Source organism: Papaver somniferum, chromosome 8 (genome assembly GCF_003573695.1).
Source record: "Papaver somniferum cultivar HN1 chromosome 8, ASM357369v1, whole genome shotgun sequence".
Lineage (NCBI taxonomy): Eukaryota > Viridiplantae > Streptophyta > Magnoliopsida > Ranunculales > Papaveraceae > Papaver > Papaver somniferum.
In genome coordinates, this window is record NC_039365.1 from 83,112,011 (window position 1) to 83,184,099 (window position 72,089).

The 72,089-nt window shown below is 36.4% G+C and overlaps 3 protein-coding genes across 5 annotated transcripts; 1 reads left to right on the top strand and 2 right to left on the bottom strand.

The window, feature by feature from the left end:
- The first annotated feature begins 13,744 nt into the window (after positions 1 to 13,744).
- On the top strand, positions 13,745 to 16,338 carry LOC113301810 (protein BASIC PENTACYSTEINE7-like). The gene is made up of 2 exons (XM_026550638.1): positions 13,745 to 14,055; positions 14,940 to 16,338. The coding sequence occupies exon 2, from the start codon at positions 15,018 to 15,020 to the stop codon at positions 16,080 to 16,082; it is 1,065 nt and encodes a 354-aa protein (XP_026406423.1). The 5' UTR covers positions 13,745 to 14,055; positions 14,940 to 15,017; the 3' UTR covers positions 16,083 to 16,338.
- A 523-nt stretch (positions 16,339 to 16,861) lies between these two features.
- LOC113301811 (phosphoribulokinase, chloroplastic) lies at positions 16,862 to 20,124 on the bottom strand. Its single transcript, XM_026550639.1, has 5 exons — positions 19,315 to 20,124; positions 18,643 to 18,727; positions 18,451 to 18,535; positions 17,939 to 18,183; positions 16,862 to 17,411 (listed from the first exon to the last, which is right to left on the bottom strand). The coding sequence occupies exons 1-5, from the start codon at positions 19,854 to 19,856 to the stop codon at positions 17,163 to 17,165; spliced, it is 1,206 nt and encodes a 401-aa protein (XP_026406424.1). The 5' UTR covers positions 19,857 to 20,124; the 3' UTR covers positions 16,862 to 17,162.
- A 938-nt stretch (positions 20,125 to 21,062) lies between these two features.
- LOC113301813 (secretory carrier-associated membrane protein 4-like) lies at positions 21,063 to 26,386 on the bottom strand. 3 transcript variants are annotated; one of them, XM_026550640.1, is made up of 12 exons: positions 26,203 to 26,386; positions 24,774 to 24,884; positions 24,612 to 24,674; positions 24,459 to 24,492; positions 24,222 to 24,344; positions 23,727 to 23,789; positions 23,523 to 23,616; positions 22,643 to 22,688; positions 22,485 to 22,552; positions 22,236 to 22,284; positions 22,074 to 22,139; positions 21,063 to 21,446 (listed from the first exon to the last, which is right to left on the bottom strand). In XM_026550640.1, the coding sequence occupies exons 1-12, from the start codon at positions 26,260 to 26,262 to the stop codon at positions 21,414 to 21,416; spliced, it is 810 nt and encodes a 269-aa protein (XP_026406425.1). In that variant the 5' UTR covers positions 26,263 to 26,386; the 3' UTR covers positions 21,063 to 21,413. The 3 variants fall into 3 exon arrangements, with proteins under 3 accessions (XP_026406425.1, XP_026406426.1, XP_026406427.1); XM_026550641.1 differs by having other exon boundaries at positions 24,777 to 24,884; positions 26,203 to 26,385; XM_026550642.1 differs by lacking the exon at positions 24,774 to 24,884.
- Between the last annotated feature and the right edge of the window lie 45,703 nt (positions 26,387 to 72,089).

Consider the following 72,089-nt stretch of genomic DNA (forward strand, 5'->3'; position numbering starts at 1 on the left):
TGTTAAAAAGCATGTTTGTGAATGAAGATGAATCCTTAACCAATATCTGATCTATTTGATTTGCTTGTTTATTTCTTTGTTTTTTTTTTGTTTTTTGTTTAGTATATAAAAATCAGAAAACCCCCCATTGGTATTTATAGGAAACTGAAACAATTTGGCAACCTTAGTCCTCTCTGTGGGAACGATCATTTCTTGCCCTTGCTATATTTATATTTTGAGTAGTAAGAAAGTGTAATTTATTTTTGACGCATACGACAACGATCAGTCACGTACTTGGAACAATTCCTTTGGTTCGTATTCCAAACAGTAAAGAAACAACAAATCCGTTTGGTAACAACTCTTTTCAACCAAGTGATATGAGTTCGACAAAGGCTCTTCTGTTTATCTCAATAAACTCCTTCGTTAGGTTCTTAGATCTATCTTATTATCAACTATCGAAGTAATTGTTAAGATTTTGCAATCAATATTTTTAATCACAAGGAATTGTATTGATGCCGATCTACACAACTAATCAATCTAATCTACCACAAGGATAAACCGATTATAGTTGGATCCTCTTTTACCGAAACAAGTATTGTGCGCACCAAAGATTATGAACTCAAATCAGAAATCTTCAAAGTCTTCTTTTTCTTCAAATCTTCTTAGATTCAATAAACACCTGCACACAATCAACTTGAATCTCTTGTGATCAATCACGCACAGAACGGAGTCTGTTAACAATGGATTATCACAAGACGTCTTTAGATCTACAAACAGTCTAAATATCCCCGTCGAAATTTTGATCTAGTTTGAGTGAATCTTATATCAGAAAAGAAGGTTCTCAAGCATAAGCAAACTAGGTGCAATCAAAGTTCAACCACCGTTAGTCAATCAAATCAATTGGAAACAAAAGACAAACCGCAATTATCTAGTTTCCCACCAATGGTACTAATAGAGCTTCTCAATCCCAAAGAAGACTTTAAACTGGGCGGCCGTAAGAGATTTTTCCTAATTAGGTTACTCTCCTCTCCGAATAGGCGGCTTCACCAGTAGCAGCACAACTGAGATAGTTCTTGATGTACGAGGATTAGTTTGCTCGAAATGCAAACTTTCATATTTATAGACCAAGGAAGTTTGGACACCAAGGAATTTCCAAAACCGAAAATATTCTCAAGATATGCAATATATTCCATATTCGGTTTCCATAATTCCTGGGAATGATCTGTCCAAAATAATGACCGAAAATCTTTCGAAAAATATCCAACTAGTAAATGCACATTACTAATTTTCATTCTCCTAAAATAAAATTAAAAACCTTAAATAAAAGATTCTCAATTTATTTTATTCGATCTGGGATTTTCTTCCTTCAGCTATTAAGGAATAACTTTGAACAATTAAAGATAAGCGTTATTGCACATGCTCAAAGTATGTCGACACACTTACTTTGTAAGCCCTCTTTCATACTTGCAATCTTGAAACCGATTTACCACACTTCCAAACAAGTTTAGAATTGGTTTATCTGACATTCAAGAACTATGTGATTGATCAAGAACACCCAATCACAAATCATGGGTTTAACGGTTCTACCAAAACAAGTTTCGGTTCTACCTCCATGTGAGTACTGTGCATAGTCACACTAGATTCCCAAAATTCGGTTGACTAGGTACTGGGATCGGTTCCCCACATATATATGGTATCTAACTTGTACTTGCTGCACATGTCCATAGGATCGGTTCCCCTTTTCCTAAAAACGTGTTGCACATGTCCATAGGATCGGTTCCCGTTTCTACTAAAAACTTGATGCACCTCATACGAGGATCGATTCCCCTTTGTGATAACACAAAATGGATCATACCATATCAGGTGATTACTTAAGATCGGTTTCACTAATAAAAGTCATACCAATACAAAAGTCGGGTCTTTTTGAATAGTTTTACCAAGAACATAAACAAGTCATGAACGGTTATACTAATCACACATATTGGTAGTTCAAAAGATATGCAATGAATAACAATACCAATAATTCCTGGTGATTTCTCTTTCGATTCAAAAAACAAGTTCATGAATTTACTTCCTCAAAACAAATGTAAAATATTGGTTCTTATGATGAAATCTTCACCTATACCCATACATAATCACAATAGCATTTAAACGATTATGTCGATGTCTTATCTACAAAGTTTAATGGTTAAGCAATAAACCTCGTATTGTATTCCTTAATATTATGTCTAACTAGAGTATAATCATTTATGCTTCGCAGTTTTGTTTTCAATATGCACGACTTGAAAGATACGTTAGGGAATGAAACAGTTCAAGTCAAATATCATTAACCTCAAGTGGAAGGATGATGTTGTCGTCGTAGCTCCTTACTTCTTCACTTCTTCAAGTCTTCGCAATACTTGTAATGTCTCATATCCTAATAGTTTCAAGCTAACCTATATGAAGTTGACTCTAATACATAATCAATCGACTCTTAAATGAGTTTTGGCTCACTAAAATATGACAACCAAACTTGACGTACCAAAGCTTGGTGGGTTCAACCGAGCTATGCTCTAACAATCTCCCCCTTTGTCAATTTTAGTGACAAAACTCTTACATCATATGGATAAACAAATTACAAGAATTCATTACACATATGCTTGATTCCCGAATTCAACATCACAATAACCTGTATACATTCAATCCTTAAATGCCGTTGTTGACATTATAATAACAAAGCTAATACTCCCCCTAAAGGTAAGATAGGTAGATTTTATCAATCCACACGTCTTTTTTATTTCCTTTGTAGTCCATATAACTACAAGTATATGATACGTTACTCCCCCTTAGTCTATGCTTTCACTCTTTCGTTTATATAAACGTTTAAGCACCAATGTCCTTTGTCATAGTGATACTAATCAATATAACTCAATACCGGTATCACTTGTTTACTCCATATATTTGTCCCCCTTTTTGCCAAAAAATGACAAAGAAACGAAAAAATAAAGGACAACACGAAAAGAATCTTACAAATCTCAAAATAGACTTGCAACCTGTAGAGTTGGGCACGAGGGTTCCACACACCATGTTCTGATAACCAATATCAAAACTGAAACTACAAGTAGTTTTATTTTGATATGTTACCAAGGAAACAATTGTCTGAAATAATTTTTCCACTTTAGTTTAGCAAACCAAAAATCAACTAAGCATCTTAGTTCCTTTGCTAAACCGATTGACAAAAACAATCGCTTATTCGATAAGACCAAAATAAAGATAACTTTATTTTTCTCATCAGGTTATAATTATCCATAAACTTAGATCTTTCAATTTTAAACAAGAAAAGTATTAGGTTAGTTATCTAACATTTCTTGTTAAGGCATTCGATTAGACTTGAATAACCGAAACCTCACTTCGATAAGTCTAACTAAGATCAGAATTAACTTAGTTTCTCTTATCCACAATCGAATTGGACTAAACAACTCATCCCGTAAACCTTTTATTTCGTTAAGCCATAAATAATTCATACAAACCAAATAAATCAACTTTCATAATTATTCATCTCAACCGGAAGCAATTGAAACAACATAGACATTATAGCACCGCAATTGCACCAAAATTTTGTAAGCCTAAACAATTGATACCACACAATAAAGCAAGATAGCAATAGTTTTTCTTAACCGGAACCAATTGAATCACACATACATCCATACACACATAATGGAATAAACATCAATTGTACCGAAATTTTGTTAAGCAAAGCAATAAATATATATGAAATAAACTCAGGCTTTTCTTAAACAGGAAAACAATTAACTAACAACATTGTTACCTCAAATTTGCGTCCACTTCTCCAATAAGTTTGCATCTTCGTCCGGGGAGAATTGATATCGAAATATCATCATGTTGTCATCCTTATGCAAAAACAAAAGAATAACAACAACCAACCTTTACCAGAGAAAGCTTGAAAATCGGTTTTAAAAATTGCAAGCAAAAGTTGAAAACCGTCGAAACACATATGCTTTTATGCTAAACCAAAACCGATTCAACATATTGTTTCTACCAGAACCCCTCATGATTCTTTGATTAAGCCTACCAACATGGGCTAGAACTTAATTCTGCTAAATCAAAAAGTCATCCAAACCACAAGGGTTCACAACATATGAGATCGAATATTAAGGTAGTGAAACCGAAATCAAACATACCATAAACATACATAGAAATAATATAAAAGCATTCAAGCACAAGCTATGTAAACCGAAAACTATCACAAGAAATATTATAAATCAAATAATTTTATTCATAATAAGATAGTTTTATTCATAATAGATTTCACATAAAGTAGCCTAGTTTCAAATAAGAATTTAATCTTATGTTTGCATTGCATGCCTTACTGGAAGATTCCTTTAGAATAATCTCAATTTTGGTTTCTTCCTCTTCAGAATATTCTAAATTTCTTCTAAATTCTCCAAGGTCTTCAGGCCACCTATATTTTGTAATAGATTCTTTGTATCCAGCGATACTCATCTTTGCATAAATAAGATCATCCTTGAGAAGATCTCTTCTTCCAATGAGTTCCATTGTTCCCTCAAACATATTTTGAGCAAGGATTGTTGAGATAGTTGTCTTGATACGGAAAGAACAATAATCGGAACATATTCCATATATTCTTTTCTCATGATATGTGCAACTAGACTCAAGGGTCCTTTCAATCTTTTCCACACAACAATTACAGATAACATCATACCGTTCTTTTCCTTCCACTATGAAGGGGATCAAATAAAGGATTTTCGAACGGGGAAAAGTAATGCATGAGCTAATTATTTCCGAAATTTCTTTTATCTTCTGCATACGGTGAAAGCATTGTAACTCTATATTACAAGAGGAGCACAAACAAACTTATTTATAATCCCTATTTTTAAAGCTCAGATAGGAAAGATTTCCGAACCAATTCCGAAAAACAACTCTTTCCTTACAGAAGAGAGGTAATAATTTCTAAGATTTGAGAGGTTCTAGAAACCTGTTCGGCCCCCTTTTTGTTTTTCTACTTTGTAGTAGATCATCAAAAGATGTGTTTACACTGATATCACTGGATATCTCTAGATCATGTTTGAGTCTAACTACTAGACTTTCACAGTCATTTTTGTCTAAAATTATAACAACATTGTCTTTCTTAGACTTTGTTTTAGATGACTTCCCTTTCGATACATTATTAGATTTTGGTATCAACTTGTAGGTAGACTTTGAGTGAATATTCTTCATTTCTAGATACATTGCATCTTTCCACTTTGGAACATCATATCTCATATCCTTATTTAAAAAGGTACTACCCTTTGTGTTATTTCTCTTTTTAGGAATGTTTCTTTTCGGATATGATTTTGAATTCATGTAATAATTCGTTTGTCTCACTGGACAAAAGTGATCTGAGAGGTTTTTAGAAGTGAAGTAGTCCAACTCTTTTAAGACAAACGATAGAGCATTCTGCATCTTTCGAATCTTACACTCTCTTTGCATATGACCTTTTTCTCTACAATAAAAACAATGCTTATTGAAAGGTGTATAGTTTTTCGATTTACCTTTATGAGACTTTTGGTTATGATGATGCTTCTTAGAATCTTCCTCTGTTTGCATTCAGATACCTTTTCTGTTGGAATCTCTCTTGAGCACTTGGGCGAATCATACAAGCATGCTTGTACAGGTGGATCTTCTGGAGTGGATGAGCAAACAACCTTTACGAATTTTATTTCTCTGTTGATTGACAAAGTATCAATCCCATCATATCATAATCCACGTTTGTCGCCATGACTTATATCTGCATCTAACATGAAAGATAAGTCAATTGTGTTATCGTTGAGTCTTCTCAGCCTTACAACTTCTTCTTCTAGCACCTTGATTTTTTCAAGAGCTTCAGCTAGTTGATCCTCAAGAGGATTTTTCTTGAAGGAATCAGATTCAATATATTCGTTGCTCGTTGAATGTTGAAAATTAATCATGGCTTCTGGCTCAAGAAGTTTTTTATTCAACAAGTAATGTTTCCTGTTGAGGTTCTCAAACTCAAAGGTTTTTGAGTGGAGACTTTCTTTGTAGTCTTTAAGTAGATATCTGGAACTCTAATATCCATAGAAGAACCCAGAAAAAACTTTCTTAGTTTCCTATTTTCTCTGCTGAGAGGAGCAAGAAGTCCAATCACATCTGAGGAAGACAGTCTTTTTGTGGAGACAACTCCTAGTAGTGAGGAGTATTCAGATAGATCATCTTCAAAATCTTGATCAATTTCTGAGTCATCATCTTTAGAAATCTCATCAAGTTGCTTTTGAAGGCAAGTTTGCCAATCACCAGAGTCTACATTATAGAGATCAGCCTGATCAGTAGATTCACAGGAAGTGTTATCCTCAAGAGTTGATTTATCATCTTGACTTATGTTAACTGAATCATCATTTGGATTCATTCTTATAGGTTGGATCGCACCAAACACGAATTGTTAGATCTTTTCGTGTTTGCCTGCTCTGATACCAATTGAAAAGACGAGGGTACCCAAATATACCTCAATTTAAAACTTTTCCTACCTATAAGTCATTTCTCCGAAAGTGATTGTTTATGGACTGAGTCGAGACAATGCAACTAATCGGTTCACACTTCATGTGATCGTCTATGGATACGAGATCGAGACAATACAACAACGAAGTATGTTTACTTGATAAAAAGGTTCGGACTTAACCAAACACAACAGGATTCACTTATCAAGTAAATAGGAATTAACGTTTGTGTGATTTACTTTAATTATAATAAAACAATTATAATGCGGAAAATAAAAGTAAATGACACAACAAGATTTTGTTAACGAGGAAACCGCAAATGCAGAAAAACCCAGGGACCTTGTCCAGAATTGAATACTCTCAGGATTAAGCCGCTACACAAAATTACACCTAACTTCGTATAGTTGAGACCAAGCAACTAAACCTATACTTCACCTAGTTCTGTCTGTATTCCCACTCCTCCAACTTATAATAAGTCACGTACTTGGAACAATTCCTTTGGTTCGTATTACAAACAGTAAAGGAACAACAAATCTGTTTGGTATCAACTCTCTTCAACCAAGTGAAATGAGTCGGACAAAGACTCTTCTGTTTATCTTAACATAAACTCCTTCGTCAGGTCCTTGGATCTATCTTATGTTCAATTACCAAAGTAATCGTTAAGATTTTGCGATCAACACTCTTAATCCAAAGAATTGTGTTGATACCGATCTACTCAATTAATCAATCCAATTCTATCACAAGGATAAAACTGATTATTAATTGGATCCTCTTTTGACCGAAACAAGTATTGTGCACACCAAAGATTATGAACCCACAAATCAGAAATCATCAATATCTTCTTCGTCTTCAAATCTTCTTAGATCTTCAATAAACACCTGCACACAATTACTTTAATCTCTTGTGATCAATCACGCACAGAACGGAGTCTGTTAACAATGGATTATCACAAGATCGTCTTTAGAACTACAAACAGTCCAAAGATACCTGTCGAAACTCTGAACTAGTTTGAGTGAATCTTATATCAGAAGAGAAGATCCTCAAGCATAAACAAACTAGGTGCAATCAAATTTCAACCACTGTTAGTCAATCAAATTAATGAAAACAAAAGATAAACCGCAATTATCTAGTTTTCCACCAATGGTACTAATAGAGCTTCTCAATCTCAAAGAAGACTTTAAACTGAGCGGACATAAGAGATTTCGCCTAATTATGTTACTCTCCTCTCCGAATAGGAGGCTTCACCAGTAGCAGCACAACAAGAGGTAGTTTTCTGTTACGAAGTATTAGTTTTCTAGAAATGCAAACTTCAAGTATTTATAGGCTAGGAAGTTTGGACACCAAGGAATTTCCAAAACTGAAAATATCTCAAGATATTCATTAAAGCACAAATTCGGTTTCCATAATTCTTGGAAGTGCTCTATCCAAAAATAATGACCGAAATCTCTCAGAAAAATTTTTAATTAGTAAATGCACATTACTAATTCTTATTTTCCTAAAAATGAAATTAATAACCTTAATTAAAAGGTTCTTATTTTGGTCAGACATAAAATCACAAACCCGATCATACCATCTCAGATGATTACTTAAGATCGGTTTCACTAATAAAAGTCATACCAATACATAAGTTAGGTCATCGTGAATAGTTTTACCAAGAACACAACAAGTCATGAACGGTTCTACTAAATCACTCATATTGGATGTTCAAAAGATATGCAATGAATAACAATCCCAATAACGCCTGGCGATTTCCTTTTTGATTCACAAACCAAGTTCATGAACTTACTTCCTTAGAACACATGTAAACATTGTTCCCTAGGATGAAATCCCCACCTCATACCCATACATAATCACAATAGCATTCAAATGATTATGGCGATGTCTTATCTACAAAGTATAATGGTTAAGCAGTAAACCTCGTATTGTATTCCTTAATATTATGTCTACCTAGAGTTCAAATATGCTTCACAGTTATGTTTTCAATATGCACGACTTGAAAGATACGTTAGGGAATGAAACAGTTCAAGTCAAATATCACTAACCTCAAGTGGAAGGATGATTGTTGTTGTTGTACCTCCTTGCTTCTTCACATCTTCAAGTCTTCGCAATACTTGTAATGTCTCATATCCTAATACTTTCAAGCTAACCTATACGAAGTTGACTCTAGTACATAATCAAGCGACTCTTAACATGAGTTTTGATTCACTAAAATATGACAACCAAAATTGACATACCAACGCTTGGTGAGTTCAACCGAGCCATGTTTTAACACGGATCACTTCAAACACAAACTTATTAGGTCAATATTGTTTTCCTGCTCTGATACCAATTGAAAACACAGGGGATACCAAATACACCCAACTTTTTCGTTCAGCAACCTGTATAGACAAAGCTTAACACAATTGCAAGTAGGCCAACTTAATGATCCTTGAAAATATGTGTATAGAGTTAATATTTCAACCCCTACTCAATATTATTCCAACTTAGACATCTTCCACTTAGTTGATTCGAGATAGTCTCGCAAGATGGCTTTTTTCCCTTAGGTTTAGGAAGGATAAAGTCTCTCATAGGAATATTAGTAATGTTAGGCAAAACTTCTCTATTCACTTCAATCACTTGTCTTCCAATCATGGTTTTAAAAGAGAATTTATGGAAGTTAACATCATGGACATTTGCATAAAACACTCTCGTAAGAACATCAAATCCTTCCCATCAAAGATGTCACCAAGGTTATACTTTTCAAAACAAGATAGTTCTCTAGCATGCAATTGATCGTTGACCAACTTATTTTCAAGAAGAAAACCTCTTGAAAGAATTTTATCATAAGCATTAGAACAATTATTATCCACAAAGACCATTCTACAAGAAGATTGATTATTATATTCACAAATCTTCTTGTGACCATGGTTTTAATAACTTGAGACAATTCCTTAGGATTTCTCTTGGATTTCTCGTTATCTCTAACCCTAACCATGATTTACTTGAATAATAAAATTGAAGAAGACGAGCAAGAGAACTTACTTAAAAACACCTTGGATGATAACCCTTTTCTCAATTAAATATCTAGCTTCCTTGAATCATGGGTTTATAGAGAAAAACTTAACCAAGAGGTACAAGAAAAGGAAGTTGGTTCTGCAGCACTAGCTTTTTATCTCTTAGCCGTTCGCGAACAGTTGGAGAAGATAAGGAAGTTCGTGACCCGAACCTTATAAATCATAGTTGGGATCGAACCATTACCGAACCACTATGAAGTAATTTTTTTTCTAAAAATAATGTGAGAGATTGGTAAACCGATAACACTTTAATGTCTTATCAAATGATTTATTTATTACAAAATACCTAAATTATATAAATCATGATACCCCTAAGGGTTTTACTCATGTATGGAAAATTTCATTATTATATAGTAAAACTCAACATACAAAAATATCTTATTTTAAAATTATCCATAAGGTATTAGTAAATAACACAAAACATTGAAGAGGCAATACGAGAGACCACAGGTAAAACCAAACACACAAGAAATTACTTATCTGATGTTTGCCCCAGCTCAAGCTATATACATGATGGGGTGATTATACTTATTAATACAAAAAAGTTGTGTGAGCAAGAAGATGATCACGAATCATTTCAGAACGATAGTCGTCATCTCTTTTACCTGACACATAATCAAAAAAGTTAGAATTCTTAATCACGCCGTTATTTTTAATTTTAGTTCCCCTTTTGAAGTTATCAACATGTTTAGTTTCTTGACAAGTAGAAGTTGTTACCATCTTGGCAGTTTTCCTTTTAGGGAAACTGCAAGATCTTTTTGACATGCCGAGATTGTCCACAATTGAAACACAACCTGTTAGATTATGAACAATGCGAGGAATCAGCTTTGTTCATGATCACAGCAAGACAACGCAATAAATCACGAGTGTCTCTTATATAAGAAAAGAGATCTTCGTCTATATATATTCCTGTGTTACATTCCTTAAAAAGATTAATAAATAATTTTTTTAAGATTGCGTAACCTGACACTCTTAACATACGTATTCTTGACTTTAACTCATGTCTGGGAAGCAATTATTTTTTCTTTGAATTATTTAGACTCAGTTCCGAGATTGAAGGTCTCAATAGAATATCAACTTTCGAGACAAATCGAGGAAGATTATCTATAAAGGTGAATTTTTTTAAGGAACTTTAGTGTACGTTACAGGTGAACGAAAGAAACCTCCAAAGTTGTTCCCCATCGGATATGCTTTTAAAGGATCAATACAAACACAGGCATATTAGGTCAACAGTGATTTCCCGCTCTGATACCAATTGAAAACGCATGGGATACCAAATACAACCAACTTTTTCGTTCGACAACCTGTATAAACAAAACTCAATACAATAGCAAGTAGACCAACTAAATGATCCTTGACAATATGTATATAGAGTTAATATCTCAACCTCTACCGAATTAGTATAGACACAAGGTCCGTGAACCTGATTGTTAAGCAGAGTACTTGGACGATCTAAAAAATCAATATCCAAGATCAATCTAGTCGTATTCTAATAATTCTCGGAATTCTACCAAGTGATTAAACTTGTTATCTATCTTTCAAGATACGAATTCTACAAGAAACTAGTCTCATAATCGATTACAATTAAGCGGATGTATTTACTTAGATTGAGTATGTACAAACCTGTGTCAATCCAACTATAAAAAAAAAAATATAATGTGGAAAAGGAAGAACACAAGACACTAGAAATTTTGTTAACGGGGAATCCGCAATAGCATAAAAATCCCGGGACCTCATCCATATTGAACACCACACTGTATTAAGCCATTACAGTCACTAGCCTACTATCAGACTTCGAACTGGAATGTAGTTCAGACTGAATCTATCCTTCTAGCTATTCAGTTGCATTCGCGCTCCTTACGTCTCTTGATCCTCGCAAGGTTCTACGCACTTGATTCCCTTAGCTAACGTACTTTACAGCCTAAGAGTTGCTTCAGCCTAAGTGAAGACTTTTGATACCATTCTTCCTATAACAGATAAGCCTATTTAATTTTTGTTTAGATCAAAGATCAAGGTGTGGAAATCTGTTTGCAATAGACAAAACTAGCAAACCTTACAATCGAAACTTACGAGCCCCGAAGAGCAGGCTAGATTCTTAACCACCTCTCAAGAACAATCTTTGAAAGATCAACTAAGATCAGTCTTTAGATATCTATCTTGAGGAATCACAAAGTTTGAGACGAAGAGAACTTTATGATTAATATCCATCTTGCCTAAAATAGATTACGAAAACCTCTACAAAATAAAAGCAAGATCGGGATTTACGAAGTGTCAAGGTAAAGATAGTCGGACCTGGTTTCACGAATCCTCAAAGCGTAGTCTTTTAGTCTTAGACCTAATAACGCTTCACAAAAGAAACCTAGGCCAATAGAGGACGACTCTACAATCAACTAGGACACAAAGTGTCAGGATTTATTTTCCCAGTTGACATAGATACTCTGTTTATAGTTTTCAAAGACCATGGTTAGCTGAAAATTCAAGCTAAGATAACTTGAGAATCAAGCAAACAAAATAGGTCTTCAAACTACAACAATAGACTATAGACATAGGTTCGGTTACTGAACCATGTATAATGATTGTTCGGTTTGGCAAGTTAGCCAAAGAACTAAAAGCTACTTGATGTTCATTTAAACACCTAAGAAATTAATCATGATTCAAACACGTAAGTGTTTAATAAACCAATAAATTCTTAGAAGTGTTTAAAAGAGTTCTAGCAATGCTAAATATATTAAAATAATAAGTCTTTGAGCATCTGCTAAACATTGTCGGGACAATTGGTACAGCGGTTCGCAAACCGTAAGGATTCTTCACGATTCAGGGTGCTACGGTTCGTGAACCGGGTTCGCCAACTGCTAGCCAATTAATCCAACTTAGAAAATCCAGTTCACCACGATTCGCCAACCGGTTTCGTAACTGTTCCCAACTAAACTTGTGGTTTGCGAACTGGTTCGCCAACCTTCCTGTATTTATGTATCTCAGATATCTATGGTTTGCGAACTGGTTGGCAAATCTACCCTGGGTAGAAATATCAGTAAGTTCATATTTCTCTCTTATGATGTTTGAAATATTTCCAAGTGATATGATCATTTGCATGGGAAATTTTCAATTGATCCACAAATTAATTCATAAAACTAATATTGTTAAGGACCTTTGAACATCCAATCGCTAAATCATATTTCGAGATTTTTCACAAGACAAGCTTGACTCCAAACATCTTCTTTGTTAATCTACTATAAGTCATACGACATAGTATCAATAGATAGAATGATGGTATAGTGAGTAAAATAGAATGGTTCAGTCTTTACATACCTGATACAGAAGTTCTGCAAATGTCTTCTTCGATCTTCGGTCTTCAAGAGTGATCTTTAATACTCAACTACAATCTTAACCTATCTGAAACTTGACTTGGTAGACTAGAAATCAAGATATAGTTTTGTCCACCTAACATTGACAACAGGCTTGAGATAAAAAAAAACTTGTGGGTTCAACCGAACAATGCTCTAACAGTTTCAATAATCCTTTTAGAGTACTAATGGGTTTATTTCACGGGTAAAGGACCCTTTACATTTAGTTAACCGATGGTGGAAGCATTTACTCGAGGGGGTGCTCTCGAACCAATGAATATTGTTTGTTCTGGTGTTTATTAGTAGTGGTATACAATTAGATTACGTGCTAATGAAGATCTTTGCACCTGTGCTCTCTTTTTATTATTTCTTTCTACCATATCCTCTATTGTGGGAAGGTTACACTTGCAACCGAAATGGAAACCAAGCTTTCATGGTTCAAACAAGTTGCCTATACTTCTGCCTTTACCACGCCATACCAAATCAAAAATTATCATCGATAGCCGTGCATAGCACGAGCTATATGCCAATTTTTTTTTTTAAAAATGATTTAATGCACCGCAACCCGTCACACTTAATAAAAAATCCTCATCTATGTGTCAGGTTATATGACAATTTTGTTAAAAGAAGGTAATTGGTATGAGAAGTTAAACATGCTCATGTTGTTAAAAGAAGGTAATTGTTGTACAGCTACAAAGCTAGTTGATCAAAAAATAAAATAGAAAATCAACCTTTAAGAAAACGTAACCCCGCCCATGTGTTATCCCCTTAGTCAGGTGGATAGGCGTTACTTAACACAAGAACCTAAAAAAAAGAATCGGAGAGATATCAGATATCAAAGAAAGTAGTTCCCACCATAGAGCACAGAGCTCTGACACACACATCAACAATGAAATTCATGGGATAAAAACAGTAGACAGAAGAAAAGACTTGTTTCTCCCTCTCTCTATACTTGGAATTGGAGGAATACATACATACATACATACACCAAGACTTCTTTTTTTTCTGAACCAATCCATCTCATACCCAGCACAAAAAAGAAAGAAAAACAACATAAGTTTTTCCTTTCCATTGAAGAAGATCAAAGCTACATCAAGTCATCAACAACACCAAGTCACTAACAGAGGGCTTCATCTTATATCAGATCTTTTTCCTTTTTGTTTACTCGTAAGCCTCTTTCTCACAGAATAGTTACTTAATGACTACAAAGATTCTTAATACTTGTATTTTTTTATTTATTCTTTTTTTTTTTTGCCTGCTATGAATAATTTGCTTATTTTCTTAATTTTAATTCCTGGGTTATTTCTATTTTCTTGAAATTGTTAGTTTTTATTGTGTAAATCTAAGGGTTTTTGGGTAGAATCTATGCGCTATAAATGGTCTGTAAGGTTGATTTTCCTTTCGTTTTGTTTATCAACTCAGTTTCTTATGCGGTTGTTTTTGGGTTTTCTACTTTTGAGGTTGAGGTTTTAGGTTAGGTTTTTAGGTTGATTTACTACATTTCTGCTTTGAATTTCAGGGTTCTTAGCTTGACGGGTAATTTTTTTGTGTTGTTCAGTGTATAAACTCGGTTGTAGGATTTATTTACGGCATGATCTTGTTGATATCTCGGTGGATTTTGTTGCTAATGTTTTTGATTTTTCTCTAACTCTTTGTGAAGACAAATTGCTGATGCTATTTCTAGGGTTTATTTTCAGGAACTCTGTTGTTCTGCTTCTAAAATTTAGGATTTTGACGGGCTTAGACCATGATCCAAGTGGTGCTGATTTTAGTGATTCTGCTTACAGTTCTAGGGGTTTATGTTGAATTTTTCGGTTCTGTTTATGTTGATATTATGTCACTTCAGTAACTTCAATCTGAAGTGGGATTTTCTATTCTTGCATTGCATTCGCCTTTGGTTGTGAATTCTTACTTTGGGAAATGTGTCTGCTTGTCTCCTGATTAGGGTTTTTCAACCATGAATAAACTGCAGTAGTATTTTATTAATGAATGAATGAATGTGTGTGTACCATCTCTGATTGTTATGTTCCATTGTTGAATATGAAATGCAGTACCTCAACTATATGGGTTCAATCTATTCCAACTGATCAAGAAATCTGTTCAAGGGTTTGTTAGCCTAATCAGCTTACATGGAGGAGAAAGTTGGACTAGGTATTCGTAATTGGGATTTTTCGAAGCAAACAGTTACAGATCATGCAGTTCTGAAACCTGTTTCCGGAATTCCAGTATCGAGTAGTACTACTACCGAGCATCAACCCCACCCGCACCATTATCACCAACACCAACACCACCAACATCAACAACACCAACACCAGCATCAACACCAGCACCACCAACAACAACAACATCAACTCCAACTCCAACATCAACACCAACACCAACACCAACATCTACAGCAACATCCGCATCCACATCCACAACCACTTCCGCATCTACAATTACAGGAACAGCAACATCAACATCATCAGGCTGCTTTTTTGAAAATGGGTATGTATCCGAACAGACATTCTATGATTTCTGAATCTGAAACAGATCTAAATGCTGTGGATTATGCCAATCATTGTTGGGTTCATCAAAGAAGTTTCCTCCCCCCAACAAAAGCCAGTCAAACTCCGATTCTTACTACTCATATAAACACTGAAACTGGTCTTCCTGTTATTCCAACTAGCTTGGGTATGCCAATAGATGGGCCAATCCAAGACGATGAATTCGGAACTAAATCCTCAAAGACTAAAAAGCAGAGTTCAGCGAAGAAATCTGAAAAAGTTGCTAAGGTTTTGAAAACAAAGGAACCAAAGAAGAAATCTGCAGCATCCACAAAGAAGAAGGGGAACTCGATTTCCACTGCAATTCGTGAGAAGAAGAATCTCGATATCATTATTGATGGATCTGCAATGGATTTTTCTCAGGTACCTACCCCTGTTTGTTCATGTACTGGTATGCCTCGTCAATGTTACAGATGGGGTGCTGGTGGGTGGCAATCTTCATGTTGCACTACAAATTTATCCGAATATCCTCTACCAATGAGTACTACGAGACCTGGCTCTCGTTTAGCTGGCAGGAAAATGAGTAATGGTGCTTACGGTAAGCTCTTGCAACGACTAACAGTTGAAGGGTACGATCTCTCTCATGCAATTGATCTGAAGGATCATTGGGCGAAACACGGTACTAATAAATTTGTTACAATTAAGTAATTCATGTATTAGAATCGGAGATTTGTAGTAGTATCGATATTTAACTTATTGGCATGCGTAAAAAAGTTAATGTGTTTTTCCGTATCTTCAAACAGAATGTGTTTTTCTTTTCTTTCATCTATGAATTAGAGACATTTCAGAACTGATGGTGTAAAAATGGCATGTTGTTGTAACCTAAGAAATTCTCTCCAGTTTTAATGGATCTGGAACTTGGTTGTTAATCTATTCGAAGATAAATATTGCTACTCCTCCCTCATTTATTGATTGGTTAGATTGCATTGCGGCTTTATGCACAGGTTTGAATGAGCTGAAAAATCACATTCGAGCTAATGGATGGTTTTCTTTTGTAACATAATATGAACGATTTGTCCGTGTCTATTTCTTTGAACTTCTGGATATCTTACATTTCCAGAAGATATCCAGAAGGTTGGCAATGATCCACCTAAACTTCTGAAAATTTAGGTGGATCATGTCAAGGTTAGCAATGCTGTCTGTTTCAATTTAATTCTCATCCGAGTATATTTGATTGGTTCTAATCTAGGTTGTACAATTCAGAATCACTCGCTGGATTTGCCTATATAAATGTCGTGAAAGGATTCCCCATATCCGTGCTTTGTGGATTTTATATGACTGTATTCTGTGAGGAGTTAGCTCAGATGGGCGTATAAATCTGAACTGTACCTCCTGCAATTACTGCATCTGTATCATTTATCAACCCCTGAAAGTAAGATATAATGATCTCGTTTAGTTGGAACTGAAAGTAGACATAAAAATGAAGATGGAAGGAAAAGCTTTTGAACCAAATGAGGATCGATACAAAGTAGCTGACTTTATGAAAGTTTCAAATATTTTGATCTTTTTAAACTGCATTTCATCTCCCTTGTGTCCTCGCTATATTACAAATCTCCACATGATAGTATTACAACATGAATTACATATAAGAGTGTTCTTAAATCTTATGAGTTGAAAGTAGAAACCCTAAAGAACTCCACAATGATGAAGTTGGAGAAGAAGAAGAAGAATGAAAACTTCGTAGAATAATTGTTTATTTGAAGTGATTCTGATCAAGTATTTCCGCCATCAAGCTTTGCTTGCTTCCAAAGCTCCAACTTTGCTTGCCAAAATCTGTTCATAAAGATCTCTGATCTTCAATCCAACCATGGTTTGGAAGAGACCAGTTCCATTGTTACTACCGGGGAAATCTGCGTGCTTCAACATCTGTTGGGTAACTTCTCCGTAGAACTTGGTAGAGATGTTGCTAAGATGACTCTCCACGTAAATCAGTTCGTCTAATCTGTCAAATTGTCCATCCATTTCCAACACAGACACCTGCAAGAGGAGATGCATGGTTCTTTTAACGTATCAAGAGAAAGACAACATATCTACTAGATGATGCGCTGGATACTTCAATCCAGTACCTAAAAAGCTGATCACATTTTGGAAATATGATTTGTTGAGATGGGGAAATCTCAAACCCACCTATCCGGACACCTCTAGCTAAGTTCGCTATTGCACCAGTTGGTTCAGTTCAGTAACAAAGGCGACAGAGGAAGCTGACATCTATCTGGAAGTGTGGACGCTTCAAATGCAGTGAACCTAAGAGACTTTTACGAGGCATTGCACTAGCAAACTCACTCTTTTCTCATTTATTCGTTAGATTTTAGAAGTTGAGGTCTTGAAGTGTTATCGACAACCATAACTAGGATACCTATGCTTGGGTTTTGGTCTAGACACCCCCCTGTAATGCCACAACCTGGCTACCAGGGTCTACCTATAGAGGAACATGAGTCTCCAGACAATACGAGAGCTTCCATATCTATTAGATTTGGCGTGAGAAAGTTTGTAGAAATCTTTACCTCATTGTCGAAGTAAGAGTCGGGACCATAGTTGAACTTGATGCCTGGGTACGAACAAGTGAGTTTCCTTCCACAAGGAATCCATGAAATGGTGGAACCTTCATCGAACAAGTAAACTGGACTGAAATATTTTACACCTTCTTTCATGATCAATCTAACCCTCAAAACTTTTCCTTCGTTGTCATCTGGAATCAACGTTGTTGGTAAAACTTCTATAACTGCATCTGCATATTGCTTTTGTGGATCTGTAAACCAAAAATATTGAAGGCTTAGAAATGCAAGCAGTTAAACTAAAATCTAATACAGTTCAACTTCATACAAAGATCGGTTTCTTAAGCAATAGCCTTAGTGGGATATTCTTTGTTCTCATTAGTAGCTCAAGTACCAAGCCAAAGATACGGACAATTCACACGAGAGTCTATGTCTCTCTTGTGCATGCAAATCTTTTGTATAATGTCCATAGACACATTTCATCATTAATGCTTTCTTTTTGTGGTTCACAATAATATTACCAATGTAAGCATCAAAATCAGGCTTTCGGGCTTCGATACTAGCTTTAATACTTTCAAGACTGTGACCACGTTCGGCCATATCCCTCTGCAACGTATAGGAATGATAATCAGAGACTGAAGCTTATCATAATAGTATCTAGCATGAAGGACAGTCATAGAAAACTGTCGATTACAGTATTCCATCTTTTTTACCTGAATTTTCCATGCAAACTTGACTTCGTTACTAATGTCCAAGTAGATGCTGAAGTCGAGGAGGTCTCTAACCCGAGAGTCGTACCTGATTAAGATTATTATTTTCATAAAATTAGTGACTGATTTGCTAAATCATCAAAATATATGTACACTCAACACATTCATTTGCATCTTTTCACCAAAATAAATAAGAATGGAGATGCAGTGGATCGAACCCTGTACCTTCGCAAGCTTATTGCTTATTCCCATTATAACATAGGCGTGTTACTGGGGTGTAAAATTAAGCTAGATAATGAAATGAATGGACAAGCTATCAATCATGCTACAAACTCTGACGTTATTATCTTTCTCTCCAACCTTTCAAAACAAACTACAGATAAACTAAACTGAAAACATCAGATAAATTTAAAACCTTCTAAATAAGAAAAGGAAAATACTACAATTACAAGAAACTAGAGATTAGAAGACTGACTTTCTGCAAATTTCCGTAGAATATTCAATAAAGCCTCCTTATAAAAGCCGATCAAAAAAAAAAGCTTCCTTATAAAATTTAGTTGCTTCAAAACCCTTAACAAACTGGAAGCCAGAAAAGAAAAACGGCGAAGAAGAAAGAAATAAGCATCAGTAGTGCAGTGCATGCATGAATCGAAAAATAAATGAATTGGTACTCACATTGGGTGAAGACCTTCGATGACAAGAATCTTAGGAGGCTGGATAAGTTCTGGAGGATCTAAAAGACCAGATACATGATTGTAGATAGGTTTCTCAACAGCAATACCGTTTTTAAGAGCTTTAACTTGCTCATACATTAGGTCAAAATCATTAGCTCTTGGGTCAAGAGCAGTAACACCCTTTTCTTTTCTTCCGGTTCTATCAAGTGAATGATAATCATCTAAACATATGACTGTTGTTGTATCACTAATCAAAGTATTTGAATCTGGGTTACCACCCCTTGGTGGTTCTGCTGCACCACCAAATACACTTGTTAATCTTCTCATAAAAGTACTTTTACCACATCCTGAATCAGCTGCCAATCCTATCACAATTGTTTTTGAATCTCCAGCTGAGCATGAGAAGTAAGAATTTCTTCTGGTTGATAATGATGATTTCTTGGTGAAGAAAAATACTTGTTTTTGATGGAAACCAAGGTTGGTTTTAGTTGTTGTTGATATTGTGTTCAAAGACTGAGTTGTATAAACAGTACAGATTGCCATTTTGGTGGAACTTTGAAAGTCTCTTTAGAGAAGAGAATTCTAATATATTTTGTGAATTCTGGTTTCACTTCTCAGTGGGGGTATACATTTATGTTTTAATTTGTAGAAAGAAAAACAGACACTAAAAGTAGTTTTGAGAGGAGATAAAAAAACAAAACAAAAAAAGTTCAGAAATGGTGATGTTTTTGTTTATTTTTACTATTTAACATTCTCTTTCAGGTTGAGTTTATTAGTTACTGGCCATATACAGCACAGCTTATAACAAAAGTGGAGGTGATATGAAGATGAGTAGGAAGAGAGGCCAGTAAGTAAAAAATTGTAACTTTGTATAATTCACAGAAAATTGTGAAATGATTTTTTTTTTTTTTTTTTCTGAAAAAGAAGTTATGGTTGTTGATTAGGGTGATGTTTTTGATGACCACATAACAGATGGGGAAGATGGGTGGTGATTCTCTTTCATTTTGGATATCGGATTGACAGGTGGAAGATAAAGGATGGTTAGTTAGAGATGAGGGAAGTGAAAGGATAGTGTTATAGGATGGTGAGAGTGTCTTCTTCTTCTTATATTCATTTCAGTTCATTCAAGTGAAAGAGTCTGAGAGGTAAAACACCTAGGCGCAGAGCAGTTGATAGTTCCGTCGGACCCATCGAAGTATCTTCTGTGAATTCGGTTCCATACTGCTGTTTGTGATAAGAAACGTGTGCTTCCCTTCCTATGAGAGAAGAGTTAAAAGTGAACGTTGTATATGTTCTAAGCCCAATGTCACAATGTACAATACATACAGCCAAAACAGAAAGAGAACGTTACCAAAATTTGTGTACTCTAGGTGAATCAGAATCAGCTTGTGTTGTCCGATATCTCGTTCAAAATTCATGAAGCTTAGTGGCTATAGCTTATAAGCTACTTCATGTCATCTAGAGTTTTACGTCAAAAACTGGCCTTCGCGCACGTTCATCTACTTCATCTTACGTTAAAAATAGCTAAGTCAAGTTCTTGACCCCTGCCACTCGATCTCTTACATACTGATTGGAGAAACGGTTTCATGCACTAGGAAACCATGGGACTGAATAATCCTGCCTGGTTGTCCCTTCCAACTTGGACGTTGGAAAACTCGGAGTAGGAGGCAACCAACAACATACACAGTCAATCTATATTATAATTACACGAAGAATGGGTGCCTTTAATATATTGGCAATACAATCAACTCCAGCAAATCCAGTGAATAATCTTATACCACTATAACCATAGTAAGTTCACGTGGTTAACTAGGTAGACATGAATTAAGTACCATATCATTCAAAAACATTTACGGTTCAACAATTTACTGAACATGCCCTAATTCCAAATGTAAACCTAATTTATAAATTCTTCTATAACAAGACTCGAACATCAAATTACAGAACCAAAAAAAGAAAAAAGAACCTGCCTTGTCACCCAAAATACATTCATAATCACACGAAATAGATAACTTGTCTCGAAGAGAAAGTAAAGAATATACTGATAGCTTTTTGCAACATGAACACCGACTGGAATATTGATTAGAGCTTAGGAATTCTTCACTTATTACCTCTGAAATACATGTAAACTTTCTGTACAGGAAAACAGAAAAATATATATCAAAATCAAACGCTATATACAGAAAGGATGCAGAAAGCAAAGACATGGTTTGACGATGAACAATTTCTTACGCTCGACTAGGACTCTCCCAATGTGATTGGTCAGAATTCAAATAGTGAGAAATGCTCAAGAAGATGTAATGTAAACTCCAACCTAATTCTTTAAAGTACGATGCCATGATGAGTAGGTCTACACATGTCAGTCGATGAAACCACTCTTTAAAAGTCCTGAACTTCATCAGGATACACCGAGAAACATATTTTATACTTTTTATTACTTTTACTTGACAAATTTTTAAAAATTACACCTGGAATGGAAATCCATCTAATTTAGGTTAAGAGTGTGTGAGCACAAATGCAGAAGGTCGTAAAAGTCAATCTAGTGTTCCATCCAGCGCAATGATTTTTTACAAACTACTGCTTCTTCCTAGAACTTCACTGAGGAATCTATATAAGAATACATCATAAACTGATAAATAAAAAATTAGCACGAGATTCATATATTACTTCGGAACTCAAATTCAGAAAGCATCCACCAGAAGACTCGGGGGTAATATGTATACATACATAAGTAAAGTGATGATGACAATTGGAACTAACCTGAAGTACCCAAAAGCTTAGAAGTGTTTCCAAGCAAAAAAAACCAAACCCAACCAAATAGAAGATCTGCAAGAAGACAGATTAATAGAGACAAGTTAAGTTATCAACCAAAAAGTAAAGCAAGGAGCATCAGAAATGAAGGTAGATGGCTCAGCAACTTACCCCAGGCAGCACATGGTCGGAGAAGACTGATATCGCAGAAAGAATACCCCTGAAATTAAGAATAAATTAGCCTCACAAAAGAATAAAAAATCATTTTAAGATCCATACTCTTAAAATTTTATCGGATCTAGATAAATTTTAAGTTTCGTGAATGGAGCACATGACCTCTATAGGGAATCGCTTTTCCCCACTCAACCTACTTCACAAATCTAGAGAGGGACACAAAAAATATCGAAGTACAAAACTTACGTAAACGATTTCCCCTGGAAAACAATCGGAGGGGCAATAGCAGCAACAATGCAGAAACCAATGTGCATCTGCACCGGGAAAATGCAATCAGTACAACAAATTAGATTCACTAAGGGTATATGCAAGGATTACTTGAATGGAGGGTTAAGAAAACTTACCAGGTAAAACAGGAAAAACCAACTAAATTTCAGGGCACTATCTGTCCTGTGAAGCAGAAAATCAGAAATCATCATCCCGCAAGTTCAATAAATCATATTTAGTATGTTTAAACTCTAGTAGTTAAGGATACCAAGATCACACAATTACGGACTCAAAAAAGAAAAATATTCCTCAGAGGGTGCTTTGGAGAATGAACAGTCCATCTAGGTCTACTTTTTTTGGAAGCAGCCTCGAGAAAACTGCAAAAGTTATTACTTCACAGAATGAAGCCTTCAAATGCCTAACTGCTAATGCAATGAGGGGAGCAATTGCTGATTACCTGGATGATGCATATGAAATTTGGGACTTCCTTTTTGGACCCCTTAGAAGAGTTATGGTGCATAATAGTAATCCGAAGGAAGGAGCAACCTTTGGTTAAACTAGGTCAAGCAAATTTTCATTGTCAGGATTTGAGATATAGAAGGCTAGAAAAGCAATCTTTTTTAAGACGAGAGAAATGCAACTGGTTAATGGTTATTTTGGGGCCAAAACCCAAAACCTTGTAGTTGCTCAACTCCTTTGACTTTGTATTACAATCATGAGCTGCAGTTCAAGACTTGTGAGAAAGGTTCACTGACGCCAGTATGCTCGATATATGATTTCCGTTCTCTTTCTTACAAATAGTAATCCTACATCTAATCCAAAGAGATATACAAACTTTTTTGTTTATATGTATCTGATAGAACATAACTCTTCTTCTGAAAAAGTGTTTTATTTCTTTGTGGGTGTAGTCAGAGTAAAGGAAAAAGGCATTTCTTAAATAACAGCAGATACTAAATACCCTAAGAAATAGAAGAAAGTACATTGGAAATTCAAGAGATTCATGATACAACAGCATACCTCATCGCGCGATAGAGTGGCCTGTACCACAGCACGTATGAAAGAGGGCATCCAAGAAGTGCATAGATAATAGCAAGGAAAAATATTTTAACACCTGCAAATAGTGAACCTTCTCTAAGAAGAAGCTCTTAACTAAATGAAATCCTGTGACATAATCTTTTTTTGAATTAAGCAACTTATAAGGTCTAAAAAGCAAAAGCTCACCTCCCCCTCTAATCCAGCAGACAGACACAGCAATAACATTGAATGCAAGACAAAAGACTATACCTGCAAAAACAATATGAACAGTGTTTTGTAAACTATATTCTGGATAATGATGCACCACATAGGAATGGAATATATTAGTCGGCCGCAAAAAAAATAAATTTAAATCCTTGTAAATTTGCCAGACACTGTTAAGAGAAGCATGAAAATTATATGGTTCGTATATTTTTTAAGACACGATGTAGGGTGACTCAGTGACATAAATTCATCAGTTTAGCTAGAATTACACATTCTGGAAACTCACCACTCCAACTCGTCTAACTATAGAGTTTTTCACTTTTTCTTTATATAACGGTATTATCCAAAAGGTGAAGAACCAGGCATCCCTCAAAAACGAACAAGTAACACCTTATTGTGCCCGTGTCTGTGCTCATGTTCATTAAGTAAAGTAGCAACTAGTTTTCCAAAAAGAGTATTCTCCCAGGTATCACATACCTAACCAACTTGCAAAAGCCAGATACTGCAACCTTTGAGCATGGATCGGTATTTCATTAGCTATATCATGATGAATAACTGGAAAAAACGGAGGCCAGTTTCTATCATCTGAGGGGACACCAGCTGTATTATTAAGACAGAGAAACAAATTCAACCCATTAAAAATTTGAAGAATAAAAGGAAACTTAAGATTAGAAATAAGAAACAGCATTGGGTTAGTTCACGTCTGTAGCATGCCTCTGGTAACAGCATCTTCTCTTCTTTTGATATCCTGCAATGAAGAAGCAACTTGTGAAAACTAATCGCAACACTCTCAAAAGTCAAAAGAAACAACAAATACTATTTAAGTATGTTGACTAGCATATAAACAGCTTATGTGTGCAAGTTTACCTGTTCTCTCCTTTTCAAATCTGCTTCCCAAGATGCAAGCTCCCTTTCTTTATCCTTAGAATCCTGTTTGGCATTCACAGTATGCCTTTAGGTAAATAAACTGACGTCCCAAGAGTAGCTATAAGATACTGTGTTTATTAAACTAAGAATATAAATGCTTACAACCATTGCATCCAGTGGTATATCCACATTGGCGTCATGTTTTCGACCAAAACCTAGTGCTTCAGGGACCAATGATGCAAGGCGTGACTTTGAAGCAGGTGCAGCAGAATTCTAGAAAGTCCGAAATCAGATCAGAGCACCGACAAGAAATATGAGGAAGAGCATATCATCCTCTACACTAATAGTTCATTCATATATATATATATATATATAAAAGTAAAAAACAGTTGGTTGCTGCACCAAAATAAGAACCAATCTGTACATAATTTCTCTCCCGGGAGGGGAATTACGATGACTGAGTAATCCAACTAATGTAAAAAAAGAAAAATGGCATGGTGGGGGTGGGGGGGTCGAATATTAAATCTGTGATGCTACTATTTCCCTCCTCTGCGTACTAAAGCAGAAGCTGGAGAACTACTTGATGCCAAAAAGTATCTGAAAGCTAACAACCTTTTCCGAAAAGATGTCTGAGGGTTAACCAACTTGCCGCCATCCAATACAATAACATTCTACAGCATCACTATAATCGAATTTAATAACAGAATAATGGGAACACTTTTTATTTATTGTGAAGTATCATTCTTTATTGTAGACAAGTGAGATGATTTATGAGTGTGTATCTGAGACTGAAACATTCTCTTCACTGTTAGTTGTGTCCATTCTGCAATAACTTCCATACGGGTGAATTATCATAACTTTTTAATTTTCAAAAGACTGAGAATCCTTTTGTTCAAAACTTCAAACAGGTGGGATAGGGTATAAAGAAACTCGCCCAGTGCCCCGCCCTCATTGATCAGCAGCATCCTCACTTTTCCAAGTGACTGGAGACTGAGACCGACTAAATTGATTGGACTCCGCATGCCAACAAATACTACGTATGGTTGGCCCTTTCTTTCCCATCATTCACGCCTTCCAGCAGAGATGGACAGTCTAAACCTTTGCCCTATTGGCTTCAATTTTGATAAAGGAGCAACAAGTCGATTTTCAAATCCAGCATAGGCTTTGCTCACTCTTATCTACCCTAGGAAACTCAACTGGGTAGTAAAACTCGTTCGAGATGTTTACTAACTCGTAAAAAACTCATTATCAATTAATTTCACCTATTTACTAACAAGACTTGCTAAGTTCATTGTCGAGTTTGCAATATTCTGTTCTAACATAACCAACATTTTAAACCCAAAATACTGATTAGCCATAATGAACCTAATCTAACCTTCTGTTCTAACATAACCTACATTTTAAACCCAAAATACTGATTAGCCATAATAAACCTAATCTCGTTCGTGAATCGGCATCAAATGTTTTTTTCCCACGGAAAAAACAAAACAAGATCTAAGTAACAAAAGAACTACTAAAAGTAGCAAAATAGACAAGATTTTAGTAGATGAAATCGAAAACCAAAAGAGAGAGAGATCTAAGGGTGTATTACCGCAAAAGGATTGACCTCTTCTTCTTGATCGAAAGGGTTAGGATCACCTCTGCGATTCATCCCTTATGAGCGTAGAGAACGGAAGGATTGGGGATTTTTTTCGAGAAAAGTTTTCAAAAGAAACTGATAAAGTTGGAGAGAGAGAGAGAGAGAGAGAGAGAGAGAGAGAGAGAGAGAGAGAGGGAGTACTGTTTACTACTACGGACTGAACTCGACTAGAAGAATATATATATATGATGAAAAAGCAGCGCTGAGTTTTCAAAATCGTACCCGTTCGTTTACTAGTGATTATTTATTTACTTTTGTATCCCTAGAGCAAGTGTCTCCACCTAAAAATGCCGCTGCAGTTTTCTTAAGCCAGCAACATGGTGGTTTCTATGGGCAATTCCATGAGCCACAAGTGCTTCAGTCATATAAGTTTCCACTAGTAACTACAAACAACAACAATCCATCCGATTGGCAACGAAGACTTAGGATTTTCTCTATTCAACTCTTATTATTTCCCACACATTGCAAGAGTGTTTGACATGCTAATGCTTCACAAGATTAAGGAAAAGACAGAATAACAAATGCCAAAGCTATGCAAACTTAATCCATTTCATTGCATGAAGGGGAAGGCAACAGCTTTTCCATACAAAGGATTTTACAAGCTTATTCACTCGAATGTAAATTTCAACCTGCTAACAAGGGGTTCTTCTAGCAAAACAAAAACTATTAAACTTATTATTCTCCTAAGTTATTTATAGTGTTGTAGCGGTGGCAAAATTGTGTGCCAACAGGTGCACAGGTTTATGGACATCCATATATCCGTAGCAGTTCCTATAGTTGCCAATGTGCGTAACCGTTACGTTTTTTTGTTGTCCGCCGATTGTTGCTACACATTGTTCTTAGTAGTTATGCTTGCCAAATTAAGATTATAAACCTTGTTCACAACCTTTCCAATCCATATTCATACTCAGCAACGCGTGTGATGTGCATAACTGATTCATGACCGTCAACCTGGGCCATTCTTGCACCATCATGGCATTATGGTTGGTATGGCCACTTTACACACTTGGACATTATCATATAAGTAAAATCATGCCATTCCAAGTCTTAGTGTGTTGTTTAGATCGGCTTCATATGGTATGTGCATCACTTGTATTCTTTTTGGTCGATTATATAATATGCAACACCAGCGTGATTGTTATCGCCACTGTTGCGCATGTATTTTTCAAGATCTTTGGCGAAGCCTTTGACCAATGCATAAGTCGTTCCCTGATATGTGTTGAGTCTTTAATTCAATTCCCTGAGCTTGGATGACTCGGAATTCGCGGATATGCATCATCGCAACATTGCATGTTGCATATGTCAATGATATTGCTTGTCTTTAGCTATGAAGCTTCATGTTGTCGACCAATGCGCTTCATGTTGTACCACTAACTTTCCGGTGTAGCACTATCATTTTGCTTCATTGGTTATACCGGTCATAGCAAGCACTATGTTGAGCTTGAGCTAGACCAAAGTTAGGTATTTTTGGGTTCAATTTAGGTCGTACCTACAGAGTATGTCAAAAAAAATCATTTGTTATACTCGGTAGCCTGAAAAACTAGTCGCGACACCGTGGAAAAAGTGTATAATGACAGACTTTCTATTGATCGATATTCCGGATAGCGTCAGCGATGCTCGATAGAAAGTTGGTCGTTAAAGGCTAGTTTTTAACGGCTATTTCCTCCTACTTCATTCCTATATATACCCCCTACTTCATCAAATTACTCTCACATATTCTTACATATATTTTTATATTGTTTACCTATTTATTTTACCTGTATTTTCAGTTTACTTAATTTTAATTTTATCATCAATGGAAAATTCTGATGAAGAGATGCAAATGCATATGCATTGTTTAAATCACAACAATAATTGCGTGTTCAAATGTTGAAACAACTTTATGATGAGGAAGCTGAAGATAGAGAACTAAACAACACTATGATGCTCGTATAGTCGGGCCAAATACCGAGAGTTTCATAACCAATATGAGTATTCACAATAAGACATACATATCGAGGAAGGGAATGGTTCCACCTGGAAGCTGATGCACGATTATTTTCTTCCCGATTGTATGTTCTCCGATCAAGATCTCCAACGTTGATTCTGCATGCCCCGACACTTTGTGATAACGATTACTAATAATCTTTGTCAGGTCATACCTCAATATTAGAGCACTACTCGATCGAACTCACAAATTTTGTTATCTCAAGCTTGTTGTCAATATCATATGAACAAAATTATATCTTGATTTTTAGTATACTAAATCAAGTCTCAGACTAGGTATAGAAGTTAGTAGTTGAGTATCAGACATCACTGAATAACCCTCGAAGACTGAAGATCAAAGAAGATATTTGGTGAACTTCATCAACAAGGTATGTGAAAAATGAACCATTTTATAACCTGACAGCCTTCACCATTCTATCTTTATGAGACTATGTCGTATGAATTTTAGTAGATTTATTGCAAAAAATAAATTTTAAGTCAAGCTTGTCTTGTTAAACATGTTGAAATATGATTCAAGCAATGGATGTTCATTGGTCCGTATCATAAACTACTGTAATTTGGACTCATGGTAGGTTAGCAAACCATCTCGCAAACCATAGGTATATGAGTTTCTGGAATACATGAAGGTTAGAAAACTCGTTCGCAAACCTTAAGTTCAGAACGTGACAGTTTACCAACCCGGTTCACGAACCGTTGAAAGGTTGGCGAACCCAGTTCACGTACCGTAGCATCCTCACTCATGAACTGCCTAACGGTTCACGAATTATTTCACCAACAATCCCATTAAATATTAGCAGATGTTCAACTCCTTTTTTTTAAATATGTTTACTATGACTCTCATAAGTACCTCTAAGACATCATTGATCACTAAAACACCTTGTGTATGTAGATCATGATTAAAGTCTTAATTGTTTAAATGAACGCGATATTGCTTAATAGTTTGAATGGCATATTTGCCGAGAACGGTCACTATACACGGTTTCGTAACAGGAACACTATGTATATTGTTCTATGTGATTCCAAGACAAATGAAATGACGAGGATACCAAGTTCACCACAATCTTTTTGATATCGACCTATAAGTCTGATACCTTGCATGATCTAGTATAGACAGAGATTGTCAAGAAGATAGCAACCACAAGGTATACACTTGGTATAGACCTGGCAATTAGGGTCAAAACCCAAGGCTTGGACCTATCCCGACTCGTGTAAACCCGGCTCGGCTCGAACAGTTGAATAAACAAGCTGGTTAGGGTTGATGTTTTCAGGGACCGCTGGTAAATGGGTTTGCCCGTCTAACCCGCGGGTCAGCCCGCATAACCCGTCCAGTCTGCCAAATATCTTAAAAGCAATGATAATTACAGTAATTTTGATCCCGAAGATGAAAATTTTGGAGTAAATGTCTCAAAATACTCAAAACAACAAGATATAATCAACCAAAATATTTTATAATCATTATATATGTATATACTATATATATTATTCTAATTTACGGTTATACATAGATCCCAAATTTTACTATCAAATCAAAACACATTCGCAAACATTTCCAACCAAATCTTGATACCCATTGAGGCGTTTGTATTTGAAGATCTTCATGAACAATTACAGATCATAACAATATATATAGATCTAATCCACAAAATAGAAAATCAAATCTTAGATTCATTATCACCATCACTACAGTTTTTACATGGAGAAATATAATCTCGAGATAATAATGGTCAATATGGTGAGGTTGATTTAAGGTAATTAAACTGGCAGCAAACAACAGCTACCACGTATTTAGCGTGGTGGTTAGGAAGTTGTGGAAACATCCAATAATGAACAGGTTCAAGTCCCACTGACAACCTAATTTTTTGTGTTAAAAATAAGAATTTCTATAGATTACTAAAATTTGCAGAGCCAACCCGTCAACCCGTATGGTTGACCCGTCTAGGGTTAGGGTTAAGTATATGGAACTCGTTTGGGAAACGTTCCGGGTTAGGGTTGAATATTGTTAGCCCGTAACCCGCCTAACCCGTCAAGGGTTGGACCTAACCCAGCCTGTTTCCAGGTCTAACTTGGTATATAATATAAGTTCGAAACCGAACATTAAACTCTAGGGATCAACCCAAGTGTTCGGGGTTAGCGTATAGCGTATTTACTTTTAATTATAACTAAAATAATAATTATAATTGCTGAAAGTAAAAGTAAATAGACAACAAAATTTTGTTAACGAGGAAACCACAAATGCAGACAAATCCCGAGATCTAATCCAGTTTTGAATACTATCAGAATTAAGCCGCTATACAAAGACCACTGCCAACTTCGTATAGTTGAGACCAAGTAAACTACCCTTAGTTACCTAGTTTCCTCAATATTAGTGCGCCTACAACCAATCTAGCCAACGCACGTAAATCATCTCTGAAGATTATAAGATTTTGCTTCAGCCTCTCAGAAGACTATAAACACTCAACCCTTTCAATCGTCTTCCAAACAGTAAAGGACTAATATGTTTGGTAACCACTCTTCTATTTCAGGAAGTTAATCAGATATATTATAGTTGAGCATGACAAAGGCTTTTCCGTTTAAAATCAATTAAACTCCTTTGTCAGATTTAGATCTTCCAATATTTGGATTAACAAGTTAATCATATCAAATCAAACGGAACTACCAGATTCAGATACTGAAGAGTATCACCAAATGATAGCTTGTCGATCTAAACATCACTAACAATTACAAGTTTATCAAAAGATTAACAAGATCTTATCGGATCTCAAAGGATCAAGTTTGTGCATGAAGTAAATCACAAAGATACAATATCAATAAGAAAAATCTTTTTGTCTTCGAATCTTCAATAGTCTTTTGTATCATCTGCACAATAACAAACTTGATTCCAACTTATGATCGATCATGTACAGAACGGAATCTGTTAACAATGGATGATCACAAGTTAACGTCAGATCTAAATACAAATCTGAACTACCGTTAATATCTTGATGTAGTTTGAGTGACATTATGTCAGAGTAGAAGGCTGTCAAGAATAATTAATCCAGGTGCAATCAAGAGTTAACAACCGTTAGTCAATCAAATCAATAACTGAAAAATAAAATAACAATGCAATTCTAGTTTCCCACCAACATAACTAATAGATGTTAGAGCATAGCTCGGTTGAACCCACCAAGCATTGGTATGTCAAGTTTGGTTGTCATATTTTAGTGAAACTAAACTCATTTAAATAGTCGCTTGATTATTTACTAGAGTCAACTTCGTATAGGTTAGATTGAAAGTATTAGGATATGAGACATTACAAGTATTACGTGAAGACTTGAAGAATGTGAAGAAGTAAGGAGCTACAACGACGACATCATCCTTCCACTTGAGATTAGTAATATTTGACTTGAACCGTTTCATTCCCTAACGCATATTTCAAGTCATGCATATTGAAAACATAATTGCGAAGCTGTGAATGATTATTCTCTAATTAGATATAGTATTAAGGAATACAATAGAAGTATAACGTCTATCTTTTGAACTTCGTATATAAGACATCGACATAATCATATGAATGCTATTGTGATTATGTATGGGTATGGGTGAAGATTTTGTCCTAGGAATCAATGTTTTACATTCGTTTAAAGGAAGTAAATTCATAAACTTGTTTTGTGAATCGAAAGGGAAATCACTGGGCTTATTGGTATTGTTATTCATTGCAATCTTTTGAATTACCAATATGTGTGTTTAGTATGACTGCTCATAACTTGTTTATGTATCTTGGTAAAACTATTCACAAGGCCTGACTTTTTGTATTGGTATGACTTTTATTAGTGAAATCGATCTTAAGTAATCACCTGAGATGGTAAGATCGATATCTTAAATTTGGTGTGACTAAATACTAACCATTGGGTAACTGATCCTAGTAAGAGATGTGACCGACCACAAGAGAGAGTGTAATATTTTGGTTAAAAAGAGTTGTTACCGAACATATATGTTGTTCCTTTACTGTTTGGAATACGAACCAAAGGAATTGTTCCAAGTGCGTGACTTCTTGCAAGTTGGAGGCGCAGGGATACAAACGAAACTAGGTGAACATAGGTTTAGTTGCTTGGTCTCAAATATACGAAGTTGGTTTAGACTTTAGATTTTGTATAACGACTTAATCCTGAGAGTATTCAATTATGGACAAGTCCCGGGATTTTTCTGCATTTGCGGTTTCCTCGTTAACTAAATCTTGTTGTGTCTTTTATTTTTCTATTTCCGCAGTTATAATTGTTTTATTATAATTAGAAGTAAAATATACAAACGTTAATTTCTATTTACTTGATAGCAATCCTATTGTGTTTGGTTAACTCCGAACCTTTTATCAAGTAAACATACTTCGTTGTTGTATTGTTTTGATCTTGTATCCATAGTCAATCACATAAGTTATCTTGTTGTCGTATTGTCTCGATCTCGTATCCATAGACGATCACACGAATTGTGAACCGATTAGATGTATTGTCTCGACTCATCCCATAGACAATCACTTTCGGAGAAAGCACTTATAGGTGGAAAAGTTTTAGATTGAGGTATATTTGGGTACCCACGTCTTTTCAATTGGTATCAGAGCAGGCAAACACGAAAAGATCTAACAATCTGTGTTTGGTGCGATCCAACCTATAAGAAAATGAATCTTATGAATGATTCTGTTAACGTAACGACAGGTTTTGACTACTTCAAAAAATCGTGGTGGAAGACACGAATGAAGTATATAATACTCTTATTCCTAAATGTATTGGGAATTGGAATTATGTCTATGTATGTCTTGGGTGACTTACATAATCCTTTGGATCTGATAGAGTTGTATATCATTGTGATTATTACTGACTGTGACAATGATACAATTCTATATGTGACAGGATGTATCTTGAAAATGCATAAGATTCCCCACAAAAAATTTAATCACTATATGAACCATGGCTATTGTGTTCTTGAAAAATCTGGAATCTTAAATATATTTTGGATGAACTACCAAAGTATATATAGTACATTTTCAGAGCAATGACTGTCAGTGTATCGCTATCTAGGATGCGATTTTGGAAAATGTGTAATCCTACAACGAATGAGTTTTCAGTTAATAATTCTATTAACAATGGATTGCTTCATAAACCTCACAATTTTTTTAATGAAGCAAGTGATCTTTTGAAATATTACAGGGTTCATGATTCTAATGGTATTTTTAACAAATATCATATTTTGTTCAAATTTTTCTCTGCATACTCTAGTAGAAAATTCTTGAGTGAATTTCAAATGATGTTATCAAACCTTGGTAATAATAGAGTAAACAGATTTTTGGATAGAAACATAGAATCAATCTGTAATAAATATCCAGACCATGAAAACCCGTTTTCCAAAAGTAAGACATATATATAAAATCGGAATTGTTTCCCCGCAAGTCTTGGTTTCCGATTTTGGTAAAATTTTCTAAAGCTAGTTATTTCCGATTTTGATATTTATTCTTCCGATAAAAGATAACCTCTTGCTATGTTTACAAACATATTGGGGAAGATTGATCGAAACCGTAACTAGGGTTTATCGTATTTCCGCAAGTATGAGAAAGAGGAAATCCAGTGGGACTTCATCTGATGATTGTTGTCAGATGGGATGATATTGACAGGATCAGATTCCCTAATAGTATTAATGACAAGCATGAATTCATTTGTTTTGTTGATAGCTCATGTTTTATGAAATACGAAACTCTCAAGGGAATGGATTTTACCACTGAAAAGAAATTCGATCCAGATGTCCAAGATAAGGATTATGTGAATTTTGTGCAAGATCGGAACCGGGGAAATATTTTTATTTTGAAAAATATTCACATGATATGGTAAGAGTTTTTTATGCGAATATTCATAATGTTGATCATAAATATCTTACCTTTGTTACTCTTGCTGGTCAAGGACTCTATTATGTTGATCGTAAGATAATTTCTAATATTATTGAGTATAATGTGGAATGTAATCACTTGATTACTGGAGTTGAAATTGAGCACGATACCATTTCAACACATCTCGTTGGAAGATCAACAGAATGGGAAAATGGTAGATTACCAACAAAAGATATACCCTTCTACCTAAGGGTATTCGGTAAACTTTCTTTACCAACCCTATTTGCAAGCACTAGAGATAAGCCAGCATGGGATAAAGATTTTGCAGAATTTGTTTATTTTCTGTTAACGGTAGACTCTCAAATTGATATTTGTGGAATCATTGTCAGTCAAATGATAAAATTCTCAGACTCTATTTCTTCCCCAGGAATAAAGAGGCATCTCGGTTTTCCATGTATAATTGCAGAGATTTGTGAATTCATCGTGGGAGATGATTTTGATGTCAAGAGAAGCATTACGTTTGTCTTTAAACAGACTATATGTCAAATGATGGGAAGTGAATCGAGTAATAAAATGGTTGAAAGGTTTTCACCGAACTCTAACAAAAAGTATCTTCTAGCTCATCTTGAAACTCTTGGTAAACAACTTGACTCTTTTCAGAAACAGTTGGGATTTGCTGCTCAGAAAGATCTATAAACTCTTAAAGGAATTCTAAAGACTGAATCGTAGTTTTGGAACCAAGAATCGGAAATAGAAGAAGAGCTGTTAGAGCATTGCTTGGTTGAACTCACCAAGTGTTGGTATGTCAAGTTTGGTTTTCATATTTTAGTGAATCAAAACTCATGTTAAGAGTCGCTTGATTATGTACCAGAATCAACTTCGTATAGGTTAGCTTGAAAGTATTAGTATAGTGAGACATTACAAGTATTGCGAAGACTTGAAGATGTGAAGAAGCAAGGAGCTACAACGACAACAATCATCCTCCACTTGAGGTTAGTGATATTTGACTCGAACTGTTTCATTCCCTAACGTATCTTTCAAATCGTGCATATTGAAAACATAACTGTGAAGCATATTTGAACTCTAGATAGACATAGTATTAAGGAATACAATACGAGGTTTATTGCTTAACCATTAAACTTTGTGGATTCATAATCTTTGGTGTGCACAATACTTGTTTCGGTAAAAGAGGATCCAATTAATAATCGGTTTATCCTTGTGATAGATTGGATTGATTAGTTGAATAGATCGGCATCAACACAATTCTTTGGATTAATAGTGTTGTTGGCTTAATCTTAAACGATTACTTCGGTAATTGAATATAAGATAGATCTAAGGACCCGACGAAGGAGTTTATGTTAAGATAAACAGAAGAGCCTTTGTCCGACTCATATCACTTGGTTGAATAGAGATGATACCAAACAGATTTGTTGTTCCTTTACTGTTTGGAATACTAACCAAAGGAATTGTTCCAAGTACTTGACTTATTTATAAGTTGGAGGCGTGGGAATACATACGGAACTAAGTGAACTATAGGTTTAATTGCTTGGTCTCAACTATACGAAGTTAGGTGTAATTTTGTGTAGCGGCTTAATCCTGAGAGTATTCAATTCTGGACAAGGTCCCGGGGTTTTTCTGCATTTGCGATTTCCTCGATAAAAAAATCTTGCTGTGTCATTTACTTTATATTTCCGCATTATAATTGTTTTATTATAATTAAAGTAAATTACACAAACGTTAATTACTATTTACTTGATAAGTGAATCCTATTGTGTTTGGTTAAGTCCGAACTTTTTTATCAAGTAACATACTTCGTTGTTGTATTGTCTCGATCTCGTATCCATAGACGATCACACAAAGTGTGAACCGATTAGTTGTATTGTCTCGACTCAGTCCATAGACAATCACTTTCGGAGAAAGGACTTATAGGTAAGAAAAGTTTTAGCTTGAGGTATATTTGGGTACTCTCGCCTTTTAAAGAGCGTCAAAGGATACTTGATCACAAGGAATGTTCCTCCAAATAATTAATTAATAAAAATAGACATTAGTTTTGATTATTACAATAAAGTCTATTTTGAAAAAACTATCTTATTTATGAATAAATTATTGGTTTATAATTTTTTTACGATAGTTTTTGATTACATAGCCTGTGCTTGAATGCTTTATCTTTTTGCTATGAATGTTTATGGGATGTTTGATTTCGGTTATCATGACCTTAATATTCTATCTCGTATGTGTAAACCCTTATGGTTTGGGTGACTTTTTGGTTTAGCAGGATTAATTTACATCCCATGTTGGTAGGTTTTATCAAAGGATCATAAGGGGTTCTGATTGAAACAATATGTGAAAAAGTCACAATATGTTGAATCATTTGGTTTAGAATAAAAGCATATGTGTTTCGGGGTTTCAACTTTTGCATTGCAATGGTTAAAACCGGTTTTCAACCTTTCTCTGGTAAAGGTTGCTCTTTGTTGTTGTTCTTTTGTTTTGTGAGAGGATGACAACACAACGGGGGAGAGTTCTAATGTGAACTTGCGCTTAATGACATATCTTTTGGGGGTGAAGAGGATGCGTAATTTGAGGTAATAAATTTGTTAGTTAATCGTTTTCCTGTTTAAGAAAAGCCTGATTTTATTGCATATATTTTTTTCTTTTGCTTAACAAAATTTCGGTACAATTGATGTTTTATTCCATTGCTTGTGTATGGATGTGTGTGATTCAACTTTTTCCGGTTAAGAAAAACTATTGTTATCTTGCTTTATGGTTTGGTATCAATTGTTTAGGCTTACGAAATTACGGTGCAATTGCAATACTATAATGTCTATGTTTGTTTCAATTGCTTCCGGTTGAGGTAAATAATTATGCAAGTTAATTTATTTGGTTTCTATGAATTGTTTATGGCTTAACAAAAGAAAAGGTTTTCGGGATGAATTGTTTAGTCCTTTTCGATTCCGTATAAGAGAAACTAAGTTAATTCTGATTTTAGTTAGACTTATCAAAGTGGAGGTTTCGGTTATTCAAGTTTAACCGATTGCCTTAACAAGAAATGCTAGTTAACTAACCTAGTACTTGTCTTGTTTAAAAGTTATTGATGAGAATAATTAGAACCTGATGAGAAAAATAGAGTTAATTTTGATCTTTATTTTGGTCTTATCGAACAAGCGATTGTATTTGTGCAATCGGTTTAGCAAAAGAACTAAGGTGCTTAGTCGATTTTTGGTTTGCTAAACTATTAGGGAAAATTGCTCGGGGCAATTGTTTCCTTGGTAACATATCAAAACAAAATTACTTTGTAGTTTCGGTTTTGATATTGGTTATGAAAAATGGTGCGTGGAACCCTCGTGCTTAACTCTTATAGGTTTTGCAAATCTCTTTGTAAAATTTGTAAGATCCTTTCGGTTTTTCCTTTATTTGCTCGTACCTTTGTCATTTTGTGACAAAAAGGGAGATAAATATATGGAGTAAACAAGTAATATTGATATTGATTTGTATAGATTTGGTATCACTAAGGAAAGGATAATGGTGCTTAAACGTTATATCTAACGAAAGAGTAAAGCATGGACTAAGGGGGAGTAACATATCATATGATGATGGAAATAACAAAGACGTGCGGATTGAAAATATACCTATCTTACCTTTAGGGGAGTATTAGCTTTGTTATTATAATGTCAACAACGGCATTTATGAATTGAATATATACAGGTTATTGTGTTGTTGAATTTGGGAATCAAGCGTATGTGTAATGAATTCTTGTAATTTGTTTATCCATATGATGTCAGAGTTTTGTCACTAAAATTGACAAAGGGGGAGATTGTTAGGGCATAGCTCGGTTGAACCCACCAAGCGTTGGTATGTCAAGTTTGTTTGTCATATTTTGGTGAATCAAAACTCGTATAAAGAGTCGCTTGATTATTTACTAGAGTCAACTTCGTATAGGTTAGCCTGAAAGTATTAGGATATGAGACATTACAAGTATTACGTGAAGACTTGAAGAATGTGAACAAGTAAGGAGCTACAACGACGACATCATCCTTCCACTTGAGGTTAGTGAAAATGCAGGGGTCTAACAACCACACCCAACAATTCGTTTGGCAATCTGAGAGGACTTACTCCAATACACTTTCTAGAGAATCAACTAGACAGTCAGACTCAATCTAGAATAAATTATATCAAAGAGTTTAATATCTCTAACTCTTAATTCAATCCGCAATCAGCAATTAGAAATTTGCGAGCCCAATTGAATATAAGAGAATTACTTGAACGGTATCAAAGACCAATGTTCAAGTGTCACTCAATGTAAATCAACAACCAAAGGTTGTCTATTCTAATTGATTGATCTTAACGCACAACCTGTGATATTTCAATTATATAACAAAATATAATGCGGAAAAGAAATAACACAGACACCAGAATTTTGTTAACGAGGAAACCGCAAATGCAGAAAAACCCTGGGACCTAGTCCAGATTGAAAACCACACTGTATTAAGCCGCTACAGACACTAGCCTACTACCAATTAACTTCGGATTGGACTGTAGTTGCACCCTAATCAATCTCGCACTGATTCAAGGTACAGTTGCGCTCCTTACGTCTGTGATCCCAACATGATATTACTGTAGATGGTGGATTTTCAACAAAGGTCAAAACCGTAAAATCATGATACATGTTTCTGACACGGCTTTCAGGCATGTGACGATTCATATTTTACGAAGCCATGATGATTATGCATTTCGTAAGGCCTCCACTAGCTGAGCGTTCGATGCCTTGCATTTCATCATGCCCTCTATGTAGAATAACATAATTGGGCGGTTCTCCGTAAGATTGATAGCAATAACGCCTTCAAGACATCGGTGACCTCGTTGTTCCCTAACTACATGAGAGAGACCCCCCTCTACGTAAAAGAATAATTGTGCGGTTCTCCGTAAGATTGAGAGCAATAACGCCTTCAGGATGTCAGTGACACTCACTGTTCCATGACTATGTAGAGAGATCGTGTATAGATCCAGGCATTTCTCCGTAATATTGAGAGCAATAATGTCTTCAGGGCATCGACAACACTTGATAATTCACTGACTATACACAAGAGATTAAATTCTACCGTGACATTCACCACTGAATTCCTAGAAGATAATCTATCTTATCTCATTACTCTTATTTCATGATCGAAATGATAATAGATAAATGTATTACTCCGATTTCATGATCGAATCCACGGCTGATCTCATGAAATGGTAATAGATATTACTCTGATTTCATGGTTGAACCCACGGCTGGTCTCATGAAATGGTAATATTGATGGTTTATCAAAATTGATTGTAGTTGTAGAGATAGTGGTAAACAGGGTCTTTTCAGACTTGTGAAGAAAACAGTTTTTTAGATTTAAATTTAAACAGGCAAATAAATTTGTTTGAAAACTTTAGGGAAAAACACCAAGACTTGGATTCCACCATTGACCCATTATTTGATAAATTCTAATAATTAATATTCATGCAATTTTTCTTTTAGAGTGATTCTAATATTATGCCTTTTTGTATATTTTTGAAGTAATAATTGTAATCACAAAGTATAAAACATCAAAAGTTTTTAAAACCCAACATGCTTCATCAAAATAATTCACAACTGTTCAATAAAAACTAATATTTCAAATTCAATTCCATGCAAATAATCAAATAATAATATTGTAAATAAATAATAAAGTTAGAATTATACCATAAATAAGGACCAATGGCTTCCTCCGTCGCCTTGGCTAAGGGGTTTAGCTCCTCATATCAAAAACTTGCTCAAAATTGCTTAATAGGTGTTTTTATTGATGAATATGGTGATAAAGAGAGTTTACAACGTTGTATAAACGTTACAGCGTCACTGTTACAAAGATGAGTAATGCCGTTTATAAACGATACATATCTAGCGCAGTTGAACTACGACACTCGTTTCTGGTTTTAAGACTGTTGAAGAACGACTGCCCTAGCAGGTCTGTTCTTCCTCTTATTCTTCCTCCTCGAACAGCAGCAGCAGCAGCACTGTAACTCTCTGTAATCGCTTCTCCTCGGCTCTCCTCTACTCCCAATTCTCTCCTAAGGGTTTCTAACCCTTATTATGACTCGACCCAACCTTTTTATAACTCAACAGGGTCATCAAATCCCGATGAAATCTCCTCTTTTTCTTCTCTGCGGTTGAAACGATAATCAGTTCTGTTTAGTTTTTTTCACGTGTTGTTAGCTATATAATAGCTACCAAACTCTTCCCTATACTTGAATAGGACCATGTACATGTTAATCCAGCGTCAAAGTCCTCCAGAAATCTCTCAAAAAATCTTCTAAACTCGAAACAGAACACGTCTCTCTGTTGAGACTTTGAAACCCTCTCTCGGCCATTCCAGCCCAATTGGATGGGTCCAATCGATTTTACTGGGCTTGTTATTGTCTGTGAAGTTCATCCCAATCGATTTGCAGTATTGAATCTCCCTGAACAGCTCAAACAATTTGCTTCCAAAATCAACAATGTGAAACCAAGTTTTCCCGCCTTTTTTTTCAGATTTGAATTATGAAGATGACCTCCCCCTTATCCAGTTCGAGAGTCCCTTTAGTACATGCCCTGAAATGGGTGCCCCTTATCCAACTTAGGGGTGCCTTTAGCAATTCTTCTGGGATGTTTTCCGCACTTTTTCGGGGTTCCTCCGGGGTATTCCTGGGGTACTTCCGGTACAATTCTGGGGCGCTTCCGGCACGTTATCAACGGAGGTCCAAATGCCGCATTTTTAGCCAATTTCGCCACAAAGCCTTATTCTTCCAAAAACACCTACAAATAAATAAAATAACCAAATAAGTACGATATCGAGCACTAACAATATATACAAATGAGCTATATTAGACACATAAATGCGTCTATCAAATACCCCCAAACTTATTATTTGCTAGTCCCGAGCAAATCAAAACTACAAAATAAAATCCTAACTCATTGTCGCAGGCATCGTCGATTGCATTTAGCGTATGCAATAATCCTTTAAACCCCTAGGTGGCCCTAGTGGCCGAGTTATAGTCTCGGGAGGGCTTACCAGAGATATACCCACAAAACCTTTACTCCTAATTGGTCACAAGTATCCAAAGAGCTATGAGGACATACATATTCTCAACCTATCTCCAAGTAACTAGAATTCCAGAGAAATTAAAGGTGTCAGCTCTAAAGCTAACTGAAGAAAAGGGGAGACACATCCACACGACTGCTAGATAAAGAGATATCCGCTATACAGCTAGATAAACATTGTAAGATGCGTCCGCTGCTTTACAGCTGGATAAGATTAGGAGAGAGATAAAAATGAGAGGGACATCTGCTATACAGCTGGACTAATTACGTGTGATGAGTTAAACCAGTGCTAGAAAGATCTTGTGCCAGATTGAAAGCAGACTAACAAAGAACCAAAATGCATCTTTCTTCGACTCTCTCACAGTGCCCAGTAGAAACAACGCCTTCTTCGGTCTTCAACTGTTGATGATAAACTCGAACCTCATAGAACCTTGACAATTAACTCTTCTCTTCGATTTCTTGCTTGAATTATAAATTTCTTCTTCCCTATGGCCTTATTGAACAAAAAGAACGTAATGATTTCATTTTTTTTTTATTTTCATTTTTTTTTTCATTTCTTTTTTTTTTTCATTTTTTTTTCATTTTTTTTTTTTTTGCTTTTTGAAAATATTACAAGACAAAAATTTACATGGCCATGAGAGAAGGACTTTCAAAACTTGGATCTTCGCAACTTGTGATGTCTTGGTATCATGGATTCTTATATCATTTGCTCTTATAACTTCAACTTTGATTTTTGAATTATTCTCTTCTATTGTTGCTTCTAAACCTAAAACGTCTTCACTTTCTTCATAGATTTTGATGTCGCTCCGCTTGTTGATGATGATAAGTTTCTACTGAGAGAGAGTCGCAATCCAGTAACTAAGACTACATTGTGAGGTTGCTTTGTCTTTCTGGCATTTCCTGACCTACTTGCCTTTCCATCATGTATGGTTAGGTCCATCACGGTTACCCTCTAAAAAGAACAAGTTCTCTCCTGAATTTCAAGGATCTCAATGTCTTTTTCTCTAATGTCTCAATAAGTTGTTATCTCTAGCATTCCAATTTCTATCTTTTCGGTGAGAAACAGTATGTAAACTTAGCTAACCGGATACCATGTGACGCTAGAAGTTTCAAAAGTGCAACTAAAAAGTTTCTCCCATACCCCCAAACTTAAATCTAACATTGTCCTCAATGTTTCGCATGAAAGAACAGTACCAAAAATATAAGTAACATGAGGAAATAGTAAAGAGAGAGTTCGGAAAGATAGTACCTGAGTGAAGTGAAACCAAAAACTGAATACAAAAATTATACAACATACAAATCGTCCCGATGGTCAATCAAGGGTAAACAGGGTCCTCCAGAGGGACCTCCTCAACATCATCTGTAGGAAAAGGCTCTAAAAAGGGCTTCAATCTCTGACCGTTAACCTTTGAAGAACTACTACCATCTGTCTCATCTCAAGCGCCATGAGGAAAAACAGTACGGACCACAAAAGGACCGTCCACCGAGAGCGCAGTTTCCCGGGGAATAGATGCAAACGAGTGTCATACAGAAGAACTTTTTGACCTGGAGAAAATGACTTCCGTAATATGTTTCTATCATGCACAAGTTTCATTTTGTTCTTATACTCCTTCGCACTATCGTAAGCATCTATACGAATCTCGTCCAACTCATTGAGCTGGAGTTTCCTATGGGCTCCTGCCTTGTCAAGTGAAAAATTTAGCTGCTTAACAGCCCAATAAGCTCTGTGTTCTAACTCAACAGGTAAGTGACATGCCTTGCCATAAACAAGCCGATAAGGCGACATTCCAATGGGGGTCTTAAACGCAGTACGGTAAGCCCATAAGGCATCAGTAAGCCTAGACGACCAGTCTTTCCGATTAGGATTAACTGTTTTCTCTAATATACGTTTTATCTCCCTATTGGAAACCTCTACCTGACCACTAGTCTGTGGATGATACGGGGTAGCTACCTTATGTGTAATACCATATTTCTTCATCAGAAGCCTAAAAGTCCCATTACAAAAGTGCGACCCTCCATCACTAATTATAGCTCGCGGTGTACCAAAACGTGTAAGTATATTATTTTTCAAGAACTCAATCACAACCCTATGGTCATTGGTTTTACACGCAACCGCCTCAATCCACTTAGAGACATAGTCTACGGCGACAAGGATGTATAGGTTACCAAAAGAATTAGGAAACGGACCCATAAAGTCAATACCCCACACATCAAAGACCTCAACAATTAAAATAGGGTTCAAGGGCATCATGTTCCTACGGGAAATGGTTCCTAATTTCTGGCATCGTTCACAAGTAACGCAGTAACTGTGGGAGTCTTTAAACAACGAAGGCCAATAGAATCCACACTGCAATATTTAGCAGCAGTTTTCTTAGCACTAAAGTGACCCCCACAAGCATGATCATGACAAAAGGAAATAATACTGGACTGGTCACTCTCAGGTATACATCTCCTAATAATCTGGTCTGGAATACTTAAACAAATAAGGATCATCCCAAAAGAAGTGCTTAACCTCAGCTAAAAATCTAGAACGATCTTGTTTACCCCAATGTTGGGGCATTCGACCAGTAACAAGATAGTTCACTATATTCGCATACCAAGGTAATTGGGTAACAAAGAACAATTGTTCATCAGGAAAGCTATCCCTTATAGGAAGGGAATCATCTGGGGAACTAACAACTAGCCTAGACAAGTGATCTGCTACAACATTTTCGGCACCCTTTTTGTCTCTAATGTCTGGAGAAAACTCTTGCAACAACAGAATCCACCTAATCAATCTAGGTTTAGTATCCTTCTTAGACAAAAGATATTTTAAAGCAGCATGATCAGTATATATGATGATCTTAGAACCTAAGAGATAGGGTCTAAACTTGTCTAAGGCAAACACAATGGCTAATAGTTCCTTCTCGGTAGTGGTATAGTTCAACTGGGCATCATTCAGAGTTTTGCTAGCATAGTAAATCACATGAAGTAACTTATTTTCTCGCTGACCTAGCACAACACCAATAGCATAATCTGAAGCATCACACATGATCTCAAAGGGTAGGTTCCAGTTGGGTGCCTGGACTATGGGGGGGAGTGAGTAATGACTTAAGCTTCTCAAAAGCCTCTAAACAAGCATCATCAACAAACTTAACATCTTTTGCAAGCAAATTGCAAAGAGGTCTAGACATCAAGCTAAAATCCTTAATGAAACGACGATAAAAACCAGCATGCCCTAAGAATGACCTAATATCTCTTACGGTTTTTGGGACCGGTAAAGTTTTAATAAGGTCAACTTTGGCTCTATCCACCTCTATACCCTTTGAAGATACAATATGCCCTAGAACAATTCCTGAACGAACCATAAAGTGACATTTCTCCCAATTAAGCACTAAATTCTTTTCCTTACACCTAGTCAAAACTAATGACAAATGATGCAAGCACTCATCGAAAGACGAACCAAACACTGAAAAATCATCCATAAAGACCTCTAAGAACCGTTCTACCATGTCAGAAAATATGCTCATCATGCAACGCTGAAAAGTCGCAGGGGCATTACATAGCCCGAAAGGCATGCGTCTATACGCAAAGGTACCAAAGGGACAGGTAAAAGTGGTTTTCTCCTGGTCTTCTGGGGGAATAACGATCTGATTATATCCAGAGTAGCCATCTAAAAAGCAGTGACTATGTCCAGCTAATCTCTCTAGCATCTGGTCGATGAAGGGAAGGGGAAAGTGGTCCTTCCTAGTGACCTTGTTCAATTTCCTATAGTCAATACAAACACGCCAACCCGTGGTCACTCGGTCGGGATTAACTCATTGTTATCATTCTGGACTACAGTAATACCAGATTTCTTGGGAACAACCTGAACGGGGCTGACCCACTTACTGTCTGAAATAGGGTAGATAATGCCTGCATCTAATAGCTTAAGAACCTCAGTTCGAACTACTTCTTTCATATTAGGGTTTAGTCGACGTTGCATCTCCCTAGAAGGTTTGGTGTCTTCCTCTAAATAGATCTGATGCATACAAACAGTAGGACTTATACCCTTAATGTCTGCTATGGTCCACCCTAAAGCTTCCTTGTTGTTTTGAAGGACGGTTACTAGCCTACTTTCCTGATCTCTATCCAAGTCGGAAGAAACAATCACAGGTAAAGTCTCAGACGGGCCTAAAAACACATACTTCAGGGTATCTGGCAATGGTTTTAGGTCCAACTTAGGAGGCTCTTCTAAAGAAGGAACTAGGGTAGACTTAGAAACTGGTAGTGGTTCGAACTTAGGTTTCCATCCATTACTAGTATCTAACAAAGGGGTTGAATCTAACAAAGCATTCACCTCATTAATTACATTATCATCATCAAAATCAATCCCAAAGTGAGCTAGGCATTTTTCTAATGGATCTTCTAACAAAGTGTTTGGTAATGACTCCTCGACTAATGTTCCTATCATGTTCACCTCTTCTATATTCGAGTCATCTAGTTCAGAGGGTAGCTTACTAATATTAAAAATGTTCAGCTCAATAGTCATATTACCAAAAGACAAATTCATAATACCATTTCGACAGTTAATGATCGCATTGGATGTAGCTAAAAACGGGCGACCTAAAATCACTGGTATTTGGTTCTCTGGGTCAGGGACAGGTTGGGTATCTAGGATAACAAAATCCACTGGATAAATAAACTTGTCAACCTCTATGAGAACATCCTCGATCACACCACGAGGAATTTTAACGGACCTATCAGCTAACTGAAGTGTCATCTGGGTAGGTTTCATCTCACCAAGTCCTAGCTTAAGGTACACATGATATGGAAGTAAATTCACACTGGCTCCTAAGTCAAGCAAAGCTTTCTCAACACGGTACTTACCTATTGTACAAGCAATGGTAGGGGACCCTGGGTCTTTATACTTAGGAGTAGTGGTATTCTGAATAATAGAACTCACATGACTAGCTATGAAGGCTTTCTTCTGGACACTGAGCTTACGCTTTCGCGTACACAAGTCCTTAAGGAACTTGGCATAAGAGGGAATCTGCCTAATTGCATCTAATAATGGAAGGTTGATATTAACCTGCTTAAAAACCTCCAATATATCATTAAAGTTGGACTCCCTCTTAGTCGGAACTAGCAGCTGGGGAAACGGGGCTCTGGGAACAAAGCCGGGCTCAACAGGACCCTCATTGGTCTCTTTGGAGACTCTATCAGTCTCCTCATTTTCTGGCTCAGCAGGGTGAACTACAACATGTTCACTATCAGGCATGGAACCTTGTTGTCAACTTCTTTCCACTCCTAGGGTTGTGACAGCATTCACATGATTGTACGATTTCTCTCCTTTGGGTTAGGATCAGTATGACTAGGGAACCTTCCATTTCTCTCTCACTTATAACTTAGCTATTTGTCCTACTTGAAGTTCTAATTTGGCAAGACTCTGGGAATTATTCTTCAATCTTGCCTAGTTTCTTGTTGAAAGCTATGTGGTTCTTTGAGCATTTCATGGTTATTTGCTAACATAGTGAGAGTTCTCTAAGGTAGAGATCTTTTTCTCGGAAGTGTTCTGAAACTGGGTTTGACCTGAAGAGTTCTTAAAACCAAAACCTGGGGGAGGCTGAGAATTGCTAGACTGGCCTTGACTCTGGCCCTTAGACCAAGAGAAATTAGGATGGTTTCTCCAACCAGGGTTGTAGGTTTCTGAGTATGGGTCAAACTTCTGACGGTTCTCAAACCTAGCATTGTTATAGACAGCATGGGCTTGCTCTTCACTAACCTGACCTTCCCAAAATGAATTATCGGGCTCTATTCCACAACTAGAGACTTGAGAGGCTCTATTAGGTTCAACAAGGGACCTATTTTAGGCTGATTCAATTCCAAAGCTTCTAACCTTCTAGATAAAGCAGCAAACTTAGCATCTGAACCAAAACTTGTATCTACCACATTGGTGCTACTTCTATTGACCAAGAGTCTTTTAGGGGGTTCAACACAAGATTCCCACTGTTGGGATTTTTCAGCGATAGCTCCTAAGAAGGTAAAAGCATCACATTTTTACTAGTGAACTCACCAGCGCACATAGATCCCATGGCTTTGGTCGAATAGTCTAAACCATCATAAATAATCTACAAGTTTCATATTATCAAATCCATGGTGAGGACACTGGATAGAGATCATTGAATCGCTCTAAAAACCTATAAAGAGACTCTCCCTCTTGTTGCACACTAGCTAATTTCTGCCTAACAGCTGCAGTTTGCTTAGGGTAGAATTCATATAGAAGGCAGCGATAAGTTCCTGCCATGTTTCATGGATTCAGACGGTAGGTTGTTCAGCCAGGTCTTGGCTTTGTCTCTCAAAAAAGGGAAACATCTTAAGTTTCAAGACTTCATCGTAAGGTCTTTATCCTAATTGTCCACAATTTCCTCAAAGTCCCTAATATGAAATAAGGGTTCTCATCATCTTTCCTAAGAATATAGGGATCATCTGAAGAATACTAGGTTTTATCTCAAAATTAGCCGTAGTGGCTGGCAATTTAATGCATGAGCTCGGTTGGTCCTAGTTGGGAACATGTAATCTTTCAAAGTTGCCATCGCTGACACAACAGAAGTACTAGGGGTACTTTCCTCATGAAGAGATAGGTTCTCAAAACTGAAGTTTCCAAAAACAGGGCTCTCAAAAGAAGAGTCTTCGAGCTCCCTGCTTAAATCAGAAGAACTACTAGGTTTTTCGCTAATAAATCGACCTAGAGTATCTCTTTTCCAATCCCTATTAACAAAATCGGGCATACACTAAAAAGAATTCAAAAAGAAATAAAAATTCTAACAGGAAGGTTCTAGCAATCACACAACAGGCTGACTCGACTTTACCACAGCAAACCTAAAGATTTCTAGCAAACAACAAGCATGATGGCTCACTTAGATTGTTTCTAGACTTGCTTCTATCTCTCGAAGAGGAATTCGTTACAATTTAAGCAAACCCCTCTGGAATCAATCCGAGTTAAAGTAAGTTGAATAGAGGCGAGGGAAGCTCAGGGGAGCTTTGATACCCAAAGCCTCACCGGTATAAGGCGGCGCAGTCACGCATTCAACTCACAGAAATCATCATGAACTTTGGAATTTGCTTAAGAGACTAACCAATATCCTTCGAAAAAATTTCCTACTAAGCGCGATACCCTATAGGTCTCTTTCTAATCAAGTTTTAAGGCTTAGGTTCGCGTTAGGTTTCGTTCTCCTAAAGCGGGCAAGAAGGGAGCGGTGATGAAATCTGAACCCTTATCTTGTTTAGGCCAGGCCTTTCCCTTTACTAGGAATATAAAAACAGTCCGGTTCGTCCTCAAACAATTATCACCTTAAGGAATACAGTAACTCGCTTGCAGGGGATTCGCGAGTGTTTCGATTAGACTTACCTCCCGTACCAGACGGGCGATGAACCGTTGTCGTCCACTCGGGCCACGACTCCTATGTCGTGTGCGAACCCGAGGGGCCGAGGTGATATTGTAATCACCATCCTTCTCTGCACACAGTTTGTATTTAAGGGTACCCTTCCGTAGGGTTTAAAAATTAAAGTCCAAATGTCCAGTCCAATTTAAAGTTCAAAAAGAAAAATTAAAATAAAATTACAATTTTCCTCACACACTCTAAAAGAATTAAAAATTAAATCCTAAAATTGTCCTCTTTCTTCTCTTTTCGCTTTTCGCTTTAAGCTTTTTCCTCTCCAAGTCCTTAGTTTTCACTTTGAACCTGCAAATCAAAGACAAAAAGAAACGTAAAAAGGAACAAATAAAAATAAACAAAAAAAATAAATAAATAATAAATCTAAAAAAAAAATGCTACCTAAATCCAAATCCGCGTCGGCGGCGCCAAAAATTTGATGGTTTATCAAAATTGATTGTAGTTGTAGAGATAGTGGTAAACAGGGTCTTTTCAGACTTGTGAAGAAAACAGTTTTTTAGATTTAAATTTAAACAGGCAAATAAATTTGTTTGAAAACTTTAGGGAAAAACACCAAGACTTGGATTCCACCATTGACCCATTATTTGATAAATTCTAATAATTAATATTCATGCAATTTTTCTTTTAGAGTGATTCTACTATTATGCCTTTTTGTATATTTTATGAAGTAATAATTGTAATCACAAAGTATAAAACATCAAAAGTTTTTAAAACCCAGCATGCTTCATCAAAATAATTCACAACTATTCAATAAAAACTAATATTTCAAATTCAATTCCATGCAAATAATCAAATAATAATATTGTAAATAAATAATAAAGTTAGAATTATACCATAAATAAGGACCAATGGCTTCCTCCGTCGCCTTGGCTAAGGGGTTTAGCTCCTCATATCAAAAACTTGCTCAAAATTGCTTAATAGGTGTTTTTATTGATGAATATGGTGATAAAGAGAGTTTGCAACGCTGTATAAACGTTGCAGCGTCACTGTTACAAAGATGAGTAATGCCGTTTATAAACGATACATATCTAGCGCAGTTGAACTACGACACTCGTTTCTGGTTTTAAGACTGTTGAAGAACGACTGCCCTAGCAGGTCTGTTCTTCCTCTTATTCTTCCTCCTCGAACAACAGCAACAGCAACACTGTAACTCTCTGTAATCGCTTCTCCTCGGCTCTCCTCTACTCCCAATTCTCTCCTAAGGGTTTCTAACCCTTCTTATGACTCGACCCAACCTTTTTATAACTCAACAGGGTCATCAAATCCCGATGAAATCTCCTCTTTTTCTTCTCTGCGGTTGAAACGATAATCAGTTCAGTTTAGTTTTTTTCACGTGCTGTTAGCTATATAATAGCTACCAAACTCTTCCCTAGACTTGAATAGGACCATGTACATGTTAATCCAGCGTCAAAGTCCTCCAGAAATCTCTCAAAAAATCTTCTAAACTCGAAACAGAACACGTCTCTCTGTTGAGACTTTGAAACCCTCTCTCGGCCATTCCAGCCCAATTGGATGGGTCCAATCGATTTTACTGGGCTTGTTATTGTCTGGGAAGTTCATCCCAATCGATTTGCAGCATTGAATCTCCCTGAACAGCTCAAACAATTTGCTTCCAAAATCAACAACGTGAAACCAAGTTTTCCCGCCTTTTTTTTCAGATTTGAATTATGAAGATGACCTCCCCCTTATCCAGTTCGAGAGTCCCTTTAGTACATGCCCTGAAATGGGTGCCCCTTATCCAACTTAGGGGTGCCTTTAGCAATTCTTCTGGGATGTTTTCCGCACTTTTTCGGGGTTCCTCCAGGGTATTCCTGGGGTACTTCCGGTATAATTCTGGGGCGCTTCCGGCACGTTATCAACGGAGGTCCAAATGTCGCATTTTTAGCCAATTTCGCCACAAAGCCTTATTCTTCCAAAAACACCTACAAATAAATAAAATAACCAAATAAGTACGATATCAAGCACTAACAATATATACAAATGAGCTATATTAGACACATAAATGCGTCTATCAAATATCACCACTTATTTTATTACTCCGATTTCACGGTCGAATCCACGATCCCATGGAATGGTAATACCTATTTAATTATTCTGAATTCAAGGTCGAATCCACGGTTGATCCTATGAATTGATAATAAAAAACTACTCACTTTTACTACTCAGTTTCATGAATCATTCTACGCTGAATTTCATAAATTAGTAATAAATACTCAAAAATCGGGCATATGGACTACCACTGAGTAAGTCCCATAAAATGGTGCAAGTGTACTCGACAATGATGCATGAACGAGCACCCAAATGCGCGAACACGCATCCAAAATATGAACAAATGAGGAATCCCGCACAAAACAGGAGATAGAAAATAACAATATTAAAATAATGGAGAAGCGCCCATGGGCCGGGCCCACCGGCCGGCCGGCCGTGGCCGGTCCCATGCTTCCTCCGTTATTTTTCCTTATTTTTGTTGTTTTCATAAACTCATGAAGACTCCTCCATCTCAGCAACTTTCCTTGTTTGAGCAAAACTCATGGTTTCTCCATATTTTGTGGTTTCCCCAATTTTATGTAGTTTCATAAAAACTAATAATAAAAATAGGGAAAGGTGTTGCGGGACCGCGCAACTTAGCCGGCCGGCCATGCCCTATCCGTGGCCGGTCCCACACCTTGCAATCCCTAATCTTTCATAAATTGTTATTTTTCTAATCTTGTGAAACTCCCCTGTTTGCAAAAATCATGGTTTCTCCATATTTTCTCAAATATTGCGCAAACCATGAAAACGCCAAAAGTCAACATGGTCACACGACCGATTAGGTTACTCGCGAAAATATATTAAAATATTATTATTTTAATATTCACAAGATATTGATCAAACGAGCATACTTGCTCATTCGAGCAAAATCGAGGATTTCAGTCAAAGATCGAACTCTTCTGAAAATCCGAAATATTGCTCAAACGCACATCAGAAAATACTGAAACTCTCAGTACAGAAACACAGACACCATGGTAACACGTGCATGCCCTCTTGACCGACCAGGGTCATTACTAAGGCTTGCACAAAGCCGATCCCACGCGTTTTCATAATTTTGACCTAATTTGCGCAATTGCTCATATTGGGTCCAAATTCTTTCTAATCAACTGGGAGTTTGTTCGAACGCCCACCAGAGGTCCAACGAACACCAAGGGCCGGTCTCATACCATCTTGTTCGGTCCCTCGCCTTTTTATAATTAGGGTTTTATCACCTAATGCTCAATCGAGCACTATTTCAATAAGTGACGAAACCAGCATTTAATCGTCATTCCTTCACCAACCGGTCAACTCAGGACCCTGGTGTACGCTCACTCGAGCAATTGGGCATCACATGGACGTCCATAGTCTCATGTGGTCGGTCCCTCCTTCGCTCATGACCTATTTTCAGCAATTCGTCAATTAATGAGCAATCGATCAAAAATTAGGGTTTCGAACAAACGCTCAACAAATCATCATTCTGAGCAGGATTCAAACGCTAATAAATTTATGTTGATTCAGCAATCATCATCTGGATTAATTATATAATATTTGTTAGTCTACCAATATTTTAAATAATATTTTTATTGGGTCACGACATCCATAAATAATTTGTTGAATTGAGCAATACTTGCGTAATCCATCAAAATTCGGTAAATTATCAGTGATTTGCTAAAATGAGCAATACTTGCTCAGTTGCTCAAACATTGATCCACTATCAATATTCAGTAATTTATCATTAATTCGTCGAATTAAGCAATACTTGCTCAATTGCTCGAATATTGATCCAATTATAAATATTCAGTAATTCTTCGAATTGAGAAATACTTGCTCAATCGCCCAACTATCAATATTCAGTAATTCACAATACTTGCTTAATTGCTCGAATATTTATCCAACCATCGATATCCAGTAATTCGTCGAAGCAATACTTGCTCAGTTTCTCAAATCTACAATATTTGAGCAATGTCTAATATGTTCCATTGAGCATTCGATCACTCATGCTCGATTCAACAAAACTTAGATTTACTATCTAAACAGTCAATAACTGACTAATAAAATACACGTCTTTCATGCAGACTCCACGATTCGTAAGCCATCAATCACGTTATATTGGGGGATATCAATCAGGGTTTTGGTTTGGCGGCCTACATCACGTGGATTCATCCACAACGAAAAATGTGAATAAGTCGTGTCAACGGTTGAAGGAGTTAGAAAAGTAGTGGGTGAGTGATCAACCAAGTCTCCGTACGACCTAGAACTGGTTTCACCACGATCTCCCACTCTTTCACTCAAGAAACCGTCACACTTACAGGGATCAAGGTTTTCACGACTCTGGAAATATAAAATAAGTCTCTGAATCCATGATTGAGGACAATGAATGATCACTAGCTATCAGCAATTGTCAACATAGAATTTCTCGAGTAACTACTCTCAAGAATTCGTCAATCTACCAGAACTTATTCGAACTCAGCAGTTCACCATTATTGCAGAAACTTTCAACACATCCACAATCCTTGATCATCATTGATCCCACACTATTCTCAGCTTCCCTCTACAGATCAACCCGTCTCCCTCTTTGCGACCAAATTTACTCTGGAACGGCCATTGACTTGGTTTAGGCCGGAGTCCTACAGATTGATCTCTCGAATCTAAGCACTCCCTTTGTAGTGTATCTGTGTGAGGTTGATCAGTTTGGTCGGTTCGAGAAATCTCCATCGCACGATGATTCCCTCATTCCCTAAAAAACCAACGAACCGTTTTCCCCCATCCACAGATTGGCGACCACAGTGGGAGATTAATCTCTCGGTTTCAATCTCACGTTTTCACAAGATGGTTGATCTTAGGCCAGGTTCAATTACTAATCCTAACACAAACAATTCTAGCACTAGAAACAATGGTGTTACTCCAGAAACCACTCCCGCTTCCAACACCGGTGGTGTCGATAACACTCCTCCTCAAACCAACGTCGGAAGTAATCCTCTCTTTGGCAGGTCTCCTGAAGAAATCATAGAAAATCCGCCTACCATAACTGATCTCATAAATATTTAGGAAATTCTTGCCAAGAATCAGGTAGAGATTGCAACAACACAGAAGAAACTATGCGCTCATCTCAAGGACCTCACGGACAAGTTGTCACCTGCACAGACTTCGTCCCATCGCCATTCGAAGAAAGGGAAAGCCAAAGAAACAGACCCCGAATTCTCTCCAATTCATGTGGTGGATGATGAAGTCTGCAAAGCTGCAGAAAATACACCAGAGAAGTCTGCAGGATTCATCACCCGTGAAGACCTGGAACGCTTTATGGAAGATCGAGGAAAAGACAAAACACCATCTGTTCACCGTCATTAACCTCCATATCCTGCTGCTACGCAAAATATTCCTCTCCCGAAGGGCTACACCTCTCCAACATTCACACTGTACAACGGAACGGGTAACGCTCGAGAACATGTCTCTCGATTCCTGGAAGCACTAGGCGAGCACGAACACAACCAAGTCGTCCGTATGAAGGAATTCTCGAAATCCCTGACAGGCCGAGCATACACATGGTACAACAACATTGCACCTAGGAGAATCACTGGCTGGGGAGAGATGATTAACGCATTCTACCGAAAATACTTCTTCGTCTCAGAGCAGATTACTCTCCCTGACTTAGGAAGAATGTCTCAGAAGAACAATGAACATCCGAACGACTCTGTGAAGAGGTTAAGAGTCCAAGCTTTGGATTGTCATGACCCGAATGTCACTGAACAACAACTAGTGGACTTGTGCATCAACGGAATGATCTCGGTTCCAGACTTTCTCAGAGCTTCATGAAGCAACCAGACGATCAGCGACTATTGCACATGCTTTACTGGAAAGAGAAAGACCTAGACTGAGAACCTCGTGATACTCAGCGTCTCTTCAACAGAAAATACAACATCCAACCCTCCATGAACGTTGTTACTGAAGGAAGCAAAAGGAAATCCGAAGCACCACAGTAGAAGCATACTTCTCCAATCTATCGGGATCCTTCAGAAGTGCAAAGAAAGGATAACCAATCCTGAAATGCACAAACCTCAACCCGACATCAACGAACGGGGAAATGATCAGACAGACTCACCTTCTCTCTTCTCATGAAGGAGTGATCGACTTACTGGAAATCTGGGTTCAAGATGGTGCAATCAAATTGTTGTTCATCAGGAGACATCCAACTGGAGAAGAAATGAATAATCCCAGGTACTGCTGCCTTCATAAGTTCACCAATCATCCAACAGGTGACTGCAGTATTTTCAAAGAGAAGGTTGATCCATAATAGCTTCAACTGGGGACTGAAGGAGTACACAAGAATCCTCTTTCAGTCAGAACCTTTACATTCTCTGAACAACCAGTCAAAGAAGCAGTTCAATCGTTGATCGAGCATATCTGTGAATTGCTCAATCTGTCAAAGGCACGGAGGAAAGACATATTCACATCACCAAATTATATTGTGTCAGAAGTCTGTCCATCCCGAAAATACTCCTTGAACCTTCATTCACAAGGATATTCACGACTAGGGACTAGTTACCACAGTCCATCTCAGAGGAAATGAATCCGGAAGAATGTTGATCGATGCTGACATCGCCATCAACATCATTCCAATGAAAACCTTAGGAGCCGCAGGCATCAATCGATAAGAAGCTAGTCGTGTTCTCATCTCAATCAGAGACCTTGAATGATCGCTCGGAAATATTTATGGCTACACCACTCTCAAAGTGGACATAAGTTCGACCTGGACAGAAACCAAGTTTCACATAATCAGGATGATCCAGAATATGACATTTTCTTCAGACGAGCATGGATCCATGCTGACAGAGCGCCTTTGGTTGCACGTCTCTACAATGAAGAAATTTCTGATCCAGAAGATTTTACAGACATTCCATCATCAGATCACTTGGAGGAATTTCGAACTTTGACGAGATTGAAGCAAGAACCTGCAAAAGATGCATAGACATTCATCAAGAGGTTTCGCACTCAGGAAAGTCTCATTCCTCCCATGTCTATGTCATTTATTTCCTCACATGCTGTCCTGGCATGGGGACTTAATCCTGCTAGCAACTCTGCAAGACGTTATGAATGGTAACTTCACCGCATTAGTATTTTACCAAGTGGTTGAATCTGACATTTCACCGAATCAAGCACCGAGAAATTCATTACTGAGATGATGTCCAAGCATGGCAAAGAATACTTTGGGAATTTCTTCATAGCCTTGTAGGAGTGTCCATATGCGCCACAAAATACAAAATCTCTGATATCTGCACAAATGTTGAATCTCATTACCGCAACGAAAGGAATGCTGAATCAACAGAAGATACTCAGGGCTAAGGCGATCAAGCCTAAGACATTCGATGCTTCAATGCTCAAGCATCTAAGAATTCTTCAAATTATACTCAATCAAAGATTACACCCTTTTCATTGGCGCCTATGGCTTCAGCACAAATACCTCGACGATGACACGCTGATTCAACACCAACACGATCAATCGATAAGTTTTCACTATCCCATGATAAGACTTCTGGATCATATGCAGCATCATTCATTCATCAATGGATGCGACAAACTCCTTCAACCCTTCTAATGAGGGATGCACTGGGGACTTGATCTTATTAGAAATATCAATTCAATATATTTCAATAAATATTATCCACCTAACACTGCAACCTGATGTGATTCCATGAAACGTCATCAAACGATACCTCTCTACATCACAAGCCTCTGCACGACTTGGGAATTTCCTACCTTCACCAATCACATCCGGAATGGAGATTTCCTCTGTTATATGCCAAAACAACATCGATTCCATGACGAAGCCACTTCACAGTAAAGTCATATTCAGGAGAATTTGGGTTGAAATCCTGGTACACCTTCATCTAAGGAATGCTCAACTCACCAATTGGGTCGTGCATGTAAAGGCTCACTGGATGGAAGATCAAAGACTATCATTTTCGGTCTCTGGAGCAACTCTATCCATAGTATCTGCATCAACAAGAATTTCTGGATAAAACTCCATCCATGGTCTCAACATCAACAACGGTCTGAGGAGCACCATCCTCATGACAGGGCTTCATCAACTATCCGTTCTCTGAAGTGTTACTCGATGGATCGTACTTCTTCAAGCCCTAATAATTCATATCAATATGTGTAGACGTGAAAACATGTTAACATGAGCGTCTTCCAAAAAGCTTGCACGATGGACGGGCAGAAGCCAAAGTATTCTACAAAATGTTCTCATCACCTTTACAAAGGAGATACAACACATTTCAGGCCATGGGTTTACAAAAACGTACCAATGCGTGAGGAATGGGACAATGCTTCCTCAACAAAAGATGTTTGTCTATGTCTCTTCTAAAACATACCAAAAGGGCGCAGAAATCGGACATACGAGCTGAAAGATATAGCCTTTACCGTCAGGTCTACGAAATCTGAAAAATTTGTACGGGATTACAAATTACAAATGTGCACGCTTCGTTGGCTGACCTATACAACTCCAAATTGAGTGATTCTTTTCTCATGTGATAATTCAATCTCTTAGCTTCAAAATTTGGGGTCAAGCATCGAATTCCGACGTCGTACGAGGTTCCTACAGTTTCCAGAGCATAAAACATGCAAGCAGCAATTCTTAGACGGGATTCATAACTTCCACAGTCGATCGGTGTTCACCAGGTCTTTCCTCTAAGTCCTTCATCAAGGTACCTCCAACTTCAACCATGGTCATTACATCATCATATTTTTCAAATCATCATCATGGCTCTATTATTCCCAACTTCGGGAATTGACACCTATTACGAAGATTACATGGGATTAGAGCAATCCAAGCAAGGAAATCCAAAGCAATCATCAAATTCAGAGTGTAAGTGATATAACATCATCAAAGTTCATCATTATGCATTCACAACATAATCCAATAACGAGGAAGTCATGAAAACACGTTTTACTGCGGAGCTCGTCTGAAGAGTCTTTCACTGCCATGTATAAGACGATGAACTAGGAGCAATTGGTGACGAATCTAAGGTTGAGTTATATACCATTCTCTTCGCATGGATGTTATATACAACATATCAAAATTTCATATCATTTGGATTAACGATCAAAAAACATGTAGCCGAAACATTCAACTACACGCCAGTTGAGAAATTTCTGAAAGTCTCCTGGAAGTTTTCAGTTTCGCTAATTTCGGCCTCCAGACGTGCTCAAAACCCAAAAATCTTCTTTGATAAAGCTTGGAAATTTCCCGCGCTTGAGGATACATGGGTATATCGCGAAAATCTTACGTCGGACGAAGATGTTATGGCGTTTTTGCTAAAGAGCTGAATTCCTGAATTTTGTGGTGACGTATTTCGGAAAAAGTCTCATGGGTCCTCGTTTATTCGTTCACAAATCAGCAATTTCATACTTCCATGAAGAAATTAAAATATATGTACTTACCAGGGGAGTCTCTAAATCATTTGAGGGCTCGACAATGCCGGAATCTCCATTGGCAATGCTGTTATCTCCATTCGGTTTGGGATTTCGGGATTTCTCCATATTCCCATGTTCTAAAGAAGAGTGCGCTTCATCAACGTGCTGCGTATCTACAATAATTTCTTCCTGGATTCACTAACAACAATTATTATTATTTCATTCAAGGAGATGCCACGATCACCGAAAGAGATACTACATCGACTTCTTCACCAATGCTGGATTCCTGGATTGTTTGCCCGGGAACAAGTTGAAGACCATCATGGAGCAAAAGTCTAAAAAGAAATAACAAACCTTGGTCTCGTGATCCTAATTGCACGGGTAGAGAAAAGTCAAGACACAAGGAGCGCTAACAACTCACCAAAGAAACGGCTGGGGACTGCACGTCATTTGCTAACATCCTGTAGTCCTTACTGTTGGGTTCTCCGCTCCCGTAGACTTTCTTCCGTTTCCGTGTATCTCACTATACGATTATCCTGTGGTAAAGCTAATGAAATAACCAGAAGTGCAACTCAGTATGAAGGATCTCTCACCATCACTCAGAGGTCCCAGAAGTACCATTTCTTAAAGTTGCATCTGTAGAGATGTCATCTCTGGAAACACCATCTTTGGAAGTATAATCATGGGAGTCTATCATTCTTGCAAAGTGGCTACTTCAGCACATCGTTCATACAAAGCACAAGATTCAACAAAACAATGAATCGTGGAATAAAGGTGCTCACAACAGCGTCTACAAAAATGGTAACCATCCAACTCTTACCTATTTACAATTTCACTAGCTGTAGTGATTGCTATCTCGAGAATTTGTTCGCTCCTTCAAACCTGCAAAGACGAACAAAATTCGTTATTCAAAACCATAACGTGATTTTCATGAAACTGTGAACAACTCATGGAACTTCCATCATGAGAACAATTCACATTATGTTCACTGTGTGAGCGACTCCCACCGAGTGAACACTCATTGGTTTTGTGCATACACTATCAGATCACAAAATCCATACAAACAGTATTTTATCAAAAATTGTTTACTTCTAGCAATTGCTGAAAATCAAAAATTTAATTTCACATCAATTTTCACTATGTGAACATTCACTGGTTTTTCAAAAATTGGACAAACATCCATTCTACAATTATGAAAACTTACATACAAACATTTTTCACCGTGAATAATTGTCTACTTTCAACAGTTGTCGAAAAATATATATATACTTTTGCTTCCTCGCGCGAGCATACGTCTTTGAAGCTCAATGTCGAAAATAAAATTTTTCTGAAAGTTCATAGACAAAATTTTATTACTAACAGATGCACGTTTATTCAAAAAAAAAAAAAAACTTTTCTCTCGTACGAGCATCCACCTTTGAAACGGGAGTTTATTCCATTTTGTGAAATTTCACATATTTAAAAAATAAAATTTTGGTTTTCGTGAAACTCACAGACAAAATTTTTATCATTAGACTCAGGTCTATTCTGTTTGTTTCTTAAACTAACAAACATCTGTTCCTAAAACAAAGATTTCTTTTTGGGCTCGGTCCCGTAAATCCTAAACAGACCAGAACTGAGCCTCCAGGCACCCAAATCAGCGGTGCTTCATCTCTCCATGCTCACGGTATGACACTCTACCACATTACTAAGGTCTCCACCCGAACATTGGCTTGCATATGGCGTCATTGGAGGGGATTATGAGAAATACCTTTGTAGACTGAGTTCAACCACTGATCTCTCGTCGACTGAAAATCACCATTTAGTGCTTACTGCGGAATATGACTGTCCCTCACTAAGCAGGGGACTTAATGTAGATGGTGGATTTTCAACAAAGGTTAAAACCGTAAAATCATGATACATGTTTCTGACACGGATTTCAGGCATGTGATGATTCATATTTTACGAAGCCATGATGATTATGCATTTCGGAAGGCCTCCGCTAGCTGAGCGTTCGATACCTCGCATTTCATCATGCCCTCTATGTAGAATAACATAATTGGGCGGTTCTCTGTAAGATTGAGAGCAATAATGCCTTTGGAATGTCGGTGACACTCGTTGTCCCCTGACTACATGAGAGAGACCCCCCTCTACATAAAAGAACGATTGGGCGGTTCTCCGTAAGATTGAGAGCAATAACGCCTTCAGGACGTCGCTGACACTCACTGTTCCCTGACTATGTAGAGAGATCGTGTATAGATCCAGGAATTTCTCCGTAAGATTGAGAGCAATAACGTCTTCAGGGCATCGGAAACACTTGTTGATTCACTGACTATGCACAAGAGATTAAATTCTACCATGGCATTCACCACTGAATTCCTAGAAGATAATCTATCTTATCTCATTACTCCTATTTCATGATCGAAATGGTAATAGATAAATGTATTACTCCGATTTCATGATCGAATCCACGGCTGATCTCATGAAATGGTAATAGATATTACTCCGATTTCATGGTTGAACCCACGGCTGGTCTCATGAAATGGTAATATCACCACTTATTTTATTACTCCAATTTCATGGTCGAATCCACGATCCCATGGAATGGTAATACCTATTTAATTATTCTGAATTCATGGTCGAATCAACGGTTGATCCTGTGAATTGATAATAAAAAACTACTCACTTTTATTACTCAGTTTCATGAATCATTCTACGCTGAATTTCATAAATTAGTAATAAAATGCGCGAACGCGCATCCAAAATATGGACAAATGAGGAATATCGCACAAAATAGGAGAGAGAAAATAACAATATTAAAATAATGGAGAAGCGCCCATGGGCCGGGACCACCGGACGGACGGCCGTGCCCTAGCCGTGGCCGGTCCCATGCTTCCTCTATTATTTTTCCTTATTTTTGTTGTTTTCATAAACTCATGAAGACTCCTCCATCTCAGCAACTTTCCTTGTTTGAGCAAAACTCATGGTTTCTCCATATTTTGTGGTTTCCCCAATTTTGTGTAGTTTCACAAAAACTAATAATAAAAATAGGGAAAGGTGTTGCAGGACCGGGCAACTTAGACGTCCAGCCATGCCCTAGCCGTGGCCGATCCCACACCTTGCAATCCCTAATCTTTCATAAATTGTTATTTTTCTCATCTTGTGTAACTCCCCTGTTTGCAAAAATCATGGTTTCTCCATATTTTCTCAAATATTGCGCAAACCATGAGAACGCCAAAAGTCAACATGGTCACATGACCGACTAGGATACTCACAAAAATATATTAAAATATTATTATTTTAATATTCACAAGATATTGATCAAACGAGCATACTTGCTCATTCGAGCAAAATCGAGGATTTCAGTCAAAGATCGAACTCTTTTGAAAATCCAAAATATTGCTCAAACGCACATCAGAAAATACTGAAACTCTCAGTACGGAAACACGGACACCATGGTAACACGTGCATGCCCTCTTGACTGACCAGGGTCATTACTAGGGCTTGCACAAAGCCGGTCCCACGCGTTTTCCTAATTTTGACCTAATTTGCGCAATTGCTCATATTGGGTCAAAATTCTTTCTAATCAACTGGGAGTTTGTTCGAACGCCCACCAGCGGTCCCACAAACACCAAAGGCCGGTCTCATACCATCTTGCTCGGTCCCTCGCCTTTTCATAGTTAGGGTTTTATCACCTAATGCTCAATCGAGCACTATTTCAATAAGTGACGAAACCAGCATTTAATCGTCATTCCTTCACCAACCGGTCAACTCAGGACCCTGGTGTACGCTCACTTGAGCAATTGGCATCACATGGATGTCCATAGTCCCATGTGGTCGGTCCCTCCTTCACTCATGACCTATTTTCAGCAATTCGTCAATTAATGAGCAATCGATCAAAAATTAGGGTTTCGAACAAACGCTCAACAAATCATCATTCCGAGCAGGATTCAAACACTAATAAATTTATGTTGATTCAGCAATCATCATCTGGATTAATTATATAATATTTGGTAGTCTACCAATATTTTAATTAATATTTTTATTGGGTCACGGCATCCATAAATAATTTGCTGAATTGAGCAATACTTGCTTAATCCATCAAAATTCGGTAAATTATCAGTGATTTTCTAAAATGAGCAATACTTGCTCAGTTGCTCAAACATTGATCCACTATCAATATTCAGTAATTTATCAGTAATTCGTCGAATTGACCAATACTTGCTCAATTTCTCGAATATCGATCCAATTATCAGATATTTTCGGTTCGAAAACTTCCGCCAGTATGTGTATGGGTACGCATACTTATCTTGTCTCCTTCACCAATTTCGTATACACACATATGCATACTCTTGGTTCCCGGTTTATGGATTTATACACTAACGTGCGAACACACTATATATGTTTATATCCAAAGATGGTTACATCATCAGCTCTTCATTTCAATCACTGAAACATTCTTCTATAATGACAATATCCGTTTTCACACACTATATATTAGCATCAAAGCAATTTTCAAGGTATTGAAATAATCATTATCGAAATATTCCAAGCCTACATCAAATGATTGTATCACACAAACCATGTAAGATGTTACTCGGTAATTTTCTCATCATATAAGATGAATTTGGTCGAAGCGAAAGCTTACCAACACATATTTCGAGAAATATGTAAGCGAGATATACTCAGCTCGAAATCTCAAATGTGTATAGAGAAAACTATACCGTAACACGACTTATGTCTCAATATAGGAGATAGTAGAAATAGACTTTCCAAGTGATAGATGAATTCAATTCTCCACATACCTTTTTTCGAAGAAGTTCCACAAGCTCCCCTTAGTAGTTCTTCGTCTTCAAGAGATGAACGTCGAGAGATCTAAGCTCAACTACACTATCTATGTCCTAGTCCGAGACAACTATAAATAGGCTAGAAATCAAGACTTATAGTTTTGATCACTAACATTGACAAACATGCTTAAGATAGCAACGCATGTGAGTTCCACCGAGCAATGCTCTAACAGTTAGTAATATTTGACTTGAACTATTTCATTCCCTAACGTATCTTTCAAATCGTGCATATTAAAATATAACTACGAAGTTGTGAATGATTATACTCTAGTTAGACATAGTATTAAGGAATACAATACGAAGTATAACTTCTATCTTTTGAACTTCGTATATAAGACATCTACATAATCGTATGAATGCTATTGTGATTATGTATGGGTATGGGTGAAGAGTTCGTCATAGGAAACAATATTTTACATTCGTTTAAAAGAAGTAAATTCATAAACTTGTTTTGTGAATCGAAAAGGAAATCACTAGGCTTATTGTTATTGTTATTAATTGCAAATCTTTTGAATTACCAATATGCGTGTTTAGTATAACCGCTCATAACTTGTTTATGTATCTTGGTAAAACTATTCACAAGGCCTGACTTTTGTATCGGTATGACTTTTATTAGTGAAACTGATCTTAAGTAACCAACTGAGATGGTAAGATCGATATCTTGAATTTGGTGTGACTAAATACTAGCCATTGGGTAACCGATCCTAGTAAGAGGTGTGATCGATCACAAGAGAGAGTGTAATCGATCCTTGTAAGAGGTTTAACAAGTTTTAGTAAGTTGGTGCAACCGATCATATAACTTGGTCAACCGATCACAAGTTTTACCATAAGAAGTGGTAACCGATCCTAGTACTTAGTTAGCCATTTTATGGTAACTAGTGTAACCGATCATAGTACCCACTTGGAGGTAGAACCGAAACTTTATGTTGAGGTAGAACCGTGAAACCCATTAATGGTGATTTGATAGGATAATCAATCACATAGTTCTTGGAAGTCAGATGAACCAATTCTAAACTTGTTTGGAAGTGTGTCAAATCGGTTCCAAGATTGTAAATATGAAAAAGGATTTACAAAGTAAAGATGTCGACATACTTTGAACATGTGCAGTAACTCTTATCTTTTATTTTTTAAAGATTTCCCTTAATAGCTAAAGGAGAATCCCGGATCGAAATAAATTGAGAATCTTTAATTAAGGGTTTTAATTTTTATATGCTTTTAATTTCCAGCAATTAAAATGCATATCTTTAGAAAATAAAAATTAGTAATGTGCATTTACTAATTGGAGATTTTATAGTGAGATTTCGGTCAATAATTGGACAGAGCATTTCCAGGAATTATGAAAATCGATTTGGTGTTTATTGCATATTTTTGAGAATATTCGGTTTTGGAAATTCCTTGGTGTCCAAACTTCCTTTGTCTATAAATATTGAAGTTTGCATTTCTAGCAAACTAATCCTCAGAGCCAGCAAAACTACCTAGTTGCGTTGTTACTGGTGGAGCCGCCTATTTGGAGAGGAAAGTAACCTAATTAGGCGAAATCTCTTACGGCCGCTCGGTTTAAAGACTTCTTTGGGATTGAGAAGCTCCATTAGTACCGTTAGTGGGAAACTAGATAATTGCAGTTTATTATTAGTTTTCGATTGATTTTGATTGACTAACAGTTGTTGAGATTTGATTGCACCTAGTTTGTTTATGCTTGAGAATCTTCTCTTTTGATATAAGATTCACTCAAACTAGATCGAAGTTTCGACGAGGATCTTTAGACTCTTTGTAGATATAAATACATCTTGTGATAATCTATTGTTAACAGACTCCGTTCTGTGTGTGACTGATCACAAGAGATTCAATTTGATTGTGTGCAGGCGTTCTAAAGATCAAAGAAGATTTGAAGACAAAGAAGATATTTGGGTTCATAATCTTTGGTGTGCATAATACTTGTTTCGGCTGGAAAAGGATCCAACTATAATCGGTTTATCTTTGTGATAGATTTGATTGATTAGTTAAGTAGATCGGCATCAATACAATTCTTTGTGATTCAAAGTATTAATTGCAAAATATTAACAATTACTTTGGTAGTTGTTGAAAAGATAGATTTAAGGACCTGACAAAGGAGTTTATTGGGATAAACGGAAGAGCCTTTTTTCAAACTCATATCACTTGGTTGAAAAGTGTTGTTACCGAACAGTTGTTCCTTTACTATTTGGAATATGAACCAAAGGAATTGCTACAAGTGCGTGACTTATTGCGAGTTGGAGGCGCAGGGATACAGACGGAACTAGGTGAACTATAGGTTTAGTTGCTTGGTATCAACTATAAGAAGTTGGTTTAGATTTTGTGTAGAGGCTTAATCCCGTGAGTATTCAATTCTGGAAAAGGTCCCGAGGTTTTTCTGCATTTGCGGTTTCCTCGTTAACAAAATATTGTTGTGTCTTTTAATTTTCTATTTCCGTAATTATAATTATTTTATTATAATTAGAAGTAAAATACACAAATGTTAATTTCTATTTACTTGATAGAAATCCTATTGTTGTATTGTCTCGATCTTGTATCCATAGTCAATCACACAAGTTATCTTGTTGTCGTATTGTCTCGATCTCGTATCCATAGACGATCATACGAAGGGTGAACCGGTTAGTTGTATTGTCTCGACTCAGTCCATAGACAATCACTTTTGGAGAAAGGACTTATAGGTGGAAAAGTTTTAGATTGAGGTATATTTGGGTACCCTTGTCTTTTCAGTAGGCGCTTTTTGATCTCAAAAAAGTCTCTACACTAGCGGACGTAAGGAATTTCACTTATTAGGTTAATCTCATCTCCAGGATAGTATTACAAGTAATACTATTAGTCGGCTACAACAGTGACTACAAAACGAAGTGCCTGCCACGGGATGAGTTTGTAAGAAAAACAAACTTCACTATTTGTAGACCAAGGTATTTTGGACACCAAGGAATTTCTATAGCCGAAAATATTCTCAAGATATGCAATAAAGCACATAAATTCGGTTTTGTATAATTCCTACCAATATCCAATTGTATAACCGAAATCTCTCTTGGCCAACTCAATATTATCAAGCACTACTAATATATTTTTCTAGAGATCTGTTATGCCTGCAGGTAAAACAAAAACATATTCATTCGAAAATCTTAAAAAGATTTTATACTATTTTGGTTTGGGATCTCACCTTGAGTATCAAGGGATATCTTTGAACAATAAAATATAAGATTTGTGCTCATGTTCAAATTACTTTTCATGTGGACATCTTGAACTGTCCTATTTTGCAAACCCAATTTCCAAATCATACAAACGCTAAAGTGTACATGACTTAGAGAAATCGGTTTTGCCTATTTGGACCGGTTCTACCTTGGCTCCCAACATCGGTTAGGATCGGTTCAAGCTTTCCTAATATAGGTAGGGATCAGTTCTACATTGACTCCCAATATAAGTTCGGATCAATTCTACCTTGATTCCATATATAGGTTGGATCGGTCCAACCTTGAGATCTTCAATTAAGACCGGACCTTTAACCATCTTGATTTCTTTCAACTACAAAACAAGTTCATATGCCTAGTTCCTTAAACTCATATAATTAAACATGGTTTTCTAGGCATGAAATAAAACCTATATTCACTACACAATCTAGTAACGAATTATAAAGATCATGTTGCAATTACAAAGTTCAAAAGACAGGCATTATACATCATAATTCACTATATCAATATAAAACATTCATCATTATTGATATATTGTTCCTTGACACTTCGATCACAATCAGATGGAGTATTACCTAAAACTCGAGTCTGAGCAAGAGAATAATGGAGGCTAGGGTTAATTTTTCCTGAGAGGAATCGAAAACGGAGGAAAGAGAAAGAGAAGTAATTGATAAAAGAATATAAGTTAATTATCTAATTTTAAAATTAAGCTTATGTAAGATCTATGGCGTAATTGATGATTTTGAAAAATAGTCAATACCTTGAATCATTTTTAATACAACCACGATTCAGGAAAAAGAAAAACATCATAGAGAATAATATTTTCATAGATTACGTTAATGAATTTTCAAAAGAATGATTTTATGATAAAGATCAAAAACCGTGTCTAATTCCACTTCGGTTGGTATTATTGTGAATATTTTTGAAGGGAATAATTAAAATTAGTTAAAATTATAATTCAATATAGACTAAAAAAACAATTCCAGTTTAGTTTAATTCTTAGGGAACAAAAAAGAGTTAAGTTTTATATAGTAATTAAAGAATTACAATCAATTTAGAATATAATTTAGTTTGAATTTAATTACAAAAGAGTTAGGTTTATTTCTTTTATATTTAGGAAGAAGTATGATTTAAGTTTGGTTGATAAAATAGAATTAAGATTTGTTTGACTATTCATTTTAACTTAAACTTTTTGGGCTATAAATAATAAGTCTGAAAACGCAGGGGATACCAAATACACCTAACTTTTTCGTTCGACAAACTGTATAAATAAAACTTAATACAATGGCAATTAGACCAATTGAATGATCCTTGATAATATGTATATAGAGTTTTATCTCAAACTCTACTCAATCAGTATGCGTATAGACACAAGGTCCGTAAACCTGATTGTTAAGCAAAGTACTTTGACGATGCCAAAAATAGATATCCAAGATCAATCTAGTCGTATCCAAACAATCCAATCGGAATTCTGCCAAATGATTAAACTTGTTATCTATCTTTCAAGATACGACTTTTATAAGAAACAAGTCTCATAACCGATTACAATTAAGCGGACGTATCTGCTTAGATTGAACACGTGTATGTTTTATCGGTGTTTAATTTTGAACGAAGTCAACTTGTTTTGTCGGTTAATTTAGGTTTGGCATAATCCAAACTTGGTCGGCGAGTGGCATTTGGGTTTATCCCAAATTTAATCGGTCATTGATAATTGGATATAAACTCTAAACCTTTACTTGATCCTAAAGTTTAGAACCTTAATAGATAAGTTAAGAAAACCTTAAACTTATAGGATAAGTAATATTACTCCTATAAAATGAGGCATAGGCTATGAGTTTTTGAAAAGACGAGGGTACCCAAATACACCACAATATTTTATTTATCAACCTATAAGTCCTCTTGCGAATGTGATCGTCTATGGAAAGAGTCGAGACACTACGACAATTCGGTTCACACTTCGTGTGATCGTCTATGGATATGAGATCGAGACAATACAACAAAAAGATCACTTGTGTGATTGACTATGGATACAATATCGAGACGATACGACAACAAAATGTGTACTTGATAATAGGTTCAGTAATAACCGAAACTCTATAGGATCACTATCAAGTATTATAGAGTTAACGTACTTGTGTATTTTACTTAATTATAATTAACAATTATAATGCGAAAAACAAAGTAAAAGACACAACAAGATTTTGTTAACGAGGAAACCGCAAATGGAGAAAAACTCCGGGACCTAGTCCAGTTTTGAATACTATCAGAATTAAGCCGCTATACAAATCTAATACCAACTTCGTTAAGACCAAGCAGACTACCCCTAGCTACTTAGTTCCCTCAGTATCCCCGCGTCGTCGACTTCTAGAGTCACACACGTGAATACAAGTCGTTTGGATCGTATTTCAAACAAAAAAATAAGAATCTGTTCGGTAACCACTCTAATCAATCTTGCAAGAAGAAATAAATGAGTCATTGACAAAGGCTCTTATGTTTAATATAATAAACTCATTTGTCTGGTTAGATCAATCTAAATATTGAATACCGAAATAATCAATCTTTAGATTCGCACTCAATCAATATAGATCTCAAAGAGAATTGTCAATCTCACGCAACTAATCAACCAGATATATCACAGATTAACTGATTCTAGTTGGATCCTAGACGATCAAGGTTTGTGCACTAATTCCACAAGATACGAAAACTAATAAGAATTCTTCTTGGTCTTCAAATATTCTATTTCCTTCAAATAACTTCACAAAACCACTTGCATCTCTTGTGATCAATAACGCACAGAACAGAGTCTGTTAATAATGGATTATTACAATATGTCTTTAGATCTAACAACAGTTCTAAATATCACGTCGATACTTTGATCTAGTCTGAGTGAATCTTATATCAGAAGAAAAGATTCTCAAGAATAAACAAACTAGGTGCAATCAAAGTTTCAACAACCGTTAGTCAATCAAATCAAATCGAAAACTAATAACACTGCAATTTTCTAGTTTCCCAACAACGTAATCGTAGAGCTTCTTGATCCCACGGAAGTCTTTAAATGAGCGGTCGTAAGAGATTTCACTTAATTAGGATACTTTCCTCTCCGAATAGACGGATCCACCAGAAACAACAAGATTTGAAGTTTGTCTGGCTCTTAGGATAGTTTGCTAGAAATACAAACTTAGGTATTTATAGACCAAGGATGTTTGGACACCAAGAAATTTTCAAAACTGAAAATATACTCAAGATACACAATGAATTCCCAAATTGGTTTTCATGGTTCCAATAAATGCTTGTCCAATATTTCCTAAATCTCTCATAGAAAATCTCCAATTAGTAAATGCACATTACTAATTTTTATTCTCTAGAGCTATGCATTAATTGTTGGTAATTAAAGCATATAAAACCAAAAACCTTAATTAAAAGATTCTTAATTTATTTCGCCACATGATCACCTTGAATACCAAGGAATATCTTTGAACAAAAATGATAAGAGTTACTGCTCGTGTTCAAAGTATGTTGACATCATTTCACTGCAAATCCTTATTTCGTATTTACATGGATTTGCTTCTTGGAATCGGTTCTACCACACTTCCAAACAAGTTTAGAATTGGTTTTCCAGTATTCCAAGACTACTATGTGATTAGTCATACCAAGTCACAATGGTTAGTTGTGATTGGTCCTTCCAAGTCACATACATAGGTTCGGATCGGTTATACCAATCAGTAGGATCGGTTCTACCTAAACATGGTACCTACTTGTGATCAGTCACACAGTCACTAGGATTGGTCACACAATTTACAAGGATCGGTTCCATCTACACATGGTATTTACTTGTGATCGGTCATACCAGTCACTAGGATCGGTTACACCAATTACAAGAATCGGTCACACAACACTTATGATCGTTTACACCAATTACCAGAATTACTCACACCAATTACAAGGATCGATGATACCATCTCATGTTGATTACTTAGGATCGGCTACACCAATTACCAGGACCGGTCATACCAAATCATAAGTCTAGGTACTATGATCAGTTATACCAAGAGACATAACCTGAGTTAAGATCGGTTCTACCAACTCACACATATTGGTCATCAAAGAATATGCAATGAATAGCCAGAACAATATACCTATTGATTTTCCTTTCGATTCACGAGACAAGTTCATGAATGTACTTCCTTTAAAAAAATGTAAAATATTGTTTCCTAGGATGAAATCTTCACCATACACCCATACACATAATCATAAAACCATATACAAGATTGTGTCGATGTCATATCTACGAATTTCAAAATATAAGCGTTATACTTCGTAATATCATTCCTTAATACTATGAACATACTATTATGATCACGTCTCTACACTAGAGTATTATATACAATATGTACAGTATATACAGCTTCGCATGTTCTGTTTTCAATATAGCACGACTTGAAAGATACGTTAGGAATGAAACAGTTCAAGTCAATATTACTAACCTCAAGTGGAAGGATGATGTCGTCGTTGTAGTTCGTTACTTCTTCACATTCTTCAGGTCTTCAGATTAATACTTGTATGTCTCAACATTCCTAAACTCTCTAGTCTAACCTAAGCGAAGTTTACTCTAGTATTTAATCAAGCGACTTTATATGAGTTTTGATACTAAAATATGACAACCAAACTTGACATACCAACGCTTGGTAAGTTCAACCAAGATATGTTCTAACAGTTTTGGTTATAAGTTCTCAAGGAAGTTCTCATTGGATATGTGAGGAATTCATCCTACCTTTTGGGGTGGATATGAGATACCATGAAATGGTGGAAATAGTACATCATTATGATGTTGTTGGAGTACTTTTCGATGTTGGAAGATACATCGTTATGGAGTATGTTAGTGCATTGATCGGCCGAACTCACAAGTGTTTCTATCTCAAGCTTTTTGTTAAATTTAGTTGTCAAAACTATATCTTGATTTCTAGTCTACAATTAGTTAAGTCTCGGACTAGGATAAAATCGTAGTTGAGAAACATAGGATCACGACATTCATCATTGCGTTCTACCGTTTGAAGAAGAAGATCAACCGAAGATTTTGGAGAACTTCGTCAACAAAAGGTAAGTGAAGACTGAACCACCTATATATCAAGTTATATCCACTTTCTATCATTTGAGACAATGTCGCATAACTAATTAAACTAGTATGCATAGTCAATAATTTTGAGTCGAGTTTATCTTGATAGTTTCTCGAAATATAATGACTAAGCTTAATGAACATTTGTTCATACTTGATGGATTTTGGTTAAGGAAAATTTATTGTTCGTAATCAAAATCATGATTCAAGTTTATCATTCAGAAATAACCAAGAACAGTGATATGTGTCATTGATGTTATTCAGGAATGTTTCAGATCGATTTAGAGAAATATAGAACTACTATTGATTCGGATACAAGACAGTGGTATCAGTTTTACTGCGAAAACTGTTATAAGTCTGAAATTTTATTACATGTATTCTTACAAGTAGCGGAGTAGTTATATACATATCGATTTATAAATTAGTGGTAAACATATTCTTATGTAAATCATATGAAAATATGTGAGACTAGTGAACCGGATTGCTATGCATACTTGTATACAAACCATTCTTGAATTGTGGTTACGGAACCGGGGGTGAATATCCAAACTGGTACGCAAGCTAAAACAGTTATGTGTTCTTGAACTCGATAGCGTTTCCAAACCGATACGCAAACCGATTCAGTTCTGTGAACTTCGGAATCGGTGACAGTCTTTGAATTTCCAACCAACACGCAAACCTTAAAAGTTCTGTGAACTCCGGAACTTAGGTTTGGTGGAAAGTTTGCAAACTTGTACGTAAACCTAAAAAGTTATGTGAACTCCAGAACTCGGTTTTGGTCTAAAGTTTCCAAACCGGTATACGAACAGTGACTGAACCGACTCACGTACTATGTATTTGTTTTCGCACATCTACTAATTATGTCGATTATATTTTCAAGTGGGTTTAAATTATTTCTTTGAGATAATTATCATCAAGTGGGTTTAAATTATTTCTTT

Coding starts and splice junctions, on each gene's coding strand:
- LOC113301813 (XM_026550640.1), bottom strand. CDS start 26,262: ATGAATCGCAGAGGTGATCCTAACCCTTTCGATCAAGAAGAAGAGGTC. Junction 23,790..24,221: donor GGCTTTTGCAAGTTGGTTAG/GTATGTGATACC, acceptor TTGTTTTTGCAG/GTATAGTCTTTTGTCTTGCA. Junction 22,689..23,522: donor CCACTCTATCGCGCGATGAG/GTATGCTGTTGT, acceptor TCTGCTTCACAG/GACAGATAGTGCCCTGAAAT.
- LOC113301811 (XM_026550639.1), bottom strand. CDS start 19,856: ATGGCAATCTGTACTGTTTATACAACTCAGTCTTTGAACACAATATCA. Junction 18,728..19,314: donor ATCGAAGGTCTTCACCCAAT/GTGAGTACCAAT, acceptor AATCTTAATCAG/GTACGACTCTCGGGTTAGAG. Junction 17,412..17,938: donor ACTCTTACTTCGACAATGAG/GTAAAGATTTCT, acceptor CTCCTCTTGCAG/GTGTCTGTGTTGGAAATGGA.
- LOC113301810 (XM_026550638.1), top strand. CDS start 15,018: ATGGAGGAGAAAGTTGGACTAGGTATTCGTAATTGGGATTTTTCGAAG.